Here is a 72089-nt window from a genome sequence, read left to right as displayed (position 1 = left end):
TATCAGTCCAAATCGCCATCAGCTGTTCTCACCGGCATCTCCAGCACCGCCCCGTTGAGCCCACTGCACCACTCCTCCCCTGCAGCCGCGCCCAGGACCACACCTCCGCCACAATGTTGTTTTCAAAATGCAAGTAATACCAGAAAACGTTTAATTTGTTTTATATCAAACATGATAAATATGACTTAGCCAACCCTTGTGGGTAGTGCAAAAGTCCAAAAATCCCCTGACGTTTCTCTAGGGTAGCATATATAAATAGCACTTTGAAGCTTCACTCTGAAGTGATCCACTAAGTGACATTTCCACAGTGCAATGATGCTAAAACTTTTACACAGGAAAGAGACATCAACAGTAATGTAGCCCACTGAGGTGATAAAGCAACTAGCACCATCAGCATATAACATGTGACAAGCTCTAAAAAATTAAGCCAACATGGGAGCTGCAAAGCTGCAATTCCTCTTATGGCCTCATTAAATACCTGAGTAGCCATATTCATGTCTCATATACAGTCCACAGTCAGGTCATTGCACTCCTAGAGGCTCTGCTGAGACTGAATATTTTTTCAGGACTCATGAAATGTGGAAAAATTACACTCTTCATAAATGCAGCCTGTTTTTAAAAAAATTAAATTAAATTCAAACTGTAAAGCACATATTATCTGCCACATTTTTCTAATTTTCTAATGTAATTATCTCAGTTTAAAGGTGTTAGGTAAAAAAATACTCCTGTAAAGAAACAAACATCTTAATTGCCATCAACAGTCAGTGGGTAAAAATCCTGACTCTGACAGCAATGCTTTACATCACTGTGACGCTACAAGTCCTGATGCCAGTGATTCATTAGGAAAATGGACATTCCCCCTTTCTCCCCATTTGTAATGGCGCTCATCACATCAATTTCACTATAATGTTGTTTTAGGCAAAGTGTTGTGCTAATAGGCTCATGTACAGTACATTCAGTTCTCTTAGTGGTCCATTAAAGGAGCCACACACCCATTATCCCTCCTCCTAAAAGCCTTGAGACTCCCTGTTACATAACATTGCAGTTAAACCAATCTGGAAGCATCAGGCGGTCGCAGACGTTTCTCTGTCAGTCATGTGTCACTGCTCAATCTGACTGATTTATCAACATATTCAGTTCAATATATAATCAACATGTACAGTTAAGGTACTATTGTGACAATGCCATCAATGCATTAATGGTTAACGACATCAATTCACTCTGTAAACTGAGCCTGGCTGAATGAGAGAGAAGATCTTACTGTGTATATTTCTAATCCTTTACTTTTATGTCTCCATGTTTAAGTGTATGTGTGTGTGTCTGTGTGTCACTATGCATGTGTCCTGCTCTGAGGCACAATTGTGCTACTACCACATACGGTGCCAGTCATTTCCCAGTCACATGACTTGCCAAGTCAGGATACAGTTGCTAAGCAACACCCCCACCCTCCCTTTTTGTCCATCAAACAATGATTGCGTGGGCAAGTGGGGGGTTGAGCGGGGGGAGTGAGCGGAGTTTATTTATAGAAGCCATGCAAAAGAGGGGGAATTACGTGTCGTGTCTAAAATTAAACTTGCCATTTCCCCTTCTCTCCCTCACTCTCTCTTCTATCTACATTTCACTCACTCACTCTTCTTGGCTGATTCATTCATAGATGCAGTAAGGAGAAGGGTGTAAGATAAGATGACAAGGATGTATGACAATTGTGGGAGTGAGAATTCAGAAGAACTAGTTGTAAAATACGATTCGGTCAGTACAGATAAATCACTTTAGATAACAGCAATCATCTAAAAACAAAAGCACCTCTTTACATTTACATAAAATATGTAAATATTTGCATGTTAAAGTGCTTCTCATTAACATACTAGTCATGCTGTAATCCTCCAACTGTAAATCACACAGCGACACAGATTTCCTGCCTGCCAACAAAGCTTCTAAAACACAAACCCTAAAACACTAAATCATAGATTTTCCCATTAACGTTCCTGTCATAGTGAGTTAAATCACCCTGCAGCTTCCACATCCCACGAGTCCTGCGCAGGGGAACCATTTTAGACGGTGCTGTTTGGGAGCTGGTGTTAAAATGGAGTGCCCATCACAGTGTAGCCACAGCTGCATGTGTAATGGATGGATGGGATCTGCAAGATGACAGGATGACAGGGTAGTAGGTGGAGTAAAAGATGTGAGGAGACAGCAGAAGAGAGTAACTAATAGATGTGTAAAAAAAAAAAAAACAGGATGGAAACAGATACACAGAAAAAGATTGACTGAAAGATGACGGCAGGAAAACACGAGGGCCAAAAGTGCACATAACATAGTTCAGATAATTGTGCTTCTTCCTCATTAAATAATATAAATGTGAGATACTTTTTAAAATTACACAAAATAAAGGTTATGGCTGATAAGTGTATATTGTAAAGTAAAGACCCTGCAATAATAGTGAAAAAAAGTCCTAGCAATCAGATGACCTATTACTAAATCCTTGGTGACTGTGGGAAGGAAGAACTCCCTAACAAAAAGAATCCTCTGGCAGAACCAGGCTCAGGGAGGGGCAGATCTACTGCGACCAGATGGGGGGTGAGAGGAGGGAGATAAGCATAACAGATAAACTATAGAAGAGAGCCAGAGATGAATAATAACTTATTATTTAATGCAGAGTGATGTATAAACACACATAGAGTGAAAAGAGTTGAGTGAAGATGAAACACTCAGTGCATCATGGGAAGCCCCCGGCACTCAAGGCCTACTCCGGTGTAACTAAGGAAGAGTTCAGGGTCACCTGATCCATAAACTTTTTCAAAAAGAGAAATTTTAAGCCTAATCTTAAAAGTAGAGAACTTGTCTGTCTCATGAATTCAACCTTGAGTTATCAGTCTGATAAATGCACTGTAGATGAAAGATTTAGCGTCTGGATCTTAAAACTGAAGCCAATGCAAAGATTAAAAGATAAAAGTAAATAAGTGTATGGTCATTAAATACGACATGTTTGTTTTGTATATTAAAATCCTCATTAGTGTCCAGAAACATGATAAAGCTTTAGGTCAGGCCTGCCTTTTGAATGACAATCTCTTATGATGTTGACAAGCAGGATTTTGCAAACCACTGGGTAATGTCCATCATTTATGTACAGTCTATGGTCAGAATGAGTGGCAAAAATTCTCAAGTCAAGGCTTCAAAACAGGACTTAAGAAACCATAGGTGACATTTCCAGGTGTTTACATCCATCTTTTATGTACGGGTTATATATACAGCAGAAAAAGGCATGTTGTTACATGTTGCTGTGTGCTGTTTGATACGATCTTTCTAGACTCCTTATGTCACTTAAGCTGGGATGAAGTTCCTCCCAAATTATGTGACTTCTGGATTTCTGATTTTGAACCTAGCAGTTTTTTGAGTTTGTGCCGGTGTGAAAATGTTTGAACAAAATGAGCAATGGAGAGTTGTAACAGTTAGTGAGTTTAGAGGAGCTACAGCCCGCATGTTTGAAACAAATTGACTGAAATGTGAATAAGTTCTGATACGGCCCCTTAATGAGGACTGAAGGTTGCTGTTTTTCTTTGCAGGTTTGTGGTGACAAATGTTTGTCGTGACTGTTGTTTCACAGCTGGGCTCATTCTAGGCTGATTCGTGAAGCTTTTCACTGAGTCACTGCACTCGTTTGTACTTTGAAAATGTACTTTAAAGCCAAAATAGCAGTCGGTTTCAAAAGCAACAGCATCACAGCTTGTTTTTCCTGTGGTCTGTCTTGCGGTCTCTCATCTGTCTTTTTGTCACCTTCATTAAGACTCTAAAAATGAGCTGTACATGCATATGTATGGAGTAACACCTGTACAGTTTGATGCAGTCCAACATTTCAGCATGCAAAAAAACACCAACAAATAGTTGGTGTAGAAAATAACTAACGATGGCTGATTTCCATTAATTGTCCTTCAAATTCGAACGTGCAGAAAAGGGCTCACATACTGTCTGCTGTGAGAGAGTGCTCATATGCCATCAATAATTTGAGATGCTGTTACACCGTGATGCATTTAACTTTAAGTTATTATTGTGTCCACTGGCGGCTTTTTTTGTTTTTGTTTCCCCAAACATGTCACACAAGACAAATGCGAAGACATTTCAGGGCTCGTCCCAGAGCTGCTTCTCCTCATTACTTTGGAGGAAAGGCCAGTGAGTGAGAGGCGTTGGTGTTTATCAGCCTGCACAGGAAGAGTGCAGACTGACAGGTGGATGCAATCTTTGAAGAGATGATTTATTCAAGATGTGGTTTTGCACTTGATTCTTCTGGCACGTGCCCACTGGAAGATAGCGAAGCATTTTCAGCAGCCGGCCCAAAAATACTTCATTACTAACCCTTCCCTAACTCCCTAACCCTAAACCTGCTAGTTTCTTTTCAAAAGCATTGAACTCAGTACCCTCTGATATTCAATAATACATAGCATGCTGTCGTCAGGTGATAAACAACTACTGCAGGACCAAACGTACGTTTTTAATGCTCTCAGAGGAATACATTACTCATGCCATTGCATGTGTTACACTAATATTGCTGAGCTTCAGTGCATAGAAATTCTGTCCTTTAAATGGCTTGACTTTCATATTCACTGAACACATTTATACACAAACATCTTTAAATCCACCGGCCTAAACAAAAGCTGTTATTTTCGATTTCTTATTATCTGTACCTGACAGTTGGTCATGATTCAAAATGTAGCCTATGCCTTTCACAGTCCAGAGGGTTTTCTCAACACACTGATGGAAAACCTTTATTTTTCAGGTCAGCAAAAGTAAAATCTTGTTTTATGTGATGTTGTAAAATATCAAATGGCAGCACTCTATAGAAAAATGCTCATAAACCTCTTATGTAACACACAGTGGGCTATAACTAGCTTAATGTCTGCCACCCTCTCCGATCCCCAAGTGGCCTTGCAGACATAAATTGACCAAATTTATCTCAAGGTCTTATCAAATCTCCTGCTCCATGCACCACTGGAGCCATAACATGATAAATGACCAGTGATTTCCTCTGCAAGGTCATCCTGACACCTCTGAATATCCGTGTGTGGGTGTCGATGTCAGTATGTGTGATTCCCAGGGAGACAGAGATGGCATTTGTTTTAGAGGTGTAATGAAAGAGCAGCATCATAGAAGATGAGGAGAAACAGAAGAGATTTATGTACTGTAGTAGTAAAAAAAAGGAAAAAAATGAAACCCAGAGAAACCAAACACAAGTAAATCTGTTTATAATTCAATTATGAGGGAGGACTTTTTTTCTCCTTGTGGTAAAAACCGCAAGACTTTTACAGTGGATCCCTTTCGAGAGCTCAGCTGTGACTGACAGTATGTTACTTCTCTGCAAAAGTGCAGTTGCAAAAGCTACAGTCCATATGATACAAGGCTAATAATATAGGGAGTGCAGAATTATTAGGCAAGTTGTATTTTTGAGGAATAATTTTATTATTGAACAACAACCATGTTCTCAATGAACCCAAAAAACTCATTAATATCAAAGCTGAATGTTTTTGGAAGTAGTTTTTAGTTTGTTTTTAGTTTTAGCTATTTTAGGGGGATATCTGTGTGTGCAGGTGACTATTACTGTGCATAATTATTAGGCAACTTAACAAAAAACAAATATATACCCATTTCAATTATTTATTTTTACCAGTGAAACCAATATAACATCTCCACATTCACAAATATACATTTCTGACATTCAAAAACAAAACAAAAACAAATCAGCGACCAATATAGCCACCTTTCTTTGCAAGGACACTCAAAAGCCTGCCATCCATGGATTCTGTCAGTGTTTTGATCTGTTCACCATCAACATTGCGTGCAGCAGCAACCACAGCCTCCCAGACACTGTTCAGAGAGGTGTACTGTTTTCCCTCCTTGTAAATCTCACATTTGATGATGGACCACAGGTTCTCAATGGGGTTCAGATCAGGTGAACAAGGAGGCCATGTCATTAGTTTTTCTTCTTTTATACCCTTTCTTGCCAGCCACGCTGTGGAGTACTTGGACGCGTGTGATGGAGCATTGTCCTGCATGAAAATCATGTTTTTCTTGAAGGATGCAGACTTCTTCCTGTACCACTGCTTGAAGAAGGTGTCTTCCAGAAACTGGCAGTAGGACTGGGAGTTGAGCTTGACTCCATCCTCAACCCGAAAAGGCCCCACAAGCTCATCTTTGATGATACCAGCCCAAACCAGTACTCCACCTCCACCTTGCTGGCGTCTGAGTCGGACTGGAGCTCTCTGCCCTTTACCAATCCAGCCACGGGCCCATCCATCTGGCCCATCAAGACTCACTCTCATTTCATCAGTCCATAAAACCTTAGAAAAACCAGTCTTGAGACATTTCTTGGCCCAGTCTTGACGTTTCAGCTTGTGTGTCTTGTTCAGTGGTGGTCGTCTTTCAGCCTTTCTTACCTTGGCCATGTCTCTGAGTATTGCACACCTTGTGCTTTTGGGCACTCCAGTGATGTTGCAGCTCTGAAATATGGCCAAACTGGTGGCAAGTGGCATCTTGGCAGCTGCACGCTTGACTTTTCTCAGTTCATGGGCAGTTATTTTGCGCCTTGGTTTTTCCACACGCTTCTTGCGACCCTGTTGACTATTTTGAATGAAACGCTTGATTGTTCGATGATCACGCTTCAGAAGCTTTGCAATTTTGAGACTGCTGCATCCCTCTGCAAGATATCTCACTATTTTTGACTTTTCTGAGCCTGTCAAGTCCTTCTTTTGACCCATTTTGCCAAAGGAAAGGACGTTGCCTAATAATTATGCACACCTGATATAGGGTGTTGATGTCATTAGACCACACCCCTTCTCATTACAGAGATGCACATCACCTAATATGCTTAATTGGTAGTAGGCTTTCGAGCCTATACAGCTTGGAGTAAGACAACATGCATGAAGAGGATGATGTGGACAAAATACTCATTTGCCTAATAATTCTGCACTCCCTGTACTAGTGTAGTTTATAGGCCACATGCCAAGAGGACTGGACTAGTAAAATTGTTACATAAAACAACATCATTTTCTTTTAATGTAAAATTACAAGTTTATGTCACATCTTAACTTTTCTGCATGCATAGTGTAGACGAACACAAAGTCCTTGATGATAAAATACCCTCTGGTCCTTTCCAAAGCCTGATGGTTCAGACGTTCAAGGTACTAGTTCAGTTATTTGCTTGAATTTACCATTTCTTCCCTTTTATTTTTTATCTTTTTACCACTTCTGTTATTATTAGAAATACACTAGTACTTATTCCTGAAAAATCTATTTTTCACATTCTTGTTCTCAGTGGACACTTGGAGCCAACGCACATATTTCTTGTCTAAAATTGTAGCTGCATATTAAACATTTACACTTTCTTGAATAATAGCTGCAACACATACAATAAGTCACCTTTTGTGTAATATTTCTAAAGTGAGAATAATCTGTTTTCACACCACGTGACATCAGACGTCTCATCTCTTATTCATGATCCGTGTTATGGCTCTGCTGAGAAACAATCTTTCACTCCTTATTGGATTTCTAACGAAGCAGGCATGCAACACATTAAAATTCAAGCATCACTTGCTGAGCTGAGAACAAAGCTTAATTAGTCAATGTGAATTGTTGCCGCACTGAAAACCTGCAAAGAACATTCATCCAAAAGACAATAAGCAATGCAAGGATAAGTGGAAAATTGCTCCCTGATTGTGATAAACTCTGTGACACTGGATGATTTCAATAGTTGAGCTGAGTGTGGCGTTGTGGTGCATGTTGCATCGTGAGTCATTCTCCCTGCTGCCTCTCTCGCCCTTCCTCACCTCCATCCCTCCCTCCCTCCATCCGTCCTGTCCTCCCTCCCCCACGCTGGGAATTATGCAACACTCTGCAGGGCTGACAGGAGAGAGGATTGAAGGGAGCACTGTGCGTATATGTGAGTGTGATAGAGTGACGTCGGAGAGGGATGGAGAAAGAGAGTATATATGAGGGAAAATAAAAGAATAACAATGAGCGACTCATCCTCATTTATAAACCTTCGTCTCGATCTTTCTCTTTCATTCATTCACATCTGCTCTCACACATCTTCCATTCCTTCGTTCCGCTTCTTATCAAGGTCGTTGACAAGGACAGTCTAACCACATTTTCTGGCTTGTGATTGGTTTTTGCAGCAGAGCCAGGCCTTAAAGAGACAGCAGCATAGTGGGGCTTTTCACCTCGACAGCAGCCATCTTTACCACAGTAAAGGCACCAGCTGGGGGAGGCGTGACTGCATTTGACCGCTCCTGCCTCACAGTCACGGATTTTCCCAAAATGCTCTTTTTCCTCCTCCTGAAATATTAATTATGAACAGTTAAAATAGCTTTTAGAGCAGACAGTTAACTTTTGTTGCACCTCCAAACAATTAAGGTCAGAGTAATTTCCTGCCCTTCAGTAGTTATTGATTGTTTTAGACTCACTGCGTATTTATAGTTACAACACATTAACATATAACTCTGCAGCCACACACTGTCTGAAACCAGGAAGACTCTGGTGTCTAAACCGTGTGGGCTGACAAGTTCCATGTTTGAATGCAGAGCAGCTGAAAAAGTGAATTTAAAATTGTATCAGATATTCTTCATATGAATGTTTATTTATTTCTCGCACCATGTCAGTGTCTGTGTTAATACTAAAGGAGGGGGAAACATGGAACAGCTGTAATAGATTGCAGACTTTGCTTTCAGCACACAACACCTGAAAGAGCGAGGTTGAAATTATACCTGCCAGCTTTTTTGGAGACTAATGGTTGTCTCATTCTTCAGACCAAAGAGTGACAAGAACATTACAAAATCTATTCGGAGAAGCACAAAAAGGCTCTTTTTGACCTGAGAAGAATCATGAATACTCACTAAAGAAAGTTATGAATCCACTGCCAACAGTCAGCAAATACTCATGACGTAGTTTCTTGTAAAGCATGAAAAGTAGGACGTACATGTAGTAACTCATTATTCAGTCCTATATTGCTTAAGTGTCTGTGTAGCTTGGTTTATGATTATAAAAATGGCTTCAAGATGTACCTATGGTTCTAATTCCATAATGCCTTAATACTTTACTTAGTTTTTCCACTGTACATATTTTTGAGGCATTTGCATATGACAGGAAGTTAGGTTAGACAGATAAGGAATCATATGCAACAAAGATCTCAGTCAGATTTCAACCCAGGATGTGGATTATGGTCAGCACTTTGAAATCTGTGACTTAAGCTATACGTAGCACTAAGTTTAAAATTGAGAGAAACTATATTTTATAATGGAAAGAAAATCACAAATGGCCAATAAAAAGAAAAGTCCAGATATAGAAGCTAATTTTGGGTTATCTAACTGATAATATTTTTTTTTTTTTAAATGTACATTAAGTACTTTATAGCAGCTGTCTCCAACCTTTTTTGCGCCACGGACCGGTTTATGCCCGACAATATTTTCATGGACCGGCCTTTAAGGTGTCGCGGATAAATACAACAAAATAAAACTAGTACCGGTACCGAAAAAAAAGATTTATTCATAACACACATGAAAAGACCCAGGAAAACCGAGTAAACGATAAAAACGATAACAAAATAACGCTGAAAACCGATGAAAACCCTGAAAACTAGACATTTCACACCTGAGCCTCAACTCTCACGGCCCGGTACCAAACGACTCATGGACCGGTACCGGTCCGAGGCCCGGGGGTTGGGGACCGCTGCTTTATAGCCTTTAATGACTACAAAAGCAATGCATCAGTAGCAAGGAGGAAGACTTGTTTCAGAGAGTCGGCAGGCAGGTGTTCAGGACAGATAAGCTGGCTGGTACACCAGCAAGTGATTCCTGAGAGCAGGAAAAGAGGCCAGGTAAGTGCAAATGCTAAAGAATCAAAATCACAAGTGATCCCCTATGTATGTTTTTTTAAATCGCCAAGTGACTACCAATCATAGTGGCATATGATTTGGCAATAGTGCTTTATCTAAGGTTAGAAGTCATTGGATCAGACAGAGATCTGTGTTCAATCTCGGAACATCGGGTAGTGAAGAATACATTGTTAACCATCATGACCATGTTTTGTTCAGAAAGTTGCTCTAAACTACCTTGTACACTGATGTAGAACAAATAGATATTTAAAATCTTTAGTTATTAGGTCACTTGACTGATGATCATGTGAATATTAACATGCCCATGTTATTTTACGTCTTTGGTTTTGTTTCTTACATTTATGCAAAAGTATTTGTGATTATTGTTTAAAGACTGTAAGTTGTGTGAGTAGGTTTTGTGGGTCAGCTGAAAATAAACTGCCCTTCTGTGGGATTGATAAAGTTATCTGAATCTGAATAGATGGAACACTTCACCTGGGCTTTAAACTGTAATAGATAGACATGCCCAGGCAGAAATCAGCAGAACTCAAACACAAAGGGCATACTTATACAAATAGAGAGGAGGGACAGGAAACAAGGAAGAAAAGATAGAGGAAAGAGGAGACCATAACAACCAGCACTTCCTTTATGCATTTGCCATTTGTCTTTACAAGAAAAAGCATTCCTGTTGTAAATCCAGATCGTTGCAGTATCTTTCCCAGTGTTTCTATAAAAAGATCAGAAAACTGACTGGAGCAGAAAGTGCACTAAGCGTAGGTGGGGGAGAAGGATGCTTAGCCAGTGGTGCTCACACATGGATATACACGTCCACACATACAAAACCACAAACAAGAACTTCCATATGTTGATGAAATATTCATTTGGCAGTGCAGCAATTCCAAAAAGAAAAGGGAGGGGAATGTTTGAGGGAGTTTTAAGGCGAAATATGGGAGATTGCAAAAAAAATCAACCAACCAGGTGCCTAAAAAGCTGACATTAGATGAAGTCCCAGCACATTCTTCTTGGCTAAGGTAAGAGAAATAGAGACATCAGAAAATGGTCAAAATTACATCTTGCTGTATAATGTCCAATGATAAATATTATGTATACATTCTAAGCTCTAACACCTTTAAAAAGTTATCCAACTCTAAAAAGAATATTGTCCTTGAGAGCTCGTCTCCTTCATACAGTGTATGTGTCACTGGTATTGGAGAAGAAATGGGCTGGTGACTCTGCTGATAATGTGACCTCTGGAGAGATAAATGAAACTACCATATCACTCCAAAGGGGCCCATGATGGGAAATGATGGAGACAGAAAGGCAGATAGAGGGTATTTATATCTCTAATTGTTCAAACAAAGTCAGTCAGCTGCTACTGTCGTTGTTCTGAAACAACAGGATGACAGGAGAAGGCAAAGAGAGGCAGAGGGAGGTTGCAAATCGTGGGAAGACAGTGAAGAGCGAGATCAAACAGCTGGAGGCAGATTAGGTGCAACAGAGGAAAAGAAGAAAGGCAGAAAGGAATTGAAGTGGAGAGAAAGAGGCCAATTAATTAGAACGCACAGTCATAGTTGCTGTAAATGTCTCTGGGTTATGTGCTCATAAATTATCATACATATTGACTGTTCATTCTCAAACAACCTCCACAATCCTCTTCCACCGAGTTGTCTATTTAGATAGAGACTTACAGAATAGTTCCTTGAGGCAGATGTGTGATGAGCGCTGTCCAGAGTGCTGAACCTTGAGCTGGGCAGGATATTTGCCATTATATACCACAGTGACTGACATCAGTAACCTTTATGGCATTTAGATACAGTGTTTGGAAGATACTACATCTATTTTCTAATATATGTTTCAAATCCTCTTTTCTCTGGTTCCAGCTGAACGACTCACTCATGTCTGTTTCCAGGTATGCATATTGTTGTATAGCTGCTTATAAGAGTTTCTCGCTACCTTCGGGTTTTTTCTATAATTTCAAAACATGCCCATCATGAGGATGAGATTTTGTCCACTTTAATTTCCCCTTTTTTTTACCTTAATTTTATGACACTCACCATCCACTTCAGGCCTAAGGGGCCCAGAAGAGCCCCTTGTTCTAAGTTGTCAGGACATTACACAACACACAATTGAGTGTGTATCTTTGTGTGTGTGGATCCTGCAATTACCTGTATCTCTTGGACTGTGCCATCATTACAGCTGAACCATGCTGTAAACACCTGTCATCTTAGTATGGCTGTGTGTCCACTCATTGGCCTCTCAGAAGCATGTACTTGGGTGCATTTTTCTCTGTATGTTTCTGTTTATATCTGCAGGGTATGTCTGTGCTTAGTGAGGCAGTGATAATGTTCATCAGAGCAAGCATGGCATCCTGCCCATTTCCAGGTACTGACTCACACACGTGGATACATTTACACACACATACACTTGAGAGAAACATATCAATACTTTGGTATTGGGGTTTTTTTATTCTGTACTGTATGCAAATAACATGTTTTTTCTTTTATTTATGAATTTAAATGGGAATTTTTTTATATGTAATAGGAATTGTAAGGTACTATGGATAAAGACACACCCACAATGCACAGTATGTATATTTATTATATGTATTTAATTATGTACTTTGATAATTAGAGCTTGTGAATATTGTTTATATCCCTTTTATTTTGTTCTGTATTTTGTTTGAAATGCTCGATAAAGAGGTTTGGTTTTCCTTTAATTACTATTTCAATAATAAGCTAAAATTGGTGAGAGGTGATCCAGCACCAGCTTTAGTAAGGGAATAAGCAGGACAGATACTGTGGCATTTACAGAGTCTCTGAGCTAAAGGTTAAAGCTGCTGACCTGAATCCTCAGAGAAGCTGGGAATGTCTTGGCAAAGGAAATGAGAGATTAACAACCTCCACTGAATGAATGAATAGCACAGAGTTCCCCTGAGCAAGGCACTTAACCCTGCAGCTGTTCACAGAGTGGCTTCAAGGACTTCTTTTCAGAAGCCCCCAGATGTGAAAGCTCTTAAGTGAATATAAAAATATAGTTTGTAAATAGTAAATGCTGTTAGTATATAACAGATTCTATTAATAGCAGCTTTGATCAGTGAACCATTCTAGTCCAAACTGAAATTTTAATAAAGATGGCGCCGGTGAGGTCGGCTGCCGTCACGACTGCTCCGACCACTTTTTCTTTGTCTTTGCTTTTTAAGTTAGTTTTCAGCGTTTCTAAATCGGCAAAATCATCACCATTGGGTACATTAGGTATGACAGTGACACTCTTGTTTCTATTGGTATACAATGTACTCACAATTCGAAGTTTTTAACTCCGGATCCGAGCTGGCCGAGTGAGATCTCGAGGGAGAACAAAGGGAAGCGGCGGCGGCCTAGAGGGAAGCGAGCCGGCGTCAGGAACAGACTGAGAGCTCGTGCACACCGCACATCTCTGCCTAGCATCCTGCTCGCCAACGTCCAGTCACTGGAGAACAAGCTTGACGACCTCAGGGCCAGGATAAAGTTCCAGAGAGACATTCGGGACTGCAATCTCCTCTGCTTCACCGAGACATGGCTGAACCCAGCGGTGCCGGACCACGCCATCCAGCCGGCCGAGTTCTTCTCGGTTCACCGCATGGACAGGACACGGGACTCGGGGAAGTAAAGGGGAGGCGGCGTGTGTTTAATGGTGAACAACAACTGGTGCAACAGTGCGAACGTTGTTCCTCTCACACGCTCCTGCACACCAAATCTGGAACTACTGTCCATCATGTGTCGTCCTTTTTATCTACCTCGGGAATTTACATCGGTCATTGTAAGTGCCGTTTATATTCCACCACAAGCGGACACGGTCACCGCCTTATGCGAGCTGCATGAGGCACTCACACAGCACCAGACACAACACCGGGACGCTGCGCTTATTGTGACGGGGGACTTTAATAGCGCCAACCTCAAACGCGCAGCGCCGAACTTTTATCAACACATCACCTGCCCCACCAGGGGTGAAAGGACACTGGACCACTGCTACACTACGGTCAAGGACGGCTACAAGGCACAATCCCGCCCCCCGTTTGGCAAATCTGATCACGCCGCCATCTTCCTCATGCCAAAATACAAACAAAGGCTGAAACAGGAAGTTCCGGTTCAGAGGAAGGTCGCGCGCTGGACGGATCAATCGGTGGCCGCGTTACAGGACGCACTCGATGACGCAGACTGGGGCATGTTCAGAAACAGCTCCGACGATGACGTCAACGTGTTTACGGAAGCGGTTGTGGGATTCATCGGGAAACTAGCGGATGATACCGTGGAGACAAAGACTATCACAACGTTTCCCAACCAGAAGCCGTGGGTGGATAAAACCATCCGCGACGCTCTGAGATCCCGCACCGCTGCCTACAACACGGGACTCATGACGGGGGACATGGACCCGTACAAAGCCGCGTCATATAACGTGCGGAGGGCGGTGAAAGAGGCGAAGCAGCGCTACGGGAGGAAACTAGAGTCACAACTCCAACAGAGTGACTCTAGGAGCCTGTGGCGGGGACTAAGGACAATAATGGACTATAAAGCACCAACAACCGGTATGACGAACGCGGCCGTGACTCTGGCAGACGAGCTGAACACTTTCTATGCTCGCTTCGAGGCTGCAGCTAAGGTCTCCAACAATGCTAGTGTTAGCGGCGCTAACGGCTGCAGACAGGAAGATACTGCCAGCACCGGAAACGTGCTCGTCATCTCCGAGCATGAAGTAAGGAGAGCCTTCAAGAGAGTGAACACCAGGAAAGCAGCAGGACCAGACGGCATCCCAGGTCGTATCCTCAGAGACTGCGCATACCAGCTAGCTCCTGTGTTCACTGAGATATTCAACATCTCTTTATCTCAGTCGGTGATCCCCACATGCTTCAAAGAGTCCATCATTGTTCCTGTCCCGAAGAAACCCCACCCTGCTTCTCTCAATGACTATCGCCCTGTAGCCCTCACCTCAGTAGTGATGAAGTGCTTTGAACGCCTGGTCAGAGACTTCATCATTTCTTCACTACCAGACACACTGGACCCACTACAGTTCGCTTACCGTCCAAATCGTTCCACAGACGATGCCATCTCTCATCTCCTCCACACATCACTCACTCACTTGGACACTAGAAGGGGGAATTATGTTAAAATGCTCTTCATAGACTACAGCTCTGCATTTAACACCATAATTCCCTCCACACTCACCACCAAGCTGGAGCATCTGGGACTCAGCTCATCTATGTGTCAGTGGATCTCCAACTTCCTAACTGGCAGACCACAGGCAGTAAGGATGGGCGGACATGTCTCAGCCTCCACCACTCTCAGCACTGGAGCCCCCCAGGGGTGTGTTCTGAGCCCCCTGCTGTACTCTTTGTACACATATGACTGTGTGGCCACTACCAGCTCCACCACCATCATCAAGTTTGCTGACGACACCGTCGTGGTGGGCCTGATCTCTGATAACAACGAGACGGCCTACCTGAAGGAGATTAGGAATCTGGAGAACTGGTGCCAGAGGAACAACCTCCTTCTAAACGTTAGTAAGACAAAGGAGCTGATAGTGGACTTCAGCACTAAGCAGGAGAGGAACTACCAGACCCCCGTCATCAACGAGTGCCCAGTGGAGAGAGTGGACAGCTTCAAATACCTCGGAGTTCACATCACGCAGGACCTGTCATGGTCCTGTCACATCAACACCGTGGTGAAAAAGGCCCGACAGCGTCTCTACCACCTCAGACGCTTGAGAGACTTCCAACTGCCCTCCAAGGTGCTCAGGAACTTTTACTCGTGCACCATAGAGAGCATCCTGGCGGGAAACATCTTAACCTGGTTCGGGAACAGCACCATGCAGGACAGACGAGCTCTAGAGAGGGTTGTGCGGTCAGCTGAGCGCACCATCCGCTCCGAGCTCCCTGACCTGCACTCAATCTACAGCAGGCGGTGCTGGACCAAGGCCAGGAAGATCGTGAAGGACCTCAGCCATCCCAACAACAGACTGCTCTCTCTGTTGAGGTCAGGAAAGCGATTCCGCTCCCTGAAGACCAACACAGAGAGACTGAGGAGGAGCTTCTTCCCGCAGGCGATACAGTCTCTCAATCACACCACCACACAGTACTGACCCACACATATGGTTCTTACACACACACTGGACTTTCTGGACTTTGGTTTTGCACAACACTGGTCACTATATTCTTCATTTCCGGTTAATACTTGTACAGCTGCTGTTATTGTGTATATATTTCTTTATATTTAGATTTCTTCATACATTCTTATATAGTTCTATATTGTGTATTTTGTTGTACAGTTATTTTATTTTCAACTTTAATTTATATATTTATCTTTATCTTATTCTTCCCAGTTAAATTTACCCTTCATTCTAATTTGTGTTGTACAGTTATTTCATTTTTAACCTTAATTTATATTTTATTCCTTCCTAGTTAAATTTACCCTTTTTAATTTTTCATATTTATTTCCTATCTTATTCATAGCCTTTTCCTTTTTTGTTTTCTTTAGGTCACGAGCAGTTGTCCAAGCATTTCACTACATATCGTACTGTGTATGACTGTGTACGTGACAAATAAAAATTTGAATTTGAATTTGAAATTTTCCAGCTGCAAACGGATGAATTGGCAATTAGTAGCCTATAAATAGTCATGATTCCCAGAGGATTGATCCTAGTGTATTTAATGATCCCTTGATTTTTCCATCTTGCCTCACCAGGTCAGGATAAGTCACATTACATGTACAGCCCAAAGACACTACTCACATTTTCAAAGATCAGAATTTTCACTTTTTTCCTCAAGAGATTCATGATTTTACTATTGAGTTTTTTGCACCTCGTTTCTACCTGTTTTATGATATTTCTCAGTCTCTGGAAAATGATTTTGGTTCTTCTTGTATGTGGAAAAGCAGCTGTGACTAAAAGGCATTCCCAACTTATCTAGTATGTTATCTACTCAAAACGATACAAAATTAGAACTTTCTCATTTCTTTCACAAGCAAAGCAAATCGAAGGTTCGGGTAAAGAAATTGTTCTAGGTCCTTCAGCTGTGTGTGTGTGTGTGTGTGTGTGTGTGTGTGTGTGTGTGTGTGTGTGTGTGTGTGTGTGTGTGTGTGTGTGTGTGTGTGTGTGTGTGTGTGTGTGTGTGTCCGCTTTGTGATTATGAGACAAAACTAGCTCCCATTTGTCTGCAGTAATAACAGTGACAAAGCTTTTTTCACCACAGGATCTACATTTTACACCTATTTGCTTAGTTTGTTCTTTTACAGATAATTAAAAAACAAAAACAAATTACAGGGTGTTTTTTTTTTTACCATACACTTGTTTTCCACTGCATCTGCTTTCATCTCTGTCCTTTCCTTCATCTCATCCAATTTCCCTGATTTTGTTTTGCATCAGCTAGATGATTAGGAAGCCACTGTACCTGGCAGTTGTTGCTATGGTTACCAGGTCTCTGAAATGTTTTTCTTCTGTTCTTTTCGCTCTGCCTGGCATCTCAGCTTTTCTCTTAGACCTTAAAATACACTCTTTGTTGTCTAACCTTTATGAAACGATGCAGTGAGCATTTCAGATGCTCTTTTTCTCTGGTTATTTTCAGCTGCATGCTGCTTAAACTCTGCTGTGCACCTGGGAGTTGCACAGAATATCCAGACTGTATGAAAGAAATAAAGACAGAAAGAAAGAAGAAGAAAGGGGGAGATGGGTAATGGTCAGTGAAAAGAATTGATCTTTTGTCTTGTGGAGAAGAAAGATTCATGACTTTGCAGTGGGTCATTTCAATAACAAAGCCTTGTGGTCAAAGAAACCATCCATCACTTCCAACTCTAATGGAAAAACTGGTGAGACCAGGTTTTCCTCAAGCAGAAATAACCCTTTTGGAAATTTAAAGTATAAATGAAGAGATAAATCTGTTATGGAAATGTTCTAGATCAATAAAAAGAAAGATGAGCACACGTTACTGCAGGAGTGCTCATTCCATTCTGAAGTTTATCCTTCCACCGGGAGCTTTCTTTATGCGTTGCTCCATATTTTTTTGTCATTTTATGTATAGCACTTTGGTCAGTGCTAGCTGTTTTTTAAAGTGCATTATAAATAAAGTTGGCTTGGTGTAGCTTGGCCCCAGATAAGGGATCACACTGAACAGCCAGGCTGACTTGAGGCTTTTGGCAGAGGCAGAACAAAAGGCGCCAAACATAAGACAGTGAGGTCACTGTGCACCAAAATGATTCCTTTGAGCCTCATAGCAAAAAGTCCCCAAATAGAAGTGCCAACTCAAAAAAACAAACAAACTCCAACACCACTGATGTCTCCACACAGTTAAGTTGTTTTCTGAATGGGTTGGTCTGTCGTGCTTAGAAAGAGTTCAGATTGTAAAAAAAAGTGAACAACTAGTTTAAAACAAGAGCCAAGTTGATGCTTTGTAATGCAATAATATGTTGTTCACTTCAGCTGATATAAAAAACCGTAATATGAAGTCAGAAAAGACCTGAAATCTGAGCCCAAAATTCTGTTTGGCTGTTTGCCAAATTAATCTCCAAAATCTGGAACTGTTGTGTTCGTCCACAGCAGTAATTTCATTTGGAGAAACAAATTTGCAAGTGAAATAAGTGATTAATTGCCCTTTCTGACTTGGGTATTAGCAGTTGTCTCAAGCAGAGGAGTTCAAGTACCCCGGAGTGTTAGCACCACTGTGGATTCTCCTAATTGATCTGTTCCCATCCTCATCTGTAGCTGGTAGCTGTGGATAGTTACTGAAAAAGAAGACTGCAGATACAAGAAACAGAAATTGGCATCCTCTGACGGGGGCCTTTCCTCGCCCTTAAATATAGGTTGGAAGAGCTCAAGCATTGGGAAGGACCTCAAATTAAAGCAGCTGTTATTTGTTTATTTGCAGCTGCATAGATTGGCACAGCTCAGTCTATGAATATATTTACATACTTCATCCCATATGCCAGACACAAATTATTAAGTACTATGGCTGCTGCATAGTCTAAGCCAGGGGTTTTCAGAGTTTAAGGGACCAAATGCCAATTTAAATTACCAGCAGATGATTGATGCCTTCACAAGAAACATGTACACATCACACCCTGTTAGTCAGTGTTTGTAATGTGTCTTCTTGTAGGACAATGGTTATTTTTCTGATGGTTTTTGCCTTTCTTATACATTATGAGGGGCTTTTACAGTCCTGCTGTATTTTTTCTGTATTAGCAAGATTTAACTTGTTATTATGAGAAGAACTAAAAAGAAATGCTTCCTTGGTCTTGTTATGTAAAGCTAAAATATCATATGCCATGAACTGTGGCTAAAATAAATGTACAGTTGTTATTTTTTTTACTTGTTGTTTAAAGGTTGTTACAGCGTGCTTGCACTGAGAACTTTATCTTTACCCGCTCCCGCTGTCACGAATTACTGATGACAAAGCAGGGTACAAACCAGGCCACACTTGACCTATGATAGAGGAGCGTATTGATCACATCTGGCCGCAGTAATGCACAGAGCCTGCAGACATAGATTTACATAGCAACGCATACATGCCCATGCAGTGACATTCACACACATACGCACGCAGATGCATAATCACGTTTATACATGTGTTATGCAACATATGTTTTTCCTTTCATTCGATTGCTTACTGTGTGCGATTGCATCGCCTCAGCCAGGATGTGCACATGCGTGTTTGTGCATATAGCAGCTGCACAGTATTCATAGCCTCTTGCTCCAAGGTTCTAAAAACAGTGATATAATTTTCTAATCTGCCACAGCAGGTGGTGCATACAGAAATAAAGCATGTACTCTGCCCACCATTGATAACATGTTGTTTCCTTGTGGTGTCTGTTTTCATAATGTGCTGCTTACACTGTGTGCCATGATTCTCGTCTTCTCTTTGCTTTCTCCATTTTTCTTATTTTTCTTCCTTGCTTCTATGAATTGTCGTTTTGTTATTGTTGTTCTTACAACAATATCATGTTTTGTGCAGCGCACTGCTGCTCACATCTGCTTCATTATGATGCAGGCTAGATTCTGCGTTTGGAGAATACTCTGTATGTGTCTGGCCTTTCCCCTGACGATACTGATGATGCAGATGTTCACTTTGTCCATGACGGATCCGTCTTTTTCACAACAGCAGAACAGCTGCACGCTGAACAGCTGATGCCAGCCAGCAACAAAACAAAACAAAATTTTTAAAAAGGTTTTCTATGCCACAGGTGATTAAAATGATATCTTTATGACTAAATTGATGCAATATGATTATGATTGGTATTATACGATTTTTTTTGTTTTCCTAGTACAGTGCAGACAACATTAGTGGGCTCGTTTGGGTGTCGGGACGGAGGTGTGACGGGAGGGTTTGGTGAAAGGTATGCATGTGTTTGTATTTTTGTTTATTTTCTGCTTTTAATGTGTACAAAACTTTGCGTTGCATTAATTGTATAAAAGGAATAAGTGTAAAGTATTGATTGATTGACTGGCTTTTCGTGAGTCTTGTCTGTGAAAAGCACTTATAAATATAAGTGGTGTGAATGAATATTTGGCCCCCTTCTTGAAGGGGTCATATTTATCACGCTTACATTTTCCTTGTCAAGCTAATTTTAATATTAGACAAAGATAACCTGAGTAAATGCAAAAGCAATTTTTTAAAAGATGATTGAATTTACGAAGGGAAAGAATTATCCAATCCACCCTAGAACCATGGAAACATAATAACTGATAACTGATAGCGCCACCCTTGGCAGCAAGAACTGCAATAAAGTATTTGCGATAACTCCATCACTGTGGAGGAATTTTGGCCCACTGTTGTTTGCAGAATTATTCTAATTCAGCCATCCAGGACCTTTTTTTTTTCTTTTTTAGACTTTGAGAGGTGGACTTGCTGGTGTGTTTTGCATTAGCCCCACAACATCACACTATCACAGGGGTGGGCAACTCCAGGCCTCAAGGGCTGATGTCCTGCAGGTTTTAGATGTGTCCTTGATCCAACACAGCTGATTCAAGTGGCTAAATGACCTCCTCAACATGTCTTGTAGTTCTCCAGAGGCCTGGTAATGAACTAATCATTTGATTCAGGTGTGCTGACCCAAGGTGAGATCTAAACCCTGCAGGACACCGGCCCTCGAGGCCTGGAGTTGCCCATCCCTGCACTATCACCACCATGTTTAATTGCTGGTAGGATTTTCTTTTTGTAAAATGTTGTGTTTGATTTACTGCAGATGTAACGGGACACAAACCTTCCAAAAAGTTCAAATTTTGTCTCATCAGTCCACAGAACATTTTCCCAAAAGTCTTTGGGCCTTTGGGCTCACCAAGATGTTTTTGGTACATTTGCGACATGGTTTTCTGCTCTTTTTGGTCAGCTGTGTTTTTCTCCTCTGAACTCTCCCATGAGTGCCAGTTTTGCCCATGAACAATGACTTTAACTGAGACAGGTGACGCCTGTAGTTCTTTAGATGTTGTTCTGAGTGTTTTTGTGACCTCTTGGATTTTGATGTGATCTTGGAGTAATTTTAGTAGTCTGGCCATTCCTTAAAGGCTCACCACTCTTCCAAGTTTTATTCATTTTAGACGGATCCTACATTGAAGTGAAGTAGGCTATACTTCACTTTTCAGACAAGTTTTTACTTAATTGATTTCTCATTTCAGCTTACTGGCAGGGTGTGAGTAGTTAAACTGAAGTCAGTTTTCCAAAACAATGTGGTTAATCACAATTAGTTCATGATTTAACGTTTTTACATAGGACATTGGGACAGCTGTTTTCCATTAAAAAATGAAATCATTGTTTAAAAACTAATTGCATTTACTCTACTTATCTTTGTCTAATATCAAAATGATACTGATGATCTTGATGATCTGAAAAATGTGATAAATATGCAAAAGGAAAAAGAAAATCAGGAAATATTGTTTCAGAGCACTGTAAATGTAGCAGGAATTTTAAATAATACAGCGAAAATAAAGAAGATAAGTGTTTGTATTTTTACCATATTACTGCAAATTAAGACAAAACGTTATTCCAATATCAAATTAGGTCAAATTTACCTAACATTTTTTTTTATTCCAGACATTCCAATAACAGTATTCAGAACAAACTGAAATGATTTCACATTTATTTGTTTGTTTGTCTTATATCACTCATCCAACTTGTCTATTGTATTTTACATAGATTATTTGAAAATATCTTTTCCTCTATTTTACTTCTAATTGTGCGGAATGTCTGGTGACAAGTACAGATACTTTTTCAATCACAGTCTGAACTCAGCCCCACTTTGCTTAGGACCTATCTGTTCATTCGCGGAGTGATAACTGGGGAACCCTGGGTGCCACGGCAGCCTGCTCACAGCCGCGGAGGGAGACGGCATCCGAAGAAGAAGCCTGCCGCCCGGCTCTTCTTTCCCCCGGCATCAGTTGAGCCTCGCAGGGACACGGCTGGTGAAGTATCACCAGCGGCTGCGTTTAATTTAACATTTTACTCAACAGAACACATCTTTTTGATGTTCATCTGAACGGGATGAAGATTTGATTAAGTGTTTTATGAGCCGTCGCTTTGTCAGGGTAACCTTAGTCCCGTTCCTCATAAGAAATAATATTTTAGGGTATTATGATAGCTACTTAATTGATTTTTTTTGTCGTTTGAGCAATAGCTAACGTAATCAGCCGAAGGGGCATTTTTTCTTCTGTCCTCTTCCCTGTCTCCTCGCCTTATAGAGCCAGTTTTTCTGGTTGAATCGAGCCTAAAAAAGCAACTCGTCTGAGGAGAGCCGACTGAAAGCGCCAAAATGGGGGTAAGAGACGAATTTCTTGCGTCTTTCTTAGCTAACATGCTATAAATTATATATATGTCGGCTAAAGTGTGAGTTAGTAATGTTAACGGTCTGTGGCCATCGACGTAAGGGTTAACTGTACATGGAGGCACATGCATGATGTTACAATGACATTGAACGTGCTGGGATATGTATGACTTGCCTAATCAAGTGGTTAGAGTTATTTTGGCTGTGCTACGTTAATTTTTCAGTCTCCCAAATGGATGCGATCGCCCATTATGTGCCTGTCACTGACGCCATTTACCACACCAAATCAGCGCACTTGTAATTAACGGGTAATGGAGGTGATTCCTGTTGCCTGCACACCAGGTCTTCTTTTTCCTTCGGATCATGCGCCAGATTTGTGAGTCAGTCCGCCACATCCAGACTCCAGCCGGTCCGACGGAGCCGGTGCAGGGTGGAAACCAGCCACAGTAACGTTGGCCATTTAGTGTTTGAGTTCAAGTAGCATATGTGCAGCTCCCAACCATACGACAAGCCCCTTAGTGTTGCTGCTTGACCTGCGAAATCTGATTCATTTTCCCCAGTGGGTGAAAAGTGCTGTCACGCCTTCATGTTTAATCATTCAGCAGACAAAAGGGGCGTTTAGCTCACTGACCCTGCACTGCAAACGCACTGAGATTAATCCCGATTTTTAAAGATGTCATAGGAGCTTTCTCCCAGAATGGTGCTGTAATGCTTTCAGTAATCTAACAAGCAGGCCCAGTGTAGAAATAAGTATCTTCTCTCTCTGGTTTTAGCAAGAATTGGTGATGAAGTGACAGAAAAATGTGCTGCTTCATGCGCCGGTTCCAAAAAACGGGATTACACGGACCGCACATCTGGCGTTGGACCTGCTGCAGACGATTGAGGAAATTCACAAATCCAAAATGCACAATTATTCAGACAGCGTAACGACACGGATACGCCCGGTCCGAAATGAAATCTTTTGTGAATAATACGCGTGTGAAACGCGGAATTACGCGTGGGATACGTGTAACCTTTTGCCGGTAAACCCGCAGTCCGGACTGCGGAATATCATCTCATCCCTCCAAGTCTGACTGCGGTAACTCTCAGCGCAAATGTGCGTCTCCTCAGTTATTATTAAAAGAAAAAGAGCGATCACGATGTCCTGAATTCATTTGATAATTTGAAAGTCATAATGTTAAACGTCCAGATGCACAGAGAGGGTGGTGTCTGGGACTCTGAACCATAAAGGCTACGACCCCCCCCCCCCCCCCCCTAAAATTTCCCCACCCGCCATTTGCTGCGTTTTCATTCAAACATTACATAATGCGACGATGCGTCGTGCTGCTGTCATTGAGGATACGGGCTCGGTGGATGTGGAGGCATCTTAGGTCTGGGTACCAAATGGGCACGGAGGCAAATGCGTCAAAATGGTTCCTCAGCAGTGGTCGACCCCCACCCCCAATTTTTCACATCCCACACACAAAAATATCAACTGCTTAGAACTCAAAGGAAAATGGGCTTAAATCTACCTGTTTTACCCCATTAGACTCATAAAACGTCAGTGATCTGTCAGTTCATAATACATCCTGTTCCAGCAACAACATTTCGATGTCACAGCTTCAGTCATATATTATTACTTTGATTATAACGGGTTAATTACTATAATGACTCAGTGTCCATATTCATTAATGTAGTATTACAGCCTGTATTTTTATTACAGTTTTTTTAATCTTCCAAAGTTACTTTCACTAAATACTGAGTTTCTCCTGCATACAAAAAATGATGCTCTAATCAAAGCCACCATATTCAAATCAAATCAAATCACTTTTATTGTCACTTTTATTGTAATAAAAGCAGCTTGTAAGTGCTTATAATTAAAGAATAAAACATTTTGCTTTATCAAATGGCCCGAGATGACAGGAAAAAACACTGACTTCTGTTCAGTAAGGAAACACAGAGTCTGTGCTTAAGTAATGATTTGTATTTCTTTGCATAGTCATGTACCCAAGGCTCATTTTACAACAGGAAAAACCCTATTTTGCATCTTAGTGGGTTTTTTTTTTTTTAATATATACATAAATATATTGAGTTGATAAAATCTGGTTAACATGTATGTTAGAAAACTGTAGCTGCTCTTCTTTAGTGCCTTTCCCTCCCTGTGCAATGTAGTCGCTTTCTCTTCTGTTCTACATCCCAGTTTGGATGGGATGAGAGTGGAGGCTGAGTTGTGGAAATACAAATGGTTGTAATGCTTTCCACTAGATTGCCGAAGGGGGAAACCATACACATCTTTGACCACTGCGTGAAAGAGAGGAGGAGGAGGAAGAGGAGCTGAGGAGGAGGGTGTGTCAGTGCATGTGGGGGGAGTGGAAATTCCCATTTTCAAGCTGTGGTTTGCCTGAAGACTGGACAGATAGATAAAGCGGATTTGAGTGAAATGCACTGTGGTGGGGGTGGGGAACACCAGAGGGAGGCTCAGTTGACAAGGCAACTACAGGGTCATTTGATCCAGGCCAATCAATCGATAGAGATGGATGCTGCAGAAGGCAGCAATTGGATTGGTGGTGTGAAAGGATGGAGGTCAGCAGCCACAGGCTTCGCACGGAGGTCCTTGTAATTGGTAGAGTGACCAAGATACTGTGACTGACACTAGCTGATGGAGGTAGAGAGAGAGGGTGAGAAAGAGACGGCTGTGTGGTGAGTCACCTTGAGAAGGGTGAACACTGAAAAAGATGGAGGAGGCAGAAATGTAAAAAGAGCTGGTGGGATGCTGCTCCTGTGCAGCGATGACACAGAGGAGGGAACAATGATGGAGCCCCAGCAGAAAAAATGGAGAAATAAATGCTGAGATTCAGAAAGAGGAGAAAAATGTACAAGGCTGAAAGCATCTGCTCATATCCCATAATGCACTTGGTGCGGAAGCTTCAGGAGAAGAGCCAATCACAGTGGAGAATGGTGTGGCTGTGTGAGTGTAAGCATGTGTGAGGCAGGCAGCTCTCATGAATAAACACGCTCTCACTGACGATGTGTAATTCATACAGATGAAGCTCTCGACACTGTCAGACCTCTTCACTGTAGTGGCTGCACTGAAGCTAACTGAGTGAGCTCATATTCTCGTACACCAGTTAATGTTAGTGTACAGTCATTCGTGGTTGAAACACTCATGTCAAAAAATAGCAGATGAAAGCATTAAGTGTTGTCTCGCTCTATAACCTATAAAAATATGTCAAACTGTTGTTTTAGTCATTGCTATCAGTCTCGTGTCTTAAACATTCATTAACATGATGACAGTCAGTCCTGAGCTCATCGTGCTAAAGTGAATTACTCAATTCAAGTCACTTATTCAGACTAAAGTGTTATTATTATTATTATTATTAAGGTTTTGGCCAGACTTTTCGCATGGTCTGATTGTAGAAGCCAATTTGTAATGTGTCATAGATGATGATGTAAGATGGGTGGTGACACAGTGATGCAGTGTTTAGCATTCTCCCCTCACAACAAGAAGGTTCTGGGTAAGATTAAGATACTGAATTTTAAATACGTTCTCACTATTAAATTTGCGACCAAGCTAAACCAAAATAAAGCAGCTTGAGCCATTCTGATGTCCAGAGGTGTATTGGACTTTACTGTAGAACCACAAAAAAACAAAAACATCTATGGGTTTAATGGCTGCAGAGTATAGTTTTAGCTATAAACCATATACTGAGCCAAGGCTTTAAGTTGTGGGGTTAAAGGCCCGATATTAGTCACAGGTAACTTCATAATTGGGGGTTAAAAAGTGGGCTGGAATGATCTGGAACATCATTCCAGGACCTCCAGTTAATGAATGATCATGAATGACCTCCAGTTAATGAATGATTCAATCTTATAAGCATCTTAGTGCATATTACTATCAAATTAGTTTCATTTTCATGTGCTTGCTTAGTGACAGCATGAAAATACCTGCTCACTAATGATAAACATCCTGTGGACTTTTTACATCTTCAATACATTCTGCACAGTTTTCACAAAATACTTCTGTGACCTAAAAGTACAGCTGATGTATTTCCTCAGGAAAGAATAAAACATTAATGTGCCACTCTGATAAATGGAAAAAGACAAAAAAAGGATAGGATAGGAAAATGAGAGATTATTTTCAAAGGTAAGCATAGCAATTGACATGTTATAAACTTGAAATTTAAGTCTGACATAAAATTTCAGACTAAAAATTCATTTTAAAGTCTTTAAATGAGATACTGTATCTATGCTTGATGTTTTGCTGATTATTTTTGGCTAAATCCACAAATAGTTGCACAGGTTACATAATCACAGACCTTACACAAATAAAAATCTACTGGACCTCATGAAATAAATTATTTTGTGTCGCTATATCAAACCTTGGTATCCCCGCATGCCAATTCCTACCTAAACGCCTGACAATAACTGTGCATAGATGATAAGTGTGATTTATTTTTTATTTTTTTAAATTAAATATATTGTCCCATTAGCAGACGACGAATTTTATAAAATTGTGTGTAATTCTTTTTTTTCTGTTCTTTAGTACAAATAGTCGGTGCTGCCACAGTTTGTTATTATATATGTAATAGCAGTTACAACATAGTCTGTTCTCATGGTCATGTTGTGTAATTGTTCCAGTCTATCTACATTTCATTTCATTAATACTTAGTTGTAGCTTCCTGTGTCTAACTAGTTTCCATCTGTGTGTGTGAGCGTGCAAATAGCATTGATCCACACTCCAGCAAATCAGTGATCAGGGTTTTCCGATATCACAGTTTGTGCTCTCTGGTCAGTGTAACATAAACCTCCTGGAATGTGGAGTGATGTTACCTTGACATCACTAACTATCTGTATGACGTCTCTGGTCTGAGTTAGAAATTAGTCTGAAATTAAGGAGGATAATGAAGGTGAACCACTCAATGCATTCCTGCACTACCATACAGACACACTGCATGCAGAGCAGTATTGTTACATAACATACCATCACATTAAACATTACATTATTAAAACATTTTAGTTGCACCTACACCCTCCTATCAGTCACAGGAAACCTCACATTACCCACTGAAAAGTTGATGCCATCACTCTGAGCCTTTCAGCAACTGCTGTTTTCTGTCATACTCATAGATCTAATGCACTGCAGGGGGTGGCACACAGCCTAATGGTGGAGAATGCTGCAAAATGCACTTTGTGTTATTAGGAATGTACGGCCAGTGATAACCAAGTCTAAACTGTGCCTTTGACCAAATCACAATGGCTTTACTCAGTGTTCGATGTTCATCACTGTAAATACATATTCTAAGACATTATCATTACATAGCCTGCATCATGGTAATGGTTCAAACTGTCTCCTTTTGATTAAATCTTTGCTCAAATGAGCAGATAAGAGTAGTAGACAGCACAGAGACAGATGGACAGCCTGGAGGGAGGAGAATGTAAACAAAGTGGGAGGAGAGGGTGAAGGGGGGCAGTGCCCTCTTAGTCGGTGTGTGTGAGTGACAGGCAGTTCATCTGTGTTTTCCAGGTCGGTCAGTCCACTGATCTGTGTGATAATCCATTTCTTTGTGTATGTGGTTATGTTGAGCCACTGTGTCCCCATCAGAGCTACTGAACTCCAGTGAATGCAGTACACCAGCAGCAGCATCCTTCATTCAAAAATCTGAGCTGAGACTATGATGTTCTGTTCACTGGAGCATCTTCAGATTTAGCTGAAAATAGGCTAAATACTACATACTGAACATGGTTAAATACTAGACAATTTAGTGCCAGCTGGTGGGTTGTTTTTTTTTGTTTTGTTTTTTTTTTTGTTGCCAAGGTCATGTCCCAGTCTTGCTTTGCAAAGTGTGAAATTGCAGCAAAATCTTTAATTTCTTTACATTTACAGTCAGATGTCTCATTCCAAAAACTGTACATGTGAACATTTAATGGTTTCGTATTTCATATAATGTGTAATGCACATGGTAAGACATCATTGAAGATGGCTCAGGCTGTTCATCCGTTTTAAAAATGGATGTATCATTGAATTTGAACTTTTATTGGTTACAATTTCAGTCTGTAGTCTAGCCCGCTTGGAATTAAATTGGGCTATATGTGGCCTTTTAACTAAAGTGGGTTTGATATCCCCAGTATAGAGGCTGCTTTATGAGTGTTTGTGGGCCATTTTGCAAACCATAAATCATTACCAATCATTATAGTTGATGTATTTCCAAAATAGAATCAGTAGCTAGGCTTGGGTAACAGCAGCATAATTTGCTTGCTCCCTGCTTTTTTTTTGTTCAGCCTCTATAAAAACAGGTTAAATGATGCCAATAAGACATGATTTTGATGAGATAAAACATGTCTTATTGACACCAAATGTTGATTATAAGCTTGGCTTTAGTTATATAAGCTCAAGTCTGTAGGACGATATCAGCTGACAGACTTAAAACGCAAAGCTTTTCAGTAAAATGTTATAGTTTAGCACAGCGGTCCCCAACCCCCGGGCCTCGGACCGGTACCGGTCCGTGAGTTGTTTGGTACCGGGCCGCGAGAGTTGAGGCTCAGGTGTGAAATGTCTAGTTTTCAGGGTTTTTATCGGTTTTCAGTGTTATTTTGTTATCGTTTTTATCGTTTACTCGGTTTTCCTGGGTCTTTTCACGTGTGTTATGAATAAATTTTCTTTTTTTCGGTACCGGTACTAGTTTTATTTTGTTGTATTTATCCGCGACAGCTTAAAGGCCGGTCCATGAAAATATTGTCGGGCATAAACCGGTCCGTGGCGCAAAAAAGGTTGGGGACCGCTGGTTTAGCATACATTCATTTGCCTCTGTTCACATCACCTGGCCTAAAGTTTTGTCTTTGCATAAACTTTGAATCTAATTGCATCATGTAAAAATTGCTTCACATCTGGCCTGAAGTTCAGTTGATAATGATTCTGATAATTACTGGCAGTAAATAAACAAAAAAATATTTGTCCTGCAAAGATGTGGCAGTGTTATATGTTAGTTGTCATAGTAACCCAAAAATGAAAGTTTAGACATTTGGTGACATTTGAAGATTTGTATATATCTCATTTGATGGTTGCCCACCAGGTTGCTGACTTTGATTTGTTGTATCAGAATCCTAGTGTTGTTGTTTTGTTTTAATTCTCCTTACATTATTTTAACTAGGATGCCTCCATAAATGTCCCTGTCTGTCTGAGATTTGAGCAAGCAGTGATTTGAGCAGATTAAGAAGTTGCTTATCCAGCGCCTTTCCTTGCTGTGGTGTCATGAGCCAGGGGCCATACACCAACAGATTGAGCAGACTACAAATGTTCAGCATGTACAATCTGTCCCCTACCTCAGCTTACAACATCTGCTGCTCAGACCTCCTCAGGTTTTACCGCCTGTAACTAGACAGAGACTAGGAAGTGTGTATTTTAGCAGAGAAAGATAAAATCATCAATATGAAGTAGAATTGAACTAGATCAGTTTGACAGGTGGTGCTGAGAGAAATCGACTGTTGTTTGGTGCATATTCTACTTATTGCTTATAATAGGACTTGTACCAGCTCTAAATTACCCTAATGTGACGCAGTGAGTTCATGTGTGGTCTTCTGTGGTTTTCTTCCTTTTTCACAGTATTTTCACAGTTGGATGTCAGGGTTTCTTTTGTAGGGTTTCCAGTTGTTATAGTTTATATGCTTATGTCCTCGGTACCCAAATGTCACAGTAAAGCACCAGCACCAGGCGTTTTTTTTCTATTCGTGTTGCTTACTGTGGCACTGCTGTCTCTCTCCAATTTCATCCATCCCAACACTTTGACTTATGAAATGTGAAGTAAATCAGGTTTTCCTGTTTAAAATTTTGAGTATATAGAAAATACTTTCTCAAAAGGTTGACACCTTTTTTGGGAATTTAAGAACCTATCCTGGCTCTAGTTTGGTTCAGGAATACCTTTAAATGTCACATTGACTGGTAATTAGGTGTTCTTTGTTGTCTTTTGACACTGTTCAATAAGTCTATTGTTGTTTTGCATTTTGTGAATCTTTTGAAAATCTTTAAAAAGTCATCAAGTATGTCTCCTCCAGCTGAGTAAATGTTAGGAAAAACATGACTGGGAATGAATATGCACAGGCCAACGTTAGAGCAGCAAGTGCAGTGCTCACCTGCAGGATTTCTGAATCCTACTGAAGGAGAACAAACTGACTTAACTCTGAGACAGAAAGTGTGGATGCATTACTGATTGCCTGATTTCTGTCCGACTGTGTAGTACAGATGGTTTTTTTATATGAGAGCAGTGTCTATTCACAGAAATCTTTTTATCAGTGTACACTGTGAAGTTTTCTGACGTACTTTTCATCTTATGTGATCATGAATAACCATCATCACAGTAATCTGACCCACAGTTGAAAGCTGGTGAAAACCCTTCATTTGGTTAAATTTATATTGAGGCACAAAGCACAAACATTTTTTAAAAGTTTAGTGATGTGTGTGTCATACTTATTCATATTAGAAACGTTGCAAAATCTCTGTGTAGAAGTTTCTCAGAGTTAAACAGTCAGGCTAAAGTATTTAAATGTTTTAAAAGATATGAGTCTGCCATTTAATTTTAGCAGTGCTACTTTTCTGATAGACAGCACAATCATGGCAGTGGTGCTTTTGTAAACCTGAATCTCGTGCAGTCCTTAGACTGTTATTATACTGAAAAACTCAACTTTTTACCACACAGTAAAGAAAAGCATAATCAAGATAAAGAATCAGACTTACATTGGCAAGTTTTTGCCTAACACTATTGATATTTAATTAACAATTTGGCATTTTTAATGTACAGTAAAGATAGAAAAAAGGATAGCAGTATCATTTTCCTTCATTGTTTCAGTCAGTGGTAATTCTCACATTTAAACATATTCACTGCATTTTTGCCAGAGACTTGATAAGAAAGACGTGCCACGCAAAGATTTCTGCGAAGAAATCTATAAAATTTACACGATTCTCCAACAGCAAAGATTGTTTGAGAGGTATAACTTCTGCTTTCTAAAATCTTATATTTGGTGCCAAACTTTATGAGCCATTTAATGATATATATTTTAGCTGATGACTCTATATGTGCAAGTTTTTAAATCAGTGTTTTCTTTTCTTCAGACATTTCAGTGTTGTAACAAAGCGAATGAGTAAGGATGAATGAGAGAGTAGTATTGGGAAGATAGTAAAGAGAGAGAGAGTGATGAAAAGGGATTATTGTTGTTCACTGGGTTAATCTGTTAGTGTAGTAAACAGCCGTAATCTGATGGCCTGCTGGATCAGTGTCCAGGGAACACTTCACCTCCTGACAGATGGCAAAAAAATAGATACTCTCATATAGGGCTGAACGATATATCGCATTTGCGATAATATCGCGACATGATCAAGTGCAATTTTCTAACCGCAAAGGCTGCGATTATACTGCGATTATATTATACAATTTATGGGCTGCATCCTCCTGAGGCCGCATTTGTAGACCGATTACGTCACAGCGACGCGCCGAAGGCTGTCCAAATTACTACCATATCCCAGAATTCATAGCGCGGCCCAGCCAAACTCCAGTTTCCAGCAATGGCGGCCGCTACTAAGTTTTAAAATTACTCATACTAATCTTTCTGGGTCACAAAATAAACTTTTAACATATTTTCAGGCGAGAAAGTAGTTGTGTAAACATCAAATATCTGCTCGGTTTATCAAGATATCCCATATTTGCAAAAGTGCTTCGACGTTTTCAGAGGCGTCTGCTACCCACCAGCTCGACAGCTAGCCGGGAGCTCGAGGGTTACTGATGCGGCCGAGAACGGCACAACTCCCGGCACATCATTTTCAGATCACCGCGGAGTTTCGCTGCTCGGGTTAAACGTAATATATAAGTCACTTAGACAACCTAAAAATGTTATTATTGGGCTTTTTTCAGTGTTTTGTTTGTTCGTGAGTAAATCGGTTTGGCTGAGATTAAAGTTATTAGATTAGATAAAATAAAACTTTATTAATCCCCCGGGTGGGTTCCTCCTTGGTTTTCACACAGCTGACTAAACGTCAAACAGAAAACTTATTAAACAGAAGTATGAGACAGTCGAGAATTTACACCAGTGTCTGGTTATATTTTAGATAGCAAGAAGCAGACGGCCGAGTTTATTAAACTCCACCGAGACAGCGGTGACGCTAATCAGAACTAGACCGTCCAATTTCACGCCTTTAAACTTTAAAGGCGTGTTTGTGTGTGTGTTTATACAATTGCTATTATGTTTGCACTTTATGTGTAATGTTACTGACTGCAGAGATCAGTAAGATGTGTGTATTTTTTATTTATTAGTTTTATTTATTTAATATTATTTTTTAATTGAATGACTGTCTAGTAGTTCACAGATGTCGAAAAACTGAGTGTGGTAAAGCCACTGATTTTTTTTATGTATATTTCTGCAATCTGCACATTGTACTGACTTTCATTTTAATGTTTACACCAGGGTTCCTTGTCAGCACTTTATGCTCAGATGTTTGTAAGCTAAAAATAAACTATTGTGTATGTTCAAATATACTGTTGTGATTGAAGAAGTTAAATAAAAATGTCAGTCATCAATTCATGCATCACCTCATGTCATCATAACAGAGGTCTGTCTTCCAGGAAAGAACAGTTTAAAATTAATGTAATATAGTATTGGCCATACTATATGATGTATTGCTTGTCTTTGTTTAATAATACAGAAGACAAATACCTTAAAAAATAATCGCATATCGCATCGCAATCGCAATATTGGGGCAAAAAATCGCAATTAGATTATTTTCCATAATCGTTCAGCCCTACTCTCATACACACAGACAAATAGAAATCTATGTGCACACACAGAAACCACAAACTTGTAGCTAAGCAGAAAATAAACACGTGCACTGATTAAATCACTACTGCACACATATATACATTTTAAAATTTCCAGTTTTAATATTACTTCCTGTTTTTTTTTTTTTTAAAGTAATTCATTGCCTGTCACGCAATAAAAAGGTCAGCAGTGATGTATTGTCTCTATAGAGTGGCTAAACAGTTGTTTATTTGCCAGTATCATGATGTGCAGTCACTAACACATTTGAATTATAAACACACAAGTTAATATGTGAGGTAGTCAATAAGTTTTATTGTTTTAAAAGTCATTCATTCCAAATGAACGTAAAGAGAGAATAGAACCAAACGTCCAGCCATAACTTTTTGTCTGTTGCACCACATTGAACAGGAGTACTACTAGGCTGGATAAGAGCTATTTGCAAGTTATATTGTAGCACCTATCCTAATACACCACTTTGTTGTGTAAAGTAGCATTTAGACAGGGTTTTCTCCACAGTAAAAGATGCTGATGCAATTTTGACATGGAACTATTTGGCATATGCACAAACTCTAAGACTGCACATAGGCAGATGTGCAAAGCAAAATGTCATTGGCTGTCAACAAGCCATCACCCTATCAGCTTTCATTGCAGTTAGGAAAAAACAGATGGTAAACAGTATGAAGCAACCATCAAATCAGTGTGAAACCTCTCGGCCCAGACTAATCCACATGAGAGCTTTCCCAAAATAAGTCACTTCTCTCATCTTATCATGCAAGGTTAAACAGAATCTGATTGCCAGTGTGTGGCTGTTCACAGAGTACATTGTCACATTTGGATGGTAGCAAACATCTGTGTAGTGTTGCACACAAAATAGTCACACGTTTTTCAGGGTCAAAACCCTTTCAGGAAATGTGGACTGACTTTATACCCAAACTATATTTTAAATTTAGATTTAAACTTCATAGATCTGATTAGACTGTTCAGTGTTCACAATCAGGGAAAGAGATTTCCTTTCCATGTTTTTATAAATGCATCACTTTATTGACCCAGCTTCATGAACCAAATCAATATGTCATAAATTGCCTCAGTGTACCTCTCACATTTGTTCCTAATGATACTAAGCATTAGGTTGTATCAATGTCACCCTAATAACACATAAAAGTTAAGTGATTAACTTTTGATTAACCTCTGCCAGTGAAAGAAGCAGCACAGCAGCAGACCTGAATAAGTCACTTATAATTTTGTCTCTGAGAAATAAGTTTGCATGTATAAAGTATATGTAAAGACTGCCTTGACTATTACAGCAGAGGATCAAGCAAGAAAATAAAAATGGAAAAAAGCACCTGTCTTTTCATACAGCAAACTTTATCTAATTATGTTTAAAAACAGTGGGAAATATTGTTTTTTTTGCTGTTTGGTCTCTTTACTTTTACAGTAAAGCATTTATATAACACTGTGCCTGAAATGTAAATCACATGGCGTGGCTTTGTAAATCATAACTTGTAAATCATGAACGTGTCATGCAAATCAAGTGTTGTAAATCTAGTGTCACAGCTTCTACTGTAAGCTTAGCCTCGGTTTACCAGTGAGACATGCACTGATGTTCTCTGGTGATGCGTTTCATTTGGCAAGTAACCACAGCATAAATAGTGACTGGCTAGGAATGTACCACTGGCAAAAATAGTCAACTCTGGTATCTTTGTATTGCAGATTATTTTATTTCTTTTTCAATATGGACAAATTTACATGTAGGACTGTGTGCAAAAGACAAAGGAGTAATTAGATCTAAACAGAAAATCCATAGATTTCTGACAAATAAGATGGATGAGAGTGTTTATAATAGAACGACATAATTTAGAAAATGAATGCACAATGGAAAAAAATTGTGAGACCTTGCTGGTGCATTCATCTAAATAAATGTAGCATACACACATTATGTGCAATAATTTGCACATTAGGAAACGGCTTCAGATTTTGTTGTTTCTGTCTTATGACATATTAATTTCCCTTGATCCTCCTCTCAGCCACAACAACAGTTTAAACAGCAGAAGCCTAAATAGAGACTCGTGTAAACAGCAGCTTAAGAGGAGCTCTTGATTCAAGCCTGTTCTCTAATGATGCCAGATTTAATCAGGAAGTCTTGACACACCAGGGGATTATAGCCAAGTTTAGATCTCAACCTTAATGTTTTGTCTGGGGCTTAATATGGAAGAGGTAGAGACGGAATCACACAAGCCACAAAGTTTATTAACACGTTTATGGTCCAGCCAAACAGTTCTCTGTAGTCATTGTTGTGTTATTTTGTGATTACAGGTAAAAACTATAGATTATAACAGCTACAACTCTGGCAGTCAAATCTTTTTCTTTCTCCCTTGATGGCTCAATAAAGCAGTGTTGTTATTTGGATTTTTTTTGTTGTGAAGTTGTTTGTTGTATTTAAAGATTCCTGTGCTGCATTGATAAATTAAACAATGATGTACATGTTTTCTTTCTGCGTTACAGTATGGACGGTCGGACAGCTACCGCGTGGCTACCACGCAGGACAAGGATGAGAAGGAGTCGCCCAAGAAGAAGGGAGGCAAGGATCTCGATGACCTGAAGAAGGAAGTTCCCATAGTATGTACCCTTTTTAAAACCACTTCATCTTAGCCCACTGCTTTTGCCTGCAGGTTTTGGCCAGGTGCTGATGTATAAAATGGAACTCTTACTGAGGTTTGAGAAATGAAAATGCAGAAAGACACATACAAAGTATGAGTAGGCTTCTTCATAGACAGAGTAAACAAAAACCTTGAAATCCCAGCTGAGTACTGAGAAGTTTGTTAAGCTTCCTGGCCTGTGTCCAGCATTCAAAGAGCTGTGATCCAACTGTAATCTAATCTCCCTGGTTAAAAAGGAGATGGCAGAGATGAGGTGTTCCGTAGCAGCTGGTGCATAGTAATGTTACAGTGTGGTTTGACATAACATGCCAGAGCAATTTAATCCTCCTGTGGAAGGATATTCTTTTGTGTGAGGTAGGAAGCCAAACCCACAGGAAATCCCAGTGATACAAAACTGCATCAGATGTTCAGATAATAAAATCATAAATAAATGTTATCAGTCTCTATTCTTATTTACAATTATTTGAAACATTTGTAAAATACTGAAAACATTGATGAAATTTTATGCTGGCAACCAGAAATCTCCAATATTTAAAACTCAGTGACTGCTTCGTGTAAGTGGTGATTTGCGTTTATTTGCTTCTTGAAGTTAATTTGTAGTGTTATCAAAATAAATAAATACATTGTGACTGAGGTTTTGATTGATTTCATGATAAATCTTTATTCTTTGTAGACTGAACACAAAATGTCTGTTGAGGAGGTTTGCCGGAAGTACAACACCGATATCGTTCAAGTAAGTACTTTATTTCAAATCAAAATTACACTTTTGCACTTTTTGATATTTCTGTCTGGCGTACAAGTTGGTGTATGTTGCACCGCTTATGAAGACTTTTTAAAGTGCAAATGGATGTTATACATAAATAGGCCATACCTACTGTACTACCTTTTTTTCCTTTCCTGTTTTTTCACCTCTATTCTATTTTTCTTCCACTCACATCGCATCATTCCATCGTTTTCTGTCCATTGCTTTTATAATTTCTAGGGTTTGACCAATGCCAGGGCTGCAGAGTATCTGGCCAGGGATGGCCCCAACGCTTTGACTCCACCCCCTACCACCCCAGAATGGGTCAAGTTCTGTCGTCAGCTGTTCGGTGGCTTCTCCATCTTGCTGTGGATTGGTGCCATCCTCTGCTTCCTGGCCTATGCCATCCAGGCTGCCACAGAGGATGAACCTGCTGGGGATAATGTAAGTGGTTTCCCAGGATGGGTGGATAGATGATAGAATAGATTATTAATCCTCATTCATTTTAAGTAGGCAGGGTTTGTTGCTTAAAATACAAACATCAGCACCTATGAGAAGTTATACACAAAATAAGGATGAACACATTGTTTGTAGTGTGTGTGTGCTCTGTCCTGTAGCATATCACTTTACAAAGCAATTTGCTGACTCACTACTCTTTAGGGATGAGGCTGCATCTCATCCCTATGATAAAATATGTGTCAGCTGCTTGTAGAAACCATGTCAGCTGACCCATCTCTGGAGTGACAGACACTGTCTTGTCTGTATCCACTCTGGACTCGCCACAGGGAGCATATGACTCCTGGCATTGGTAATTGCAGGGTAAGAGTAGGGCATTTACAGGTCAGCACTGTTTCATGCCAGGTCAGAGCACTGAGTAGAGCAAAGGACTGAGGCTAAATGACTCTGACACACACAGCATTAAAGGACAACATGCTTTGTTCAGAGCACAGGGAGGTCTCGGGGTGAAACATCACCAGTTTTGAGTCATGAGTTACGAGTGGCCAAGAGTGTGTCAACAAACTGTATTTTCACACACTGTCAGATGCTGAACGCAAGATATGAAAGACAAGATTCAGATTTAGAGCTTAAGATGGTAAAACATATGACAGCAAACCAACATAGTCATAAAACCACTAATAAAGTACACTGCAAACAGATGGACAGCGTTCAGTTCATTGAGTCCAAATCAAACCACGTGCTGCTGTCAGCTCCAGGATACGAGACTTAAATGAAAGATGATTTATGTTATTTCTAGATTTCAGACTTTACAGAAGCCTTGAGTTCCTGAAAAAGCTTTGGTCTTTATCTCTTACATGCCTCTGAAGTCCAGCATTTATTGACACGAAGTTAGCGTCTGACTTTGTATCTCTGCTAGTCTGTCTTTTTTTTCCCTTCCTTTCCTCTCATGTAATCAAGTTTTAGATAAAAGTTGAGTCTTTTGGTTATTTTCTTTATAAATATGACAGTCTGACACCTTTTTTCCCCTTTCTGTCTTTCTCTACAGTTGTATCTGGGTATCGTGCTGTCAGCTGTTGTCATCATCACCGGCTGCTTCTCTTACTTCCAGGAAGCTAAGAGCTCCAAGATCATGGAATCATTTAAGAACATGGTCCCTCAGGTACCAGAGACTTCCTAGTCATCGTCAGGATCATGCCGGGATGTTTTTGTGGTGATTGTTGTGCCAGAAGGGGATTTCACAAAATGTATTGCTTGATTAAATCCAGTTTTCCAAATGAATTTGCTTGAAGGAGGTTTGAAATAAATTATGCTGCAGTTTGTGGAGTGACTAAACATTTAGAATTCAAAGACCAAAGGGTGCTGAAAATTAATGAGTGTATCGCTTGTCGAGTTCTGTGGTTACGTATTATATGAAGTGATCCTCCAAATAGCATGTTTCCGTCTTTCTTTGTCACTCTGCGATCCAGCAAGCCTTGGTGATCCGCGAGGGAGAAAAGATGCAGATCAACGCTGAGCAGGTGGTTGCAGGAGATCTGGTGGAGGTGAAAGGAGGAGACCGGATCCCTGCCGACCTCCGCATCATCTCCTCACATGGCTGCAAGGTGAGCTACAGGCACAGACAGATTCATGATGACAGACATTCAGAGATAGTAGAAATCAAGGATCTAGAGACAGATCCACAGGGCAAGCGATTCACAACAGTGTGGATAAAGGAGACCTCAGAAAGTCAATGGCATTCGGCAACTTCAAGCAATAGCAAGAAAAATAATCACTGAAAAGCATAAGTGGGTCCCAAGTGAAACTTTTCTCAAAATCAAGGAAACCAATTAGAGTACCACCATTAACAGTGCAATACACTGTTTATTGACATGGTGGTAAGTGCATTAGAGGGTTACCTAGGCAACTGGACTCTGGAATGTCCAGTAAGAGCAAACCATCAGCAACATAAACATTTGTGGCAAGTGAAACGCTTCCTGTATGGATTCTGCTGGAAAATCTGTGTCTGTATCTCTCTCTCTGGATTTGTATGTAGCCCTCAACAAGTTTCTCTCTTGTCTTTCTCTTTTTCTTTGACTTTGTTTTTTTTTTTTTTTTTTGTCAATCCTGCTCTGTCCAGGTGGACAACTCATCCCTGACTGGTGAATCAGAGCCCCAGACCAGGTCACCTGACTGTACCCATGACAACCCCCTGGAAACCCGAAACATTGCCTTCTTCTCTACCAACTGTGTTGAGGGTAAGTTTATCACCATTATCATCATCACCATTTTCCAACAGTCAAATACACCTTTATTCTAATATGATAATGTACATCAGAATCAGAATACTTTATTAATCCCGAAGGAAATTAGGGTTACAGCAGGCAGCACGCTAATGGCGCATGCGCACTCACAAAGGAACCTTCTGACCAACTTTACACAAACATCACATTGGGGAGACATGTCAGAAAGGTAGGCTGATAAGAAAAAAACAACGAAAATACATAACATGAGGTAAGAGGAGGAGAAAAAAAATTCCACTCAGACTGAGCTCCTAGTGGGAGAACAGTTTGATAACAGAAACATACATAATATTGTACCTGTTGTTGGTTTTGGCGGGGGTTGTGTTGTGTTATTTTAACAAGATATGACCCAGGATTTCATTGCATTTCTTCATTTTCCCACGGTGACAGTGAGTTAGATATGGAATGAGTGACTTCTCTGGTCATCAAAAGTAGATCTAGAAATGTGATCCTATTTAACCTTGTACCAGTTCCTTTCTAGTGGATCCTGTTGTAGCCATTGTATTATCAGCATTGCAGCAAAACGCATTATGAATCTCACAGTGTATTAATTGGAAAATAGTAAGATGTGGTGCCCTCTGGTGGACACATTACATTCTTCACTACGTCTCCAATCATCATCACTCTGTCCGCTTGTTCATCTATATTATCACACTCTATTTATTTATTTTTTCGTTCTCTATTTTTTCCCCTGCAGCCAGTGTTGAAGTGCATATATTTTAAAACCGTTCCCTCTGTTTTTCCAGGAACTGCACGTGGTATTGTTGTGTGTACTGGTGATCGCACAGTGATGGGACGCATTGCCACCCTCACCTCAGGTCTGGAGACTGGGAAGGTAAATATATTATATATAATAACTGCTCACATCCATTACAGCAAGAAACTAAAACCGTGTAACTATACACTCATTCACTAAAACTCTTGTAATATTATTTAAAGCCTATATATTGTCTTAGTTGTGTCTCCTTATCAGAAATTAAATCTCTTTGCAGTCAATTAAACATCTTCTTTTTTTATCCTCAGACACCCATTGCCAAGGAGATTGAGCACTTCATCCACATCATCACAGGCGTGGCTGTTTTCCTTGGCGTGACCTTCTTCATCCTCTCAATCATCCTGGGTTACTCCTGGCTGGAGGCTGTAATCTTCCTCATTGGTATCATTGTGGCTAATGTGCCCGAGGGACTGCTGGCCACAGTCACTGTGAGTTGGCAGAGAGATGTGAAAGTAGTGGATGGTGCAATATGGAGTGTCTGTGTGTGTCCAAGATCCTTAGGTGTGGTTCAGGTTTTTGTTTTTTTGTTTTTTTAAATTTGTCAATAAGGCTGAAATGTTAGGATTGGTAGTATGTGTGTCTGACATTGATTTGTCCAGACTTGGGTCAAACTGTAGCTTCACATAATATAAAATACAAAGAAATTAGATGAATCTTTGAAAACTTTTTGTATCATGAAACCTGTTTTTTCAAAAATTTTATTCCAACACTCACTGGTATTAAAAATAGTAACATTTCTCATTTTTAGTGTGTTAGTAAGTCACTCTAATATCGATTTTCTCACAGAGAGAAGGTAACAGACTAAAGGTGGTGTCACCAATCACACTCCTTGGGCTGTTAGCGGTTTAACCCACATCTGAATGTGTGTTATTTACATTAGTTTCTGTTTTATTTTGTGTTGTTTCTGTGGTTTTTGGCTGGTGTTGTGTTGTGTGTGGTCTGATCATGTCTGTTTGCTTGTGTGCTCTCTGTGTGGTTTGATATTGTGATTGTTATATTTCGTGCTTTAACATTCTCAGTTTGTTTCTGTGGTGAAATGTTGTGTCGCCTCTGTGTATTTGTCCTTTCATCTCCCACTTCCTCTCTCTTTCTATTAAAGGCAGTCCCATATGCGTTTGTGTGTCTCTCTCTCCATCTTCCTTTTCGTGTGTCTCTCTCTTTTCCAGGCCAGTGGCGGTGCTGTCTGCAATGACAAGGACTAGCTAATGTAATGACATTAGGCAAATGTTTCTCAGCACCATGAACTGAATTTAGGCCTCCTGTGCTTGGCCTTGGCTAGTTTGACCCACTGGTCTTGCCATACTTGGCATGGTACCATAATGCACTGCTGCTCTGCTTCACAGCATCACTCTTTCATGCTTCATGTTCTCTCTGCACTGCTTGTTGGGCTGTGTTTTTATATCCTGAAAGGACTTTTCTGTTCTTACTGCATTGTTATGTATAGAGTGCTATGTTGGTGAGCAGAATGAACGTTTCCAGGCATCTGGGTGGTTGTAAGTTCCTAGTTGGGGTTATGTGTTTCAGGTTGTTGGCAGAAATTAGTTAAGTGTCTGGAGATGCTCATCTGTTCTTTTAGTTTACAACATAGATACTAATTGTATTTTTCTCTCTCTTTCTCATTGATTTTATCCATTTGTTTGTGACGATCATCAACAACTCTTTCCCACTTGTTTTCTTTCTTTCTCTCCCTCTCTCTTTGCCTTTGATGCCTTTCCTCTGCCACTCCCATTTCCTCCTTGTTTTTGTCTCCTGCTTCATCACTCTCCTCCAGGTGTGTCTGACACTGACTGCCAAGCGAATGGCTCGCAAGAACTGTCTGGTAAAGAACTTGGAGGCTGTGGAAACTCTGGGCTCCACCTCCACCATCTGCTCTGATAAGACAGGCACCCTGACCCAGAACAGGATGACCGTGGCCCACATGTGGTTTGACAATCAGATTCATGAAGCTGACACGACTGAGGATCAGTCTGGTGAGATTTTGTTCTCTTTTTATTTAGTAAGCATTAAATGTGTGCCTCCATGCAGTATATATTAAGTAAAGTGCAAATAAACAGGATTGTGAAATGTGTGGATTTTAAAGGGCGCAAACAAAAAAGCTTCCCTTAAATATAGCAAACCAGTCACCGTGTGCAGATACACTGCCTCCAGTGCTCCTGCCATGCTTGTACTACCGTTTTGTAAGCTGATTGAGCACCATCTGCAGTTCATACTGAATCTTAGAAACTCTTAAAATGGTGAACCTGAACTTGGACATGTCTGAACATTTTAATCACACCTTGTATTCAGTAGTTTTTAATCTGTTTTTGTGCTTTGAAAAAGTGCAACAAACAGATTAGCTGTTTCATTGCTAAAAGCAAAATGTGAGACTGGAACTACATTCTGTTCTAAGTAATGTCTATTTACATGCCACATAATGCATGGAAACAAAGCACTGAAGTAAAGCTAAAGATAAAATGGCAAGATTTAACCGTAACCCTTCGCTGTATCAGCAGCTGGATGCTTGGATGAGGTTCAATGACTTCTTTTTTGCTTCTTGTAGGCTCCTCCTTCGACAAGAGCTCAACAACATGGGTGTCTCTGGCTCGCATTGCTGCCCTGTGCAACCGCGCTGTGTTCAAAGCAGGTCAGGAATCTTTGCCCATTCTGAAACGAGACGTAGCCGGTGACGCCTCAGAGTCAGCTCTACTGAAGTGTATCGAACTGTCCTGTGGCGCCGTCAAGGCCATGAGGGACAAGAATAAGAAAGTTGCAGAGATCCCGTTCAACTCCACTAACAAGTACCAGGTGAGTACCAAGTACTTGTTTGTGCAGAAAGAAAATATAATAAGCAATTACACAAATTCCCAGTTCATTTTAACATGAGCTGAATCAGGCAATTTGTAGTAAACCGGCTTAAACATGCAAAGAACTGCATACCAAATATTTATTCATACTAATAGTTCAATCCATTCCCATCAGCTCTCAATTCATGAAACTGAGGAGGAAAATGACAAGCATTACCTGCTGGTGATGAAGGGAGCCCCAGAGAGGATCCTTGACCGCTGCTCCACCATCATGGTGCAGGGCAAGGAGCAGCCGATGGACGATGAGATGAAGGAGGCTTTCCAGAATGCCTATCTGGAATTGGGAGGACTGGGAGAGAGAGTGCTGGGTAAGGATGATCGGAAAACTAATTATTTCAAATGCCATGGAAAACAATTAGTGAAATACAATTTTGACTTTTCTTGCTCTCTGTGCTCAAACTGTACTAAATAAAATAAATTAATTGTGTGAGAATTTAACATCCCTCTTCCTTCAGGGTTCTGCCACCTGTTTCTGCCTGAGGACAAGTACCCAAAAGGTTTTGCCTTCGACACCGATGACGTCAACTTCCAAACTGACAACCTTTGCTTCGTTGGCCTCATGTCCATGATTGACCCTCCCCGCGCTGCCGTGCCTGATGCTGTGGGCAAATGCCGCTCAGCTGGCATCAAGGTGGACACCTTTCTGTTCTGACAGTCTGTTATTTGTCTCTCATTCTCTAAAAATGTGTGTCTTCTGTTTATGATCTTCTAATCTTATTTCTTCTTTTCTTCCTTTAGGTTATTATGGTGACTGGTGACCACCCAATCACAGCCAAGGCCATTGCTAAGGGTGTGGGTATCATCTCTGAGGGAAACGAGACAGTGGAAGACATTGCTGCACGCCTCAACATTCCTGTCAGCCAAGTGAACCCCAGGTAACATTTACTCCTGTGGCTGCATCATCACTGCTAAAGCTGTTTTGAGCCATAATACATGATACTGAAGAAAAGAAAAAAATATACATATATATATGTATTTATAATTATATTTCTTTCTTTTTGGAATGCAGGGATGCAAAGGCCTGTGTCATCCATGGTACGGATCTAAAAGACCTCACACAGGACCAGATGGATGACATTTTGAGGAATCACACAGAGATTGTCTTTGCCAGAACCTCCCCACAGCAGAAGCTCATCATTGTTGAAGGTTGCCAGAGACAGGTACGGTTACTGCACCGCCACTGATTTACAGGTGAACAGAGATAAACAAAAGTGTAATTAGTTTTTATCTCTGGGGCTGTAAAGTGAGTTTATGTGGCCTCTTCCTCTGTCAGGGTGCTATCGTGGCTGTGACCGGTGATGGCGTGAATGACTCTCCTGCCCTGAAGAAGGCTGACATTGGTGTTGCCATGGGAATCTCTGGCTCAGACGTATCCAAACAAGCTGCAGATATGATCCTGTTAGATGACAACTTTGCCTCCATCGTCACTGGAGTGGAAGAAGGTGAGGGACAAACAAAAGGTGGAAAGGTGGAGTGTGGCGAGGAATCAGGGCTACAAATGACAAAACAGACATAAAAGGTGTAGGAAAAGGTTCAGCTGAGTTTTAAAAAAGTATCCTATTTGTTCGCGGTTGTCATGTTTGCAACAGGAACTCAGCAAAAGTGACGCCACAACTGCTAGCACACGCAGTCATCATTTCTGCCTGTTGTGCACCTCTCAATATTTGATGCTCACAGCAGGACTAGTGGACTGAGATTCATATTGGAGACACAAGTGTACAAACAGTTTTGTCTTTACTGCAATTTCAGTTTTATATCAACACAGGAGAGAGGCCGATGTTGCAACAGCTTTAAAAGTGAGAGATTTTGGAGAAAACTTTGCTTCCTGTTTCAACATCTTCTAGTCACTTTTTATTTCTCATTGTCACCACCGGCCCTGCACGAGAAAACTGCAGCTCCTCAAGGACCAGTGTAATGGTTAAAGGACTGTAGTGATTTTCATGAAAAGAAGTTCAACAACTACTTAGATGGGCAAAGCACAGTTCACTCAAGCTTTGTTTGAGCATGTGGCATTTTGTTTGTTGTATTTATACACCACCTTTGTCTTTCCAGGACGTCTGATCTTTGACAACCTGAAGAAATCTATTGCGTACACTCTGACCAGCAACATCCCAGAAATCACCCCCTTCCTCTTTTTCATCTTGGTCAACATCCCCCTGCCTCTGGGTACCATCACAATCCTCTGCATCGACCTGGGAACTGACATGGTGAGAAAAAATCTCAGGACAAAGACTCAAAGACGAGACGTGCTGTTCAGGCTATAAAATAAGAAAGCACTGTGTGAAATAACCTTTCTGAACAGATTGTCTCAGTGCATTCATCACTCAAAACATTTTAACGTACACACAGTAAACCAGTAAAACCATGCTGGACACTTGAAGCTGTTAACTGCATGCGCTCATGTCAGATGCATACCTGATTAATGCCTTTTATTTATTATAGCAGCCACGAGAACAGCTATTCAGTGTGGTCCCTTATGATCAGCATCGCTGTGAAGAGTAAAATATTAAACATGGAACAGAGGTGGAATTCAAGGTCATTTTAAATGGGACCTTTAGAGAACACTAGGTGGCAGTGTTGAACCACTATTTATAAGAAGCAGCTCTCACATTTTCCACCCTCTCAAAGAACAGAATGTATTAATACCAAACCCTAGATACAGAAAGACCAAATTTTCATAAACGTTATAAAAACACACATCAAGAATATATAAGTAAAGTTACCAAGGAGTATCTCAAATAAGACAGAAGTGTCTCTTTTTCCTTTCCCCTCTTCCAGGTACCAGCCATCTCTCTTGCTTATGAAGCAGCAGAGAGCGACATCATGAAGCGACAGCCCAGGAACCCACTGAGGGACAAACTGGTCAATGAGAGACTCATCAGTATTGCCTATGGACAGATTGGTAGGTACATTTATTCTTTACAGTTTGTGGCATTTAGTGTAAACAGTGTTCAGGCAGCTACATGGAAATGGTTTGCACTCTACAGCAGGTAAGTGTCTTAGAAACTGTCAACATAAAGGTATTAACAGTCTGATGAGGATGAGTCCACTGCACTCAACAGGCAACAAATCAAAATATCCTTTAGTAAACATCTATTAGTGCTCATTTAATTTAAATATCACTGTTCTTTTCCATCTGTCTAAAACGAGAGATGGAAAATCAGTCTTTACTGACCATGTCGAGTCTACAGGATTTTACTGTGTCAAATAAAATGTATCATTTGATTAAGGGACTCTCTGTTTGTCTCTGTAGGTATGATCCAGGCTCTTGGGGGCTTCTTTGCCTATTTTGTCATCATGGCTGAAAATGGTTTCCTGCCATCTCTGCTTGTCGGCATTCGACTCAACTGGGACGATCGCTCCAACAATGACCTGGAGGACAGCTATGGACAGCAATGGGTATGAGTGAAATGTTATAATGTCAGTGTCTCTTGTTTCAGATATGTTCACTTATGTAGTGGAGCCACTGAGTGACTTGAATTTGTGACATTCAAACAAACCTTTTGTTTTTGTGCCATAATCTTTGAATGATTAATGTAAGTCTTAATTTAATACTGATGTAATAAAAGCTATTTATAAACAAATCTATTGTAGAAAGCAGACAGGAGATATTCTCTTTCTCATTTCCTGTGCAGACCTATGAACAACGTAAGATTGTGGAGTTTACTTGCCACACAGCCTTCTTTGTCAGTATTGTGGTGGTGCAGTGGGCAGATGTGATCATCTGCAAGACCAGGCGTAACTCTGTGTTCCAGCAGGGCATGAGGTAAGTACAGGTTATTGAAGAGAGCGTACGATAAAAACAATTCCTTTTAAAAATGGTGGGCAAAAATAATCTAATTGATCTCAGGCTTTAAAAACCTAAGCAATTCTGATAAACCACATTAGATATTAATAGTGAACTTTTTGATTGTGTGTTGAATTTTGTAAGGTATGCAATTCTACCTTCTTCTTACAGTCAGTTTGTATGAATGAAATGACAAAACACAGTGACGACAGACATCTATTGCAAAGGCAGCCATGCTGAACCAATTTTAGGTTTATTTTAAAGGGAAACATGTAGGAAAACTGTAGCTCAGTAGACACCATTACAATATACAGTCTACAAAGTAAATATATCTAGGCATAGTACTTATTTTTGATGGATCAGTTCTGCATTGCTGTATTAGTACTTGGAGAACACAACAATCTGAGTACTTTCAGAAGTATACAGGTCTCGTATCTAAAGAAAAGGCATCAGTTTCTTGTTTGATTGCTTTTCTGTTGTTGTTTTGGAAAAACAGAAAATTGATACTGAACATGAGAGAATGGATGAATGGATCACGACCATGATTCATCAATAAGATTTGATTTGGTTTTTGTATTTATTTTCCCCATAGCATCCACTAGGTGTCACTAGATAACCACATTTACCCATGTGCGCTGTCACATATGTTGCTCTTTTTCTTCCGTCCATCTTGTTTGGTCTTAAGCTGTGTGTCCTCTGCCCATGATGCTGTGTTCTGCAGGCAGCATTTGTAGGTCAGGCACACAAACTAATATAATGTTACTATAACTGTCGGCCTGCAGGGAGTTGCCCTTGAAGCTTTTTTTTTTTTATTCAGAAGTAGGTTGATGCCAGCAAAAAAACGGCTGCCAACTGTTCAGAAAACAGACAGTGTAGTGATCTGTTTTCTGAAGAGCATCACTGACGAATGTCCGAGATTTTTGAGTAACGGGATACTTCTTTGCTTGGTGACTCTTCATCTACTTGTGTGTTTTTTGGCTCTTCGCATCTGTTTTTGCTTTTTTTTTTTTTATCCATACATGTGAGTGTTGTAATAGCCTCTCTTGTTTTGCATTTGTTTTCTTTCAGGAATAAGATTTTGATCTTTGGCCTGTTTGAGGAAACGGCTCTGGCTGCTTTCCTGTCCTACTGCCCTGGTATGGACTTGGCACTACGGATGTACCCACTCAAGTAAGTGGCATTTAATTAATAAAGAGAATCATCAAACAGCAGAACAAAACATCATCATAGTAACTATGGATGTTCAGTCCATAAAATGTATATTTTCAGGTAAGGAATTGCGAAAACAGTTTCTTTGTCCTGAATCTCAGCGGACTTAAATTTACCACTGTCTCTTTTGTCCCGTCCTGCCATGACACCCTATTCATTCAAATATTCTCACTCTGTCCTTTGTTCCCACTCGTTCCCTCACAGGCCCAGTTGGTGGTTCTGTGCGTTCCCATACAGTTTCCTCATCTTTGTTTACGATGAGATCCGAAAACTCATCCTGCGCCGAAACCCCGGAGGTGAGCTCGCACACAACCATATATATTTACTTGTTTAGGGGTAGGGTGGTGTCAGTGAACTGGAAAGTGGTGATATATTTTATAGGAGAAACAGAGGAGGCATAGTGTGGGTTGTGAACAGTAATATAACTTGATAAACTAGAGGTGTATCTATAAAATATTTTCCTTCAGTCCATTGACGGTTAACATTTCTCTCTTTCTTGTGCTTCTTTCCCTCTTTGTCTCCATGCAGGCTGGGTGGAAAAAGAGACATACTATTAAATTATCAAAGCATCATTTACTTCTTGTCCCATTTTTCCCTGAATTCATCCCTTCTTCTCTATCTCCCTCTGACTTTCTCTTTCCTCCTTCCTTGCCTCCATCCATCTCTCCTCTCGGCATACTCGAAATGTACAAGAAAAAAATGTTTACTCCTCATCTTTGTTCCTCCATCTTCATTTCCTAAAGAAACAAAAAATCAAAATGCCAAGACGACAAGAGGACCAATGACAGAGGAGGAGAGGATGGGGAAGAGGGTGCATTTGTAAATCTTCTCTGTCCTTTCGGTCCCTCTGTCCCCCTTTTTTGTATCCAAAGCCTACACGGCAGTAGTCTGCCAGTAACACTGTTTGTGCCGATGCTTACTACACTGTTAGCTACAGCAACTCTTCGTACATGTACTCAAATTACATCGCTGTGTGGAACCAAATAAAGAAAACATCTTGAGAATAAAGCAGAAAATCTGACTGCTCCACTGCAATCTCTCGGGCCAAGCAGCACAACAAAACGGCAGCTCCGGTCTAGACTACGACCTGGCAATTTGAGCGGGTGGGTGGCATCATTTTTGTTTAGTTTTTTATTTTTATTTATTTATTTATTTATTTATTTTCCCTGCCAGAGAAAAGCTGCCCAGATCCAGCTCAGTAATCACTGCCATTTCCTGCCATTCGCCTACCGCGACTTTCCTTGCCTTTTTTTCTCTCTCTATTTCTATTTACTCACTGCCAGTCTTTCACTGCCGTTCTCTCTTTCTCCTCCTCGCCTCCTTTCCTATCAATAAAGAATCGGTGTCACCATAAAACCAACCCACTGTCTCACTCACGCCCACAGCAGGGTGGAAAAAAGTTCACTTCCTCCGACTCCCCTGTCCATCCTCCCTTCCCAGTGTTGTTTTCTGTTTGTGTTATTGTTGTTTTCTAATAGACAGCTGGGTGTGTTTTTTTTTTTTTTTTAAACAAAACAAAGTTGTTCGTAAAAGTTTTACGTGTTTTTGTTTTTTTTAAAGTTCGGAGTGAGTCTGAGAGCTGCTTGTTTTCATTCAGACATGACAAAGCACACTTTCTCTCCCTCTTCCTGTTCATCTCATCTTCATCTTTTCCTTTAACACGTGTGCCCTCCACCACCAATCTCACCCCCCTCCTGCCTGTCTATCTGTCCCTGTTTGTCTGTCTGTTTGTGAACACCGTGCAAACCCTCCGTCCTTGTAAACTTCCACCCACTTTCACCGCCTGCCTCCTCTTATTCTCCCACCCGTGACCGACCTACAACCTCCCAGCCCTACCCCCGTTGAAAAAAAATTACAATCTTTCTGTGTCCTCGGAAAAAGAGATTTCTCTCAAGTTTCATTCTTAAATCAGTGGAATTCTGGAATAAGGCACTGTACCTTACACTGCGAAACAGCAGCAAAAAAAAAAAGGAAATGAAATAAAACCGAAGGATCTCTCTTTTTTCAGCTTGGCCTCGACTTTGTTTTTGTGTGGAGTCTTGTCAGAAAATGGAAATAAATGCTGTGACCAACTTACTTTTGGCGGGAGTGTCAAGTAATCTGTTTGAACTTTAGCTTCTCACTGGCTCATGGGAAATTGCATATCTGTATACTGCATGCTGTTTAGTGCACAGAATTTGGGAAAAATGTTATGAATGCAGTTTGTAGACAATGAAGAATGCAGGACTGAAGGAGCTGAAGAAACTTCATAGTCAAGAAAGGTTTTATGTCCACGTGGCTGCTGAAATTAAAAATAATTTTGATAACAGAGACATTTCAAGACAGCTGCCAGTGGTGAGAATGACTTGCTGTCATATTGGCTCAACATGGGCGATGAAGATTGTGTTAGATGACCAAAAAGCTCCATAAGAGAAACTAATTGAATCTTTCTTTTAAATGCTTCAAAGTGCTATTTACAGATTCAACAAGTATGTTTCATATTCATCAGCTAAAGTGATAAATACATGGATGATTTTACATAGCATTGCAGTAATCTGATAACTTGGTTATATCCTAGCAGCCACAACATTCCTGATAATTCAGTCTGTTAAGAACGTTTAAATTTTAATGCAAATATCATACTAGCTGTATGTTTGGTTGTTCACTGCACACACGAAGCTGCGCTGTGTTCAGACAGCCTCTTCTTGTAGTCGGTCTGAAGCTTTTTCAGCAGTGTTTGCAAACACTTCAGACCACAAAGGACAGCCAGCGAGGCGACACGTGACCCTGTCTTCAGCTCACCTGTTGCACTTCCTTGGATAACTTGGTGGGTACTACTGTTGCACATTGAAAACACCCTACAATGCGTCCTACTTTGGAGAAGCACTGACCCGATCATCTAACAGTCACATCATCATATTATTAAAGCAGAAAAAAGGTATGATAGCTTATATCCAAATGCTGGACATTACTCCAGCTTTCAACATAACAGCTTTACTCACTGCAATGAGGTAATGTTATTATGTGTCAGTGGTTTAATATTGCCTGTTTAAGTAACATTAAAACTAACAAAAGATGTCAGAACTGGCGAATGGAAGTTAGATGTAATATACTGCTGATAGTATCTGTTGCATAAACAAATTATTTTCCTAATATCGTCTTGTTTTTAATATACATAGAACTGTTTAAATAAGTGAAAATGTTAGCCAGTTGTAAACTTCTATAAAATTACTGGTTATTTCTGACATCAAAATTGTAGGTGCATGACCCAGAGACCCAGTTTAAGATTGCTGTTCCTTAAAATATTATCCCCAGGTCACCTCAGTGGGTGAGCAGTCGACCATATGCCTTATGGCCAGAGAGCAGTAGGCCCAGTAGTTCTGAATCATGGCCCTTTGCTGCATGTCTTCCCCACTTTCCTGTCTATCTACACTTTCTCTATCCAATAACAGCTAAAAGGCCAAATATATATATACATAAATGTATAAATAAATTAATGTGGTCTTCAATTAAGTAGGATTAAAAGCTAAGTCCTGGGTTTAAAAATACTTTAAAACCTTCTAAATTAACTAAATCTATCAACACAATTCTTGAAAAAATACTACCATGACACAATATTTGGAAAAGATAGGAATTAAAGTTGAACTAATTTGGTGCTGCAGTGAGTTAAAAATAAGTATCAAACGTTAACAGCAGCACACGCAGCGCTAAAATGCTGACCCTGGAAGTTTTAGCTTTTGTAGAGGCTAATTTTATAATATCCTTCAGATATCTCAGCTGAAGGAATACCTTCCACAAAGACATGCTGCTACAGGAATGAAGACCTAAAGAAATCTTTGCAGTAAAACTCAACAGAACCACAAGTCAAAACATTTAATATGCATAATACCAGGAGCTTAGCAATGTCTAATCTGGCAGTAATTTAATTTAGCTTGGGGCTGAGTAGCAGGAAAATCAGCTGTTAGCAGGGAAATGCCAAATAATGGCACACACTAGTTTTACCTTTCACTGAGAATCTAAATATTGTAATGCAGGAGATTCTTAATATGTTCATTTATATAACAAGGATAACTACGAAAAACAATCAGGTTGTTAATTCTTACTCAGGAATTAACACCTTTAAGTAATGAACACTTGAACATCCTTTTTGGTTTTTTTATTTGCACTTATTTACACTTTATTATAATTTTTTTTAAATAACCACACTGTTTAGGTTAAAGGTTTGGTCGTCATCTACCGCTTTAATGAGCCTTTCTTCGTCTGTCCCATTGAAATAGGTTGATTTGTACACTGATTGCAGCAGTGGTTATTTAGAGAGCACAGAAAACAGCTTCTGACTGCGTGTTATGCTGCTTGTGTACTTGTGAACAGATGAGTCTCTTATGTGTGTGTGTATATATATCTGTGTCTGTACACACACACACACACACACAGTGACTGAGTGCAATGGTGTTCGTGTTTCATGAATATTATTACAAGGCTCACAGAGCAAATGAGTGCTCCTGCCCACTTGACACACACCCTCTTGTAACCCAAGGATATAGGTCACCTCTTTTGTTAGTTTGTTTTCTGCTTCTTCCTCTGAGGATTTTCATCCAACCTGATACGTTATAGCCCTGATGCTCTCTAGCTACAGTTTATCACCTGTTTACTCCTTGAAATGATACAATTTTTATGATTTATCACCGACATATGAGTGATATTAACGTGTAATAAGTTTTGTCTCTGCTAAGCAGCTGGTCTTCATCCTAGATAATACTGACATAAAGTTTCCTGTTTTGCAATAAAGGACTGATCAAATCAATACTGTACACTGCATCACGTTTCACTGCCAGCTCTGCAAACCTTTAAAGTTACCCGGTGTAGATAATGAAAAAAGATTATATATACAGTGAAGAAATAAAAATCCCATCTTTGATCTGAAGTGTCTCTATCATGATCATTACTGTACTCAAGCCTTTGCTCAAAATTCTTCCTGAGTTTCCAAACTCTTATAAATCCAGAAAAGTGTCAGTCCCATCTCTGTCCTGTGGAGAGCTGTGTAGGTGAGGGTGTAATACCAATTGCATAGTTGTCATGGAGCAAAAAAGGAAAGATGCCTTGCATGTATCTGTGTGACTCAAGCAGCTTTGACAAAACAGCGGTAGTTAGTTTCTTAGAAATGGAACTGTTCTACACACAAGGGTAGGGGTTGGTGCTAGCTGCATAGCATGCTAACTTCAGTAGATATCTTTGCGACACAGTGCATACTCATCCATCATTTCAGATGCCCCTTTTTTTGTAATTTAACCTTGCAACAGGGGGGTTCTGTAGCCAAACAGAAACTTCCAGCACAGAAAATGAAGCCAGTATGTCAGGTTCAAAAACTGCAGTTCCTGTAGTGGCCACTTGAGGCTTACTCCAAAAGCACCGGTCCCTATACTTCCATGTTAAAAAGCCCAACTTTACAGCCATAAAAAAACTCTACAAACAGCGATATTTTTTTAAACGTATAAATAATACTCGAGTTAGGGGCATTAACAGTCTCACCATTCAGTAAGCTGGAACCACTCTGTGTCGGCTAGGCATAAGTTCCCCTAACTTGAGTCACTGAACTGAACCTCGTCACCATATTTGTGCTATCAGTGTTTTTTGGACATTTTTTAGCATCTAAAAAAACAGAATTATTGCCTATTGTGTGATTCAGAGCATCTAAGATGCTTGTGCTTCAGTTTTGGTAAGTATTATTTATTTTTGTTTTTCTAGCAGTTGACACTAATCAGTTGATATTGTTATGGAGATCAGATTATTAACCAGATTGTTAGGGTTAGCTGATAACTTAGCACCTCATGTTTTAATGCAAATATAGTTATGTCTAGAAAAGTGATGGAAAAAACCAACATGTCATCAGTCAAAACCGTCTGTGATACCATCCGATGGACATTTATAACATCTGTACTGAAACAAGATGATGATATTTGGCATCCTGGAAATGTGTGAGTACTGGGCTGGTGAATCATTCTCCTACTGATGTACAAAGTAGCCCAATATTCCTAAAGGCTACATTCTAGCTGGTTAGTTTGCTCTCTTGAATATATACCAATGCAACACAACGCACAGATATCCACCCGTTTTTTAATGGTTTATCTAGCTTTAGGTTTTAGGGAGGCTGGACCCTCTCCAAGGTGACAAAGAGCAAAAGGCATGAAGCACCCTGGACAGGTGACCAGAGAGAGATAGATGGCCATACACTCTGACATTCACGCCTACAGCCAGTCTAGATTCACCACTGTGGATGAAAAACACACAGAGACACCAGAACACCAAGCTGACCAGGAGGTTTTGGAGCCAAACCATCTTGCTGTGTGGCAACAATGCCAAACGCTGCACCACCCATTTTCAAATATTCATATTAAACCGATAACAGATGCACGGCGATTAATTCTTTCCACACACGGCATTTGACTTCAGCTCAGATTTTGTAAAATACTCAAATATAAAAGTGCCATGTAGTAAAATTTAAAACATGGGTATGGATATTGTGCGTTGTGTTTGCTTTCTCTTTATCTCCTCCTGCCTCTTTATGTGAGTAAAGTCTTAGAAACCCATGAGGGCTGAGCACCCTCAGGTGTGTGACACTTGAATGAAAGTATTCTATTCATACAGACACACACACAACCAGGAATACACTAACAAACATCTGTTAGAATATAAAAGAGAGGAGATGCCTTATAGCAGTGCAGCTCCACTCATTACGACACACACACACACACACACATCCCTTTCTTATCCCCCATAACAGCCACACTGAAACGCCTTTCCTCTGGCATACACACACACCCTCTCTCAATCTTCTACCCACTTATTCTCTCAACCCAACACACGCGCACACACACACACTCTCTCTCTCTACCTCTTTCTTCCAAACCACACACGCACACACCATCTCTCAATCTCCTACCCGATTACACCCACACGCCAAAATCCCTTTTTGCACACGTCCCCAATACACACATCTCCTACCTTCCCTAAAACCCTTTTTCGTTTCCTCTGACTCTGACACACACACACATACACACAGGGCTCTCTTTTTGTCAACCACTAACCCCTCCATCCTCCCCCCGTCCCTCTCCCTCCTCCCAGTAATCTGGCTGGCCCGTGGCCTCCTCTCTCTCGCTCCACTGTTCTGTGTGATAGAATATCGATCGGTTTGCCTCGGCTCAGCGTGGAGCAGGAGGAGGGGGCGGCTGTAGGGCTATAGGGAGAGCGTGTGTGCGAGTATATATGTGTGTGTGTTGGATGTTTTGGGGTGGAGGGGAGGCAATGGTCAGACATGCTCCAAGGTTGTTACCACAGCAACAGAGGGATGGGTCAGAGGGTTGCCATGGCGCCTAGGTCGCAGGGTCAGGGTGTGGGTCCTGGAGGGCTCACGTTCTGCGGTTGTATGTATGTGTGTTTGTGTTAATAGGAAGGGAGGGGGAGACGGAGGTGTCCAGTCCAGCTATATTGGGTGTGTTAATAATGAATGGTGTTGTATGCGGTCGCTGTCTCTTTCTCTCCCCCTCCATCGGTGTCTGTCTTCTTCCTCGGCCCGCGCGCGCTTGTTTTGTCGCCGCAACAATATATGAAGCTGTAGCACATCGGCTCGGTTCAGGTGCACTTTATTTTTTTTAGAAAAATCAACTTAAATGAAAAAGATTGGCTCAGTCCAGCAGGAGTGTGAATCTAGATTAAAATAACCCCCACACACACCATTTTTTTTTAGTGTAACAGCACACCCATAAATCAGCCAACACACATATGTTGTTTAAACTAATACAGCTGATGTGGCTCAGCGTACATTAAGAACAACATAAGCAGCTTTACATTAAAAATCGAAATTTCTCAATAAAACAGGAATACAGGCCTGACGTGAGATTTTTATTTTCATCACGTTTCTCCTCGTACGTTCACGGCTCCTTTGGCTCACGTTAAAATGCTGCTGCAGAGGGAATTTAATCACCACGTTTGGAGAGTTATTTAATTGTTATCTTTGCACTTTTTATCTGGTGTTGTTCAAAGTTTTTTTTTCTTATGCATGCATCATCTTCATTTCATTCAAGTTTAACACTTTAACAATTCTCCTTAAATCCATTATATTAAAAAAGGTTAGACAATTATTTTGGGTGGATTTTTTTATTTTTTAACAGCTCATGTTCCTACCCTGTGAATCTGGAAGTGCACATTCCAAGCTGTTATCAGTTTTGAGTTTATGTTTCTGCCATTCCCTAAAAGAAGAAGTGCGACAGCTTTTAGCACTGTCACATATTAACCCGCTCTAGTCCTGTTTTCATGACCTAGCGAGCCTCGTGTTTAGAGTTACTCAGTCTTTAATTACACCTGCTGGATGAGACCAGAGATTGTTTTCACTTCCTCCTTCCTCGGCGGCGTGAATTCTGTCTTCTTCATTTTATTTTTCACGATGCAAGGAGCCACAGCAACTACAGTGTACACAAAAAGACAGAATCAGACATCAGCACGCCAGCAAACGTAAAACTGAGCCAAACTGTGTCCATACAGAGCCATGAAATCAAATACAAAACCTCTGCATTAAAACAAAAAACTTTGGAATTCATTCCTAAATAAATTCCTACATTTTTCCATAATTATTGAGGAAATTTTCAAGCTGCACTTCATAATTTTTATATAAACATATTATGCAGAATGGTGGCACAGAACAACAAACGTCACACTAGTCGTCTCAGATTTTCAACAAGAACAGAAGGCTGAATTCATTTTTGAAATCTTGCATTTGATAAGATCATACACCTGGTTTTATGATACTGTGTCCAAGCTGTGTGCGTGCCACTTCTCGGCCCTAAAGTCAGTTAAATACAACGACGGATGCTCGAGTGACAATGTTGCCAAGCTGTGGTTCAGAATACAAATTCAGATCCAGCTTGACTTATCTGGTCAAAAGCACCTTAGTAGTGAGATTTCCTTTTTTTAGATTTTAAGCCAGTGGACCAAATAGGATCTTAAAGTCACAAGGCGTCCGTGCAAAGCCAATCTCTCAGCACTGCGGACCCTCAGCCCCTTCTCCTCCCATACCCTGCACTACCACTGCAGGGTTATCAAACAGTCCCCGTGCAGCTTGGACGACTACATGTGTGACTGATTTCCAGCACATTTCAGCGCCACTGCTGATGTTTGCCATGTGTGCATGTAAGAAAACTTCGAGGCAAGGAATGAATATGAATCCAGGTTTAACCATTACTCACCGAGCATCACTGGCACCGTGACTCCACTCCAGTAAAGCAGATAAAACAGGTTATGTATCATGGAATATTCATATAATATCCTGTTTAGGGCAGAAGGCAGAAAGAAATCAGATACACTTAGTAGGTAAATATAGGCAAGTACAGGTAAGTATAACACATCATAATTCAAGATTGACTACATCCTGCAAATTAAGTTTCCCTCTGTGAGTGATTTATTCTGTGAAATTATACTTTACTGTAGATTAAAATAAGCAAACTGAATGATCAGTGACTTAACTGATGAGAGTAGTTCCAAAGAATGTGTATCAATTTGATCAACTATTGTTCAGTTCTGCAAATATGTCACAAAATAACTAGTTGATTCATTTATAATATGTCAGACTGACTGATCACTGATCTGGAGGATGTGTATCTGTTTCTTTCATAATTTCCTTTCATTTTAGTCTACCCTCCAAATAATTTTGGAAAATATATGTTTGTTTGTTTGTTTGTTTTTCTGTTGTTGTTGTTTTGGGGGTTTTTGTGAGGCCCTCGTGTCTCCCTGCCCTAGTGAATAGTTACAAAATCAATTTACTTTATTAAACTCAAGCTGAGTACGAGAAGGAAGAAGATCCGCAAGAACCAGTTGAATGAGTCGTCAGGCGATCTGGCGGCGTTGGGAACTCTGAAGTCAGGTGGAGGAGGGCAGCAGTTCAGCCATCTGAGCACACGGTGGCGCTCGAAGCCCTCCAGCCGTCTAAACAACGGCCTACAGGTAGATGGAAAAAAAACAATCAGCTTTCACCACTGATTTTTGAACACAATCAGCGCAATCTGATTATTATTAGTAGTATAGTAGTAGTAGTATTAGTGTTGTTTGTGTAAGTTTGGTCATACGTTCCTTTGTAAGTGCGCATGCGCCATTAGCGTGCTGCCTGCTGTAACCTATAATTTCCTTCGGGATTAATAAAGTATTCTGATTCTGAGTATTCGTATTATTATTGGTCGTGGTGCTTTTAATTTTGAAGGACTGCACATGAAACAATTTCCAAAAGTTTTTAAGAAAATGTTGCGTTTTTGTCAAAAGCCAGTGATTATGTGCAGCCACAGTTTATCTGGAGGTAAGCTCACCAAGTAGCTCTAAACAAATCTCTTCAAACGAACCGACAGACAACCCGCATAAACGTGTTTACAGACCTCAGGTTGCAAAGCTGGGCGACCCTTGGAGCTCCTTCCTCCCTGAGTAAGATCTCCGCGTCCTCCATGTGGTCCGATTATTTTCGACTCTAGATCTTTTAACGCAGTTTTTTGTTTGTTTGTTTCTGTGAAGTTTCTGTTGAGACTTGTTGAAGTTTCGTGTTTTGTTAAGTTTTCTCGAACAATACTTCCTTGTTGGTGTCGAAGCGCTCATGACGGGAAGTTTCTGCCCACTGAAAGGGTAGTGGGAGGAGAGAGTGAACGTTTTGAAAATTTGATGGCCTCGGGGCAGAAGGCAGAAATGGTCTCACATTTGATGTGACTTAAGTAATCTTTATGCAGACTTGCAGTTTTGGAAATTTCTTGTGTTACAACAGACAGTTCCCGAATTTTAACCAAAAACATACATGCTGGGGAAAAATAGTTTTGATGTATTTTATATTGATAATGAAAATTATTTTATGTGACTCCTGACTTCCAGGACTTGGTAGAAGAAATTTCAAAAGCCAAAAATCACATATTTTGACTGCGTTGAGGTCTAGGCTGAGGGTTAAGGTACTTAACCCTCAGGTACTTAACCCTCAGCCCCAAAAGATGCTGACAAGCCTCCAAGCATCGAGTCTGCAAAATGTTTCTTTATTTAGTCACATTTTCAGTGTACATTGATCCACCTTAGATATAATTTGCTGGATTTTAATTGCTGCTGTCTAATGAAAACGAGCACTAGCCTTGATGTTAGCAGGATGAATGTGTAAATATTCTTTAGTTCATTTGTCTTAAGCGACATAAATAAACTTGTGACACTGGTTACTACTGCATGAGAATATGAACTGGTTTGTGCGTCCTTATTTCCATCACTGTACCCTTGTTAATTATCGCTGTATTCACAGATCATTACGATTTAATTTAAACACTGCTTGGCTGCTCTCGTGCTGTGTTCCCCAAGGTCACCGGCAGAAAGTGTTTGTTGCACTTGGGCCTATTTTACAATGATATTTTAAATAACACCGTAAGTGGAGCTATTAAGAGTAAATTAGTGGTGGCTGAATTTCTTGTTGCACAATCTAAAGGACACTGTTAATATTATTAGTAACAGTTCTATTTTTCTAGCTGTTAGGTTAAACGTCTGCAGTGATAAAGGCCTTTTCAGCGTTGGGTGAACCCTGATGGCAGAGGGGTCAGGGCTGTAACGTAGCTCTGCAGCTGTGGCCCTCTGCCTCACGTTACTCCTCTCACTTCACTTCCTACTGAGCTGCTGGATCTTGCAAACGCATTAAAACCACCCAGGAATTATTTAAGAAAAGTACAAGACCCACTAAGAATTACAACATTCTCTCAAAATAATTCCACCACAAAGAAATTGGGACATATTTACACAGGGTCCCCTTCACAGAATGTGTACAAGGGGGAGGGCCACAGTGACTTATAGGGCCACACTGAATCATGAACGTGATTACAGTGAAAGTATTATTAGTATAACAAGTCAACACTTAAATTAGGAAACACCCCAGCATGCAGCAGTTTGCTGTATAGGTCAGTGGTGAACAGTGCATTAAACAGCAGCACAGACTCACTGTAGTGACCTGGCTTGAGATTCCTCAGCTTGATTCTGCCTGTTGTTGATTTTTGGTGTTTTGTTGTTTTCTTTTTAGGACATCGCAGGCTGAACTGTAACATTTGCCCATGTATGATCCTTCTACTCAAGTCGGTTTCATTTATAATGCCCCATATCACAAAACTTTGTCAGGGGCCTTTGGTTGACTTCTTTCATAATTTCATTGAGTCAGTGCACAACTTAACATTTACAGGACATGTTTATTTTGTATCTTAAATAGTTTCAATTAAAATGAGTAAAATTTAGAATTTGCCTTGAGTGTTGGAAAAGCAGGATGAGAGGGGGAAAGTAGCTTGTTTCACCTTTGCTGACTTTGCCTCTACCTTCTGTCCAGGTCATTTCTTTATTTCTTTTTTTTCCAGCTGTGAGGTCTGTTTTCTGCTTTAATGATGGTTACAATGTGTGTTTCTTTTTCTTTCTCTATGACCTTAATATAACTTTTATTAGATGGGAGAGAAATCACTTTCCCAGATGCTGAAGCACTGTCTGCCATGAGCTGAGCCTCATCACCTGCTGCTGCTGTACACACACACACAAACACACACTCAAGAGCACACATAAAAACGCATGTGCCCCCCGCCCCACCCTTTGCTGGTTGCAGTCTCAACTCCAGTCGCCATGGAAACAGCTAAGATGCTGAGTGAAGGAGAGGTACAGGATGTGTGTGTTGGTTGGTGTGTGTGTGTGTGTCAGAGAGAGAGAGAGACAGAGAGAGAGACTGTGAAGTTATAGAAAAACCCTCTGAAGGACACGTATGGATTAAAGGTGAGTATGTCTTATCGACAGTTTCTGAATACACACACACTTAGTTTGACACCACAGTAAAAATATGCCTGAATGGTTTCCACAAATAGAAATCTTTTACTCAATTTTTTTTACTCTTATATGTTTTTTTCTTTTCTTTCTGAACATTTTTGTTCTCCTCGACGCCCATTTGCTCTCTTGTTTTCCTCACCTGCTCGCCTCTGACACCAACATCAACCCTTTAACTTCAAAGCACCTGACATCTCATTGCGTTTAACATTTATGCCATTAGTGACTTAAAACTATTAACACACTATCCTGTGTATTGAGCAGCGCAGAAGCCCCTTCTCTATCTCTATCGTTCTCTCTCTCTTACCTGCTTTCTTTCTATGTCTCTCGGCCTCTCCCTCTTTCCCCTTTCTTCGCCTCCCAGAAAAGCCAGATGGGCCAGAGCTCTTTTTATTCTCGAGGCCTGGTGCACGTGCCGAGGACACTGGGCCTCACAGCGTTTAATTCACAAGCTTTAGACGCCTCCTTCTTTTAACCCCCTGTGACCAACACCATCACCCACCTCCCTCCTTCCCTCCCCAACTCTCTTTCTGTTTCCTGTCCTTCCCAGCCCCTTCTATTCTACTCTATTATCTCCTCTTCACTTACACTCTGTTCTCTTCTGTCCTGCTCTGTTTTGTACTGTTTTTGTCAAGTTTTTGCCTCCTTTCTCTTTCTGCCCCCCCAAGACCTTATGTTTTCTGTTTAATGCTGCTTTGTCTGTTCTTAAAAATGTTTTACACAGAATTGGTATTCACTGTTCACTATCCACGTGCCTCCAATTTAGACCGTTTCATTCTCCACTTTTTTCTTTTTTCTTCTGACACCACTGGCCAAAACAATATGTAAAATAACTGAAGTCTTATAATCAAACTTATAAATGAAATACACTGTTTATATGTTTATTCACCTGAAGCAACATTTCCCAGTAAATGCTGATTTTTAACTCAATATATTTAATTAATATATGAGACACACATAAATACAATCTGTAGGACATATAACACTTGATTTCTGAGGTTGCTTTAATTTTAATATATTTAAAGAGCAAGTCCTGCAAACATGCATGAAAAAGCGCATGCTCATATTCAGTCACTTTGCTTCCAGACGTAGAACTTAATACTTCCAATGTATAAAGAAAATGATGGCATGATGGTGAAGCCTTCAACATTATCCATAAAATATATATCTGCTGGTTATAGGATGAAACATTAAGGAGGTGGAGGGAGGCAGAAGTAGATGCTGAGTGCCGGTTGAACTGCTGCCTGCAGGCTAGTTTGACCTCCTCCTCCTCCCCTCTTACAAAGCCACTGAACCTGACAGAGGGATGTTACAGCTAGACATTTCACACACTGCCCAGAGTCAAAGTGACTGATGTGCACCGCATGCCTTTTAATTGGCTGAGCTGCTGTGAAACGGGATTAAATCTGGTTAATTGCTCAAATGGTAAAGGAGAAGGACATTGCAGTATAAGCAGGTGCGGGTCACCTCGAGGCTTCAGGTGATGTCAGAACGCATTTTCTGGTTTTTCTTTTTCCAACATTTTCCACTCTGTTGATCTTTCAAAAGGAAAGAATTTTTTTGAAGGTGGTTCTCGATTCTACCAACTTACAGCTCCAGAGTAAAGTATTCTGTCCTCGTCTCAGCACCCGGCCTGAAAGGTAAACGGGTCACCCAGAGGAAACTGGATTATTTAGTGCTGCCTGAGTCTAATTGTTATTGAATGCGCTGAGTATTTATTCGGGATTATTCGGGGTTAACGTGGAAATAATGAGGTTGACCATCTCGAGGCTGTGTTCGGGAAATCGATAAACACACTGAGTTAATTACGGTAAATCAATTAAAAAGAGGGGGAGGGTGCTCTGAGAGCAAACACCCCACCAGGCCAGAGACACGAGAAGGGTCACAAGAAGAGGAAACTGACGTCCCCTTTCTTTGGTGGCTCTAGAATAAAGAGGAAGCGCTTTATGGTGTGTTTTCTATAGGCTATGAGCTCCCATATCAGTGTGTTTTATGATCCAGACTTTTCTTTCTCTATCTCTTTCAAACACACCCACGCACACGTGCCCACACGTGGCAGCAATTGACACCAAACAAAAGCCCGTTTTCTCCCTCCTCACTCTCCTCTGGCTCATCCTGACAGACTCCCTGACACGCGTTTGGCTTTCCTCTAAAAACTCCGAGGCTGCAGATAAATTAATGGAAATCCTATCGGTCAGGGGTGTGACACACACACACACACACACACACACACACACACACACACACACACACACACACACACACACACACAGAGGTCAGTGGGATTTTCACCCTGATCTCGAGTCGCATTGTAAACACACACGTCCCGTCCCCCCCACCCACCCAAACACACACGCACACTCCCAAAAATCTGCTGCATTTAAAACCCTTGCACGAGGACGCGCGCTGCATGCAACGCTGGTCCCGCTAATACAGCCACAAACGCCGATCAATATATTGCCCAGGCTGTAATTATTTCATCGCCATGCACGTTTGCACGTCTGCACACACACTTCACCAAAAAACTTTTCCCCAAAAAAACATATTTTTAAACTAAGCCTCAAAATTAATTTCAGTCCAAATCCAAATTATTATATCAGTTGCTACTTGATTGTATGAGTAGTTACCTCAGATATAATGTGATATAAAACTTTTTTAAAGCCCCACTTTAACTTATTCGTATTTTACCCACACCCAGATCACTTAAGGTATATTTTTAATAAAAAGTAAATATAATAACCTACAAAAACGGCATAACTGGGTTATCACACAGTCACATTTTTAATTTGATGTTTCCAACATAGAGACAGCTGATTATTGAATATCTGCTGGAGTCTCTTTTTAACAATAAATGTGACAAATGTGATTGTGACCTGATGGAAAACAGAAGCTGCACTTTCAGTGTAATTATTGCACGTGTTGCTGTCTTTTGATATATTAAACAAAAAATGACGTTCAACCATTTCGTTTTCTTTTTTTTTAAAAAAGGCCTATTTTTATTCAAATTTACCTAAAAATGGAAATTTAAAATAGCTATTATGTTTGTTTGGGGCAATTTGTGCGCTACTTTGTCGAGTTGAAACGAAAAGAAGAAGCTCAATCTTGTGCGCAAAATTCCGAAGTATTTGCTTATATGCAAATAAGCTTCACTCAACAGAAAAAGAGAAGAAGGCCATAATCTGTGACGATAAATCCAGGATATTAATGCTGCACACAATATTTATTTAGTCTGCACTTATTTCCTTAGATTTCGCTAAAGTCTGTTTTATGCATTGGATGTAAATGGCCTGCCAGGTTCACCGGAAGAACGGAAGCGAGGTTAAATATTTCTCACTGAAAAACAAAAAGTCTAAATTAGAGAAATATTTTTAGAATAAATAATTTTTTATTTAAAGCAGATAAGTGTAAGAAAACGAAATTAAAATCTTGACTAAATGATTTTAAAAATAAATCAAACGTCGTTCTACAAAACAACCAGACAGGCGTGTCTCATTTTATGATCGTCATTTTTTCTTTGCTTAATTGAAATGTATTCAAATATTATGCATTTGGATATGGCTTTGCAAACAAAGTTAAAGATATATAGTAACTGATCTGATTGTTGTTTTTAATCCTCTTTGAAATCGCCCAGACTTTTTTAATGTCCATTTGTCATCGATCGATTTTCCATCTACACTGCGACACTTTCATTTAAATTGATGAATAATAACAATTTTATATCTGGAGGGCCCCTGGCACCAAACACAACCTTTATAATTCCCACTCCAAATTCTGAACATTTACTATTATTTTTATTTTTTTTATAAAGAATAATATCGAAATAAACATTTAAACTCGACATTCGGTTGTCTGGTTCCTGATAAGTGAAGGCCTTAATTGGGCTATATTGACAAACTGGAGAAAAAGAATATTATTTATTTGGTGTTTATAGATTTTATTTATGGAAGGAAAAAAAAGTAACCGCGCTTGAATCGTAAAACAGCTGTTTGCATAAATTGTGCAGACAAATCTGGAAATCCAAGACATCCTGAGAGACTCTTGATAAACTCTTACTTACAGGAAACCTGTTTAAAACATCAATAAGGGCGCAGGAGCCATTATGTGATTATGTGGTGCTGGCGGTTCTTTATTTTTATTATAAAAGCTATTGCCTTTTTCATCAATTTGCAGGGAGCGTCTGTCACTGCGGGCCCCAGAGCCGCAGCCGCTCTGACCCCCGGGTCAAAGGTCAGCTAGCCACTCCACCGTTACTGCAGCTCATCAGCCGCTGCCAGCACCAGAGGAGCCGGCTCGTTTTAAAATATAGACAAGTGTCACGTGGAGGTTTAAGCGACTGTTTTTCCTTTAGAAAATACAGTAAATTATGAAGAAGTATACAAACGAACTGGGAGACGTGGAGTTGCAACGCTTAGAAGATATCCCTCCGCCTGTAGGAACAGCGTCGCGGACACACAGGTGAGTATTCTGCGCATTGATATTTAAATTAGCCCTTAGCTTTCCAGCCACCTGTTTATCAGGTAAATTTACTGGAAAATTTCCCCGAAATTTTAAAGTTTACACCAAAACATTAGTGTCAGTCTCTCTGTTACCTACCTGCCCAAACACACTCGGTGTGAGGAGAAGACTTGGCATAATTAGGTGATTTATTGGTGCAGGCTAAATCCTTCCTTTAGCCTCACGGCACTTGAAATAGTCCCGGTTTTATTGTGGCTAATAGCCTGATGTTAAGGCTTCACGAGGCCTTTTAAAGCTTTTTTAAAAGCCAAATCGTATTTTTATGTTCACTTGTGAAAAACATGGTGGTTCCAGCCATACTGAACCATGCCAGTAGCAGGTTTAAACACAACAATTATCAAATAAGGCAAATTATTAAGAAGGCATGCTCCAAAAAAAAAAGAAAAAGCAAATTGTCTAATGTCCTTATGAGGAATTTCATATTGTGACTGTATTGTACATAATGTAGGTCTACTGATGGTTAAATGCAGATAAACACGTGAAATATTTGTGAAGGAACTGAGAAAGTATGAAAATATGGTGGCAGTGAAGTGTCGCTGAGCTGTGACTGCAGGCTGTTAAATAATATTTCCTCATTGCTCCGTGGAAAATAAGGATCAGGACTGCCCAGTGACTGATAAGAAAGAAAAGCCCCTCACATACAGACGCCCCCTCTTCTTCCACCCTCTGGTTTCCCTGTCATCTCTGTGGAAGGTTTAAAATTAATTAATTTCATATTGACTGATAACATCAATAAATATTTGTGTCTCTTATACTGTATGAGAAATTCTTGCAATCAGCTTGAAGTAAACAGTTAAATCTAAAATCCAGATAACAAGCTGCTTTCTCCTGATGTCACACAGTATTCTGGGTAATGTCTGATTTATGAACCTCAGCCATCATCACAGTCATTGCATATTGACTCTCATCATTGTGTTTATTGACATCTGTGTGAACCTCATAATAGTCGTCATTTGATCAGTGTTCCTCAATAAATACTGCAACTGAAGCATGGGAGGTCAGGGAAACAGTAACTCCTCGGATTGATTTCCAATAATCTGGTCGCTGCCTGTGTGATCCGCAGGCTGCAGGCTGCGGGGAAATGTCAGCTCCTGTCCTGATGCCTGTTTCCTTGGCGACTGGCGTGGAGATAATAGCCGTTAATGAGATATTAACCCCAAATAGGGACGAAGACAGGAAGTGATGAGTGTTTGTGGAAAACGCTTCAGTCGGGCTTCGTCAATGGACGACCCCGACCCGATCAATATTGTTTTGTTATTCAGCGACGGTAACAACCGGTGAGACCCCGGTCGCTTGAAACTCAGGAGGTAAATCCAATTCTTCAGTATGGATGCACGGAAACATGAGAGGAAGCATTAAAGCGCAGACAAATAATCCAATCACATAGAAAAAAATATAGATACAGCATACAGCACTACACACACACACACATAACAGAATTATATGGCTGGCTCTTTGTCCAGCTGGTTAGGATGGAAGCAGGCGATTGCACCCTGCAGGTCAAAGGTCAACTTCATCCCAGACACCTGACCTCATCCACCAAAGGTTGACCTCCCTGGATCAGGAGTGTGTGTGTCTGTGTGTGTATGGGTGTAAGTGTGAGAGTAGAAAGGGAGGGTGGACGATAAGGAGAGAAACATGTGAATTATTGCCAAATGGTGAACATAAAAATTGAAGTGTGTCTGCGTCTGTGTGTGATTGTCGCAGATGGCCGTGGATGAGAGGTTAACAAATTTGAAGATATTTGTGATTTGAAGATGAGAAAAATGTTATTTCGTGTTAGTTTGTGTCCGAGTACGAAATCCTGTCCGCATCTTAAACTTGGATTTTCTCATTCGGAGCCGAGAGGCGTGATATAGAGACAAGAAGTAGATGAACTGAGAAAGGATGACAAATTAGAGACAAAGCAAAGGACAAGTAGAGGGAAGCTGGTTAAAGAAAAACAATGACAGATTGGTGGATAGTTGCAGCTGCAGCTTTTCCTCTTCCTTCACCATCATTTCATTTTTCTTTTACTTTCTCCTCCTGTCCTTCTGCTCCTCCGTCCCTCCATCCCCGCATCTCACTGCAGCTTTCTGGCAAATTATCACCTGACCTTGACTCATGTGACCCCCCCCCCAAATGAACACACACACACACACACACACAAATACAGCACACACAGGCTTGTAGATACTGCACTTGCAGCAAGTTGCACATAGTCGAGTACATGGTCAAATTTACAGAGATGTCAATAAATTCCTAGAATTTACGTTTTAGTCATCTCTAAAAGTAAATTTAAAACTTATCTTTCTTTTAGAAGTGCGCTGTGTCCATTTTACATCATGTTTCTTCTAACATGCTGCACAAACAGATTGAATATGTCACTATAGTAAGAGTAATGTAAATAATTTATCCTTATTTACCTTGAGTCTGGTGCATACATTTAACATGTTTTTGTGTTGATTATTTTCTACAAAAATCAAATATTTTATATGGTAGGAAAACAGTCTGCGGAGGGAAAGTTCACCCCACAATAATACATATTTTAGTTAATAGTTACGTAGTGTTACTTATCCATCTACACTGTATAGGTTTGAGCTGCGCTGTTTTGAAGATGCTGGCTGCAGAGTCGAATGCTTTCTCTTCAGTGTAGTGGGGCTTCATGGCATCTTCCATGTGGTACTCAAAGTACCAAAAAATACACCGTAAAAAAACTGAGGATAGGTGTCCCCTTCCTGAAACGATGACCTGGTTACTCAAAGTAATCCAACACCCTTTTGGGCAGTTTTTTGTGCACCTGCTCCCTGTGTCACTGCACTGGAGGAAGTGTGAATACGCACCGCGAGAGGCTTGTGTTCATGACATTGTGGCAGCATCTAAACGTGTATTGCACCCCCCTCAGCACAGCTGTAATGTTACCTATTTCCACTCTGCCTGGGTGGGTGTAGTTCAGTAGAAAAAGTAATAATTCCAGCATGAAACTCCTCTCGCAATAAGATTTGTGGATTTTTTTTTCTTTGAGTTACCTGGTTAGGGGACTCTGAGATTTTCAAATGCGTTTTTCGATGATTTGAACAGCACAAAGTGAGTGTCATCTAGGTCCATTATAATCAAGAGCGGGCCCACATCTCTCTACAGCCGAAATGCCCAAAACTGGGAAACCAAAATAATTTTGAGGAAATGTGCTTTTCAAGTGTGTTTCTAAACTTGAAATCTTAAATGCAAAAAGAACGGCAGATCTCTTGATCAAGTGTTTGGACCTTTTTATTAATCTTTTGAGATTAATAAATGGAATAAAGTTTTTATAAATTAATGACATCTAAAGTGCTCATGGTATTTGCAGAGAATAACTACACCCAAAGGATGGTGCCAGTAAGCTGCCTCCTTCCATGTCTCTCTCCAAGTTCTTGCACACCAATCTCGTCATCCCAGAGGTTCAAAGATGAAGGTGAGTAGGTGGGAGGAGGCGGAGGGGGGGTGGTAGACGAGGGGATGTAGGATAAAAGCAGGGTGGAAATACGCCTGGCCGAGCACTTGTGTTTCCATCCCTCCCCTTCACCCCTCCTTTCCTCCCCAAAAAGCATTCTTTCCCTTCTTCCAGCTCTCATTCACCCTTTAATCCCTCGCTACTCCACTGCATATGTTTCCTAATCCAGAGTGTGTGGGAGGCCCACTCTCACCCCTCCCCGTGCCCCCTCCTCATCCACCTCCGCCCTTGCCTTTCTCTTGGTGGCTGTAATGCTGTAACCTGCCTCTATTCCTCTTTCTTTTAGCCCCAGACTCGCTCTCTCTTTCTTTCTGCGGCTCTTATCGTTAGACAGCAGTGCGGTTCCAGCCTGCCCCCAACCAATCCTCTGATTTCGGAGCCCTTCAACCACTCCTTTTTTTCTTTTTTTTGTTCATTTCTTGCTTTTTCCCCCCTCCTTGTTACTTGTGTGGTTATTGCGTCTGTTTTGTTTTCTCGGTTTTATCCAGATCTCCTGGGAAATACACTTGCCATGCTTAAACATGAAAAATTGCTCAATATATGGTTTAACTGGAGCAGGGTCTTTACGCAGAAACTAAAACCCTTAAATTAAACCAGAACCCTATTATAATTAATCTAATGTGTAACCTGGACAATTTTTAATATTAATTTGGGATTTAAATTTTTACATTTATCAAATAATTTTCAAGGATATTAAAACTGCTGTTGCCTCTTCTTCTTTCTGTTCAGCACTTTTTCCCTCTTGCAAGCTGTCTTATTTTTTTCTCAGGTGATTTTGTTCTCTCTCTTCTCCCTCATTTCAGCTGCTCTTGTAACACACACACACACACACACACACACACACACACACACACACACACACACACACACACACACACACACACACACACACACACACACACACACACACACAGGCTTTTTGTCCTGGTTCTTCTCTTGCTTTAGCCCATTACTGAATAGTGTTCCCGGAGCCTTTTGTGGAGCCTTGTATAGGCACATGCCAAGTCAAGTTATTTCAGAGCGATTTCAATGGAATTACCCCCCAAAATAATCTCCTTTTGCTCCCCCCTTTCCACAAAAAAGTAAGAAAGGGCGGAAGAAAAGAAGGGAATCATGTAAAATGAACCAGCACCCTTGACACAAAATAAGCCTTTACTTCCACACGAGAGGGACATGAGAATATGAAAAGATCAGAGTGTGCATATTAAAAGATGCACAGAGGAATTTGGATAAAAATTGTGGATAAAAGGAGAGTTCTCCCTCAGCAAAGCCAGCTTACCCTGTTTTTTCCTGTTATTTTTACCTGAATAATGGAGATTACTCACCTTTATACACTGACAGAGGTTTTTAGGATTTAGGTCTTTGGTCTGTGGAAGTGTAAGTTGAAAGAGGTCTTTAAAAGGACCCACACACGGGGACACTTTCTGAGAATTTTTTTCCTGCAGGTTGGGGTAAATTGATCTTAATAAACAATTTAGTATGCAGGAAGCAGACCTTAGACACGCCAAAGAGATATCCAGAGGTGCAGTGGATGTAACACATGTGTCAAATTTCTGGTTCAGCAACATTCATAGCGTCACTTCCCTGGAGGTCAAGGGTCAAAGCCTCAGCGCCCACACAGTACATGTAATAAAACTGAATGATGGCTGTTTTCAAATTAGCCTTAAATTAACCATGACTGTAGGATTTTTATTGTGTGTATTTTATATGTATGTTCCAAGAGAGTTCCTGAAAAAGAGATCAGTTGTATTTGATTTATTTTCTTTTTATGAATTAAGTGATTCGGTGGATAGGTAAACTGGTGATTCTAATTTGCCCATAGGTGTGACTGTGAGTGTGAATGGTTATTTGTCCGTCCTTGTTACCCTGCGATAGATCAGTGACCTGTCCTGGGCGTTAGGGTGCCAGATGGGCTGCTCCGAGTATTTCAGAAGCTGATCATCTACTGGGATATGTCCACATGGCCATCTTTATGGCTTGCAGTCTGAAAAAGAGAAAATATCCAGTGAGCATTAGGTCTCTGGGGGGGAAATGCCTTGTTGGTGTTAGAGGTCAGAGCACATAGGAAGGCAACAGTAACACACTTTTTCATTTTGTTACAACCAAGGTATGCACAAAAGCATCTCTGAATGCACACCACATTAAACGATGACGCAGATGGAGTACAGAAGCAGAAAGCCACACTGGCTGCCGTGTCAGCAAAGAACAGGATGGGTCTAATGGGTCTTGATTTCTGCTGCAGCATTCAGACAGTAGGGTTAGAATTTAGCATAGCATCAATCCATCCAGCCTCGTATCAACAGTTCAGGCTGCTGGTGGTTTAATGATATAAGAGATATTTTATTGGGATACTTTGGTCCCCTCACCCCTTAGTACCAACTGTAATTATCATTTAAACACCTCAGTATTGTTGCAGTCCATGTTCATCTCTTTATGACCGCAGTGTACCCAGTGTATCTACCCATCTTCTGATGGCTGTTTCTAGCAGCATAACCTGCCAGGATAACCCCATATTTTCATGAACACAACAGTGAGTTTGCTGTTCTTAAATGGCCTCCATAGACACCAGATCTCAATGTAAGAGAGCACCTTTGGGATTTGGTGGAATTGGAGATTCACACCATGAATGTGTTCTTTAAATCTGCAGCAGCTGTGTGATGCTATCATGTCAGCATGGAGCAGAATCTCAGAAGAATGTTTGTAGCACTTTGTTGAATTCGTGTCAGGAATAGTTAAGGTCATTCTGAAAGCAAAAAAGGGTCCAATTTAGAGGTAGATGGATATATTTTGTTATTACCTTAGAAGTTAATTTTATTTGGTTTATTTTTATTTGCTTCTAGAGCCAGCAGACGTCTCTTAAGATGAACCTTCTGGAAGCTGCAGAGTTTTTGAACTGTAAATATTACTATTTCAAGTTTAAAAATATTGGTTGTATCAAAATCCAGTTAGTGCTTAAAATCCAGATGTTCTCACCGGTAATGATTGAAACATATACTGTTAGAAAGAGGGGATTTGTGAGCTTCATGTGGTTGTCTGTAGGTAGCACAACAACAACAGTGACTCCAGACCTGGGGCCTGTTCTTCGTACCGCGCTAAGTGAGTTAGCTGGATGAGATTGTTGACG

At 40.4% G+C, this 72089-nt stretch overlaps 2 protein-coding genes across 3 annotated transcripts; one reads left to right on the top strand and one right to left on the bottom strand.

The window, feature by feature from the left end:
* The first annotated feature begins 22234 nt into the window (after window positions 1-22234).
* Window positions 22235-50486, top strand: atp1a3a (ATPase Na+/K+ transporting subunit alpha 3a). 2 transcript variants are annotated; one of them, XM_080863270.1, is made up of 24 exons: window positions 22240-22393; window positions 22547-22623; window positions 35911-36024; window positions 36739-36798; window positions 37048-37251; window positions 38312-38425; window positions 38733-38867; window positions 39383-39500; window positions 40292-40380; window positions 40569-40748; window positions 42092-42290; window positions 42860-43104; window positions 43279-43471; window positions 43619-43794; window positions 43902-44038; window positions 44173-44323; window positions 44437-44605; window positions 45216-45370; window positions 45942-46065; window positions 46417-46562; window positions 46799-46929; window positions 48019-48120; window positions 48364-48455; window positions 48688-50486. In XM_080863270.1, the coding sequence occupies exons 2-24, from the start codon at window positions 22618-22620 to the stop codon at window positions 48714-48716; spliced, it is 3069 nt and encodes a 1022-aa protein (XP_080719396.1). In that variant the 5' UTR covers window positions 22240-22393; window positions 22547-22617; the 3' UTR covers window positions 48717-50486. The 2 variants fall into 2 exon arrangements, with proteins under 2 accessions (XP_080719395.1, XP_080719396.1); XM_080863269.1 differs by having other exon boundaries at window positions 22235-22623.
* A 5276-nt stretch (window positions 50487-55762) lies between these two features.
* On the bottom strand, window positions 55763-58789 carry LOC308384887 (uncharacterized protein). The gene is made up of 4 exons (XM_080863524.1): window positions 58554-58789; window positions 57952-58125; window positions 57378-57457; window positions 55763-56597 (listed from the first exon to the last, which is right to left on the bottom strand). Exons 1-4 carry the CDS (start codon window positions 58619-58621, stop codon window positions 56491-56493), a joined length of 429 nt encoding a protein of 142 aa, XP_080719650.1. The 5' UTR covers window positions 58622-58789; the 3' UTR covers window positions 55763-56490.
* Window positions 58790-72089: the final 13300 nt, after the last annotated feature.

Source organism: Rhamphochromis sp. 'chilingali', assembly GCF_963969265.1.
Source record: "Rhamphochromis sp. 'chilingali' genome assembly, chromosome: 17".
Taxonomy (NCBI): domain Eukaryota; kingdom Metazoa; phylum Chordata; class Actinopteri; order Cichliformes; family Cichlidae; genus Rhamphochromis; species Rhamphochromis sp. 'chilingali'.
Note: the sequence above shows the minus strand (reverse complement) of the source record. Positions and strands in the feature narration are given on the sequence as shown.

What these genes read in the sequence shown, in the direction of transcription:
- atp1a3a (XM_080863269.1), top strand. An exon ending in GACTGCTGGCCACAGTCACT is followed by an intron (nt 40,749 to 42,091) that starts GTGAGTTGGCAG and finishes ACTCTCCTCCAG; the next exon opens with GTGTGTCTGACACTGACTGC. An exon ending in CACGACTGAGGATCAGTCTG is followed by an intron (nt 42,291 to 42,859) that starts GTGAGATTTTGT and finishes TGCTTCTTGTAG; the next exon opens with GCTCCTCCTTCGACAAGAGC.
- LOC308384887 (XM_080863524.1), bottom strand. Translation starts at nt 58,621, where the DNA reads ATGGAGGACGCGGAGATCTTACTCAGGGAGGAAGGAGCTCCAAGGGTC. An exon ending in CTCAGCTTGAGTTTAATAAA is followed by an intron (nt 57,458 to 57,951) that starts GTAAATTGATTT and finishes TGCCCTAAACAG; the next exon opens with GATATTATATGAATATTCCA. An exon ending in CACGGTGCCAGTGATGCTCG is followed by an intron (nt 56,598 to 57,377) that starts GTGAGTAATGGT and finishes TGTACACTGTAG; the next exon opens with TTGCTGTGGCTCCTTGCATC.